Below are 72,089 nucleotides of genomic sequence, written 5' to 3'. Positions count from 1 at the left end.
ATGATAGATCTATTCAATATTTGAAAGATACCATCAGAAGGCCTAATCTGAGGATAATGAGTGTAGAGGAGCACCTAGAAACAGAAGTTAATGGTCTAGGAAATTTATTTAACAGGATCCTAGCAGAGAACTTCCCAAACATGCAAAAAGATACATCTATTCAGATACAAAAAACTTTTAGAACCCCAAATAGACCAGACCAGAACAGAACATCACATTATAATTCTCACAGGATCAATTCAGGCCAAGGAAAGGATCCTTAAAGTTGTCAAGGAGAAAAGATCAATCACCTATAAAGGGAAACCAATTAGAATCACCTCAGATTTCTCAGCAGACACAATTAGAGCAAGAAGAGCCTGGAATGATGTATGCCATGTCCTAAAGACAAACAACTATCAATCAAGAATACTGTACCTAGCTAAACTCTCCTTCATAACCAAAGGTAAAATAAAAGCTTTCCAAAGCAAAGAAAAACTGAAACAATATTTCTCCACCAAACCAGCCCTACAAAAGATACTTAAAGATGTCCTACACATAGAAATCCAATAAGACCACAATAAAAGCCAAGAAACTGCATCCAAATTGAGAATCCAAGAACCACAGGAAGAACCCAGTTATCTCAGCCCCCAAGAAGGTGGATAACATGACAGGAACTACCAAACACCTCTCAGTCCTAACTCTGAACATTAACAGACTTAATTCTCCAATTAAGCGACATAGACTGTCTAGTTGGATTAAAAAGCTAGTTCCTTCTATCTGCTGCCTTCAGGAGTCACACCTTGCCCATGAAAACAAAAATATTTTGAAAGTGAAAGGCTGAGACAAAATCTACCAAGCAAATGGCTCCCATAAACAGCAGGAGTTGCAATCCTAATAGATGATAAAATAGACTTCAAATTAAAATTAGTGAGAAGAGATAAAGAGGGTCGCTATATAAAAATTAAGAGATCTCTCCTTCAGGAGAATATTACAATTCTAAATATCTATTCACTAAACAACAGAGCACACAAATTTATCCAAGAAACACTACTTTTCCTCAAATCTCACATAGATCCAAAGACATTAATTGTTGGAGACTTTAACACACCACTATCCCCACTAGATAGATCAACTCGGCAAAATTTCAAGAGAAACCACAGATATAAACAACTGCATAGATCAACTAGATTTAATGAACATCTACCATATACTACACCCAGCAGCATCAGAATGCATGGTTCTCTCAGCAGCACATGGAACATTTTCCAAAATAGACCACATTTTAGGTCACAAAGCAAACTTGTCCAAATTCAGAAACACTGAAATTATCCCTTGCATTCTCTCAGTCCAAAAAGAAATCAAATTAGAACTCAACACCAAAACCCACCAAGGAAAGTCCTGTAAAACATGGAGGCTGAACAACATACTGCTGAATCATGAGTGGGTCATGGAAGAGATTAGAAAGGAAATTCAAATGTTCATTATATTCAACAAAAAAGAACACACAAATTACCAGCTCCCCTGGGACACAGTAAAGGCAGTACTCAGAGGCAAGTTTATAGCTCTGAGTTCCTACATCAACAAATTGGAGAGATCTGAAACCAACAATTTAATGAGATATCTGAACCCCCTTGAAAAAGAATAACAAGATAAACCCAATCCAGTAGATGGAAAGAAATAATTAAAATTAAATCAGAATTAAAATATTTAGACTCCAAAAAATAACATAGAAAGAATCAACAAAACAGAGTTGGTTCTTTGAAAAATTAACAAAATTGACAGACCCTTAGCAAATCTTATCAGAAAAAGAAGAGAACACCCAAATAATTAAACTCAGAAATGAGAATGGAAACATCACCACACAAACAACCAAGATTCAGAACATTATAAGGGAATACTTCTCAAAACTTTATGCTAATATGTTTGAGAACCTGGAAGAAATGGACATTTTCCTAGCAAATCTCGATATGGTGAAACTAAACCAAGATGAGTTAAAGGAACTTAACAGGCCTATATCAAGCATTGAAATAGAAACAGCAATAAGAGACCTCCTGTATAAGAAAAACCCAGGACCAGATGGATTTATAGTGGAATTCAACAAGACCTTCAAAACAGAATTCACATCAATACTCCTCCAACTCTTCGATGAAATTGAAGAAAAAGTTCACTACCGAACTCATTCTATGAAGCCATCGCCAAACCAGGCGGAGACTCATCAAAGAAAGAGAACTATAGACCCATTTCTTTGATGAACATTGATGCAAAACTTCTCAACAAAATTCTGGCCAATCGACTTCAACAATTCATCCAAAAAAATCATACACCATGATTAAACAGTATTCATTTCAGGGATGCAAAGCTGGTTCAATATACCCAAATCAATTAAAATAATTCATCATATCAACAAGAGCAAGGATAAGAACCACATGGTTATCTCAATAGATGCAGAAAAAGCATTTGACAAGATCCAACACCCCTTTTCAATCAAGGCTCTGGAAAAACTAGGAATTCATGGAACATTCCTCAATATAATAAAGACTGTATATGACAAAACTACAGCCAGCATTATACTTAATGGTGAAAAACTAAAGCCATTTCCTCTTAACTCAGGAATGAGGCAAAGGATGTCAATTCTCTCCACTTCTCTTCAATCAATATTAGAATGCCGAGCTACAGCAATAAGACAAGATGCAAACATAAAAGGGATCCAAATAGGGAAAGTTGAAGTAAACCTCTCCCTCTTTGCAGATGACATGATCTTGTACTTAAAGAATCCCATGGAAACCACTCCCAAATTACTTGATCTGATTCAAAACTTTGACAAATTAGCATGGTATAAAATTAACCCTCAAAAATCAATGGCTTTTCTGTATGCCAACAATGAGAAGAGCATGGCTGAAATCAGGAAAGCAACTCTATTTGTAATAGCCTGACAAAAATAAAATACCTAGGAATTAACAACTAAGAAGTGAAGGACCTCTATGATGAAAATTTTAAAAACCTGAAAAAGGAAATCAAAACAGAACTTAGAAAGTGGAAAAACCTCCCATGCTCCTGGATTGGAAAGATCAACATCGTGAAAATGGCAATATATTCCAAGGCTATCTACAAATTCAATGTGATACCTATCAATATTACAACCTCATTCTTCAAGGAAATAGAAGAGGCAATCCAAAAATTCATATGGAACAATAAAAGACTCTGAGTAGCAAAAGTGATCCTTAACAGAAAGCACAATGCTGGAGGAATATCAATATCAATTTTCAAACTCTACTACAAAGCCATAGTAATCAAAACAGCTTGGTACTGGCATAAGAGCAGATATCAGGACCAATGGAATAGAGTTGAAAACCCAGAAATGAACCCACAGATCTATAGTCATCTGATCATCGATAAGGGAGCTAAAAAAATAGAATGGAAGAAAGAAATCCTCTTCAGTAAATGGTGCTGGAAAAATTGGTTAATCACTTGTAGAAAACTAAAGCTAGATCCTTATATATCACCCTGCACCAGAATCAACTCCAAATGGATCAAAGACCTCAGAGTCAAAGCAGACACTCTGAAAACATTACAGAATGGAATAGGAGAAACCCTAGGTCTCCTTGGCACAGGCTGAAATTTTCTTAATAGAGACCGAGAAACACAACAAATCAAAGAAAGGTTGGATAAATGGGATTGCATGAAATTGCAGAGCTTCTGAATGGCATAGGACATAGCTAGCAAGATCAATAGAAGGTCCACGGATTGGAAGAAGATCTTCACTAGCTATACAACAGTCTTATATCTAAAATATACCTGGAACTAAAAAAATTAAATCCCCCAACAACAAATCCTCAAAGAAACAACTGCACAATAAATAGTGGGCTAAAGACTTAAAGAGAGGAAGTGGTGCTGTGGCTCAAGCAGTAGAGCACTAGCCTTGAGCTGAAGAGCTGAAGAGCTGAGGGACAGCGCCCAAGCCCAGAGTTCAAGCTCAACGACCGACCAAAAAAAAAAAAAAGACTTAAATAGAAACTTCTCTGAAGAGGAAAGAAGGATGGCCAATAGATACATGAAGAAATTCTCAACCTCCCTAGCCCTAAAATAAATGCAAGTCAAAACAACACTGAGATACCACCTCAACCCAGTTAGAATGGCTATAATCAAGAACTCTAATAACAGATGCTGGAGGGGATGTGGACAGAAGGCAACCTTACTGCATTGTTGGGAGTGTAAACTTGTTCAGCCACTTTGGAAAGTGGTATGGAGATTCCTCAAAAGACTCCATATAGGGTTGCCCTATGACCCACCAATTCCACTTTTGGGCATTTACCCAAGTGATCACAAACAAGACCTTACTAAAGCTACCAGCACACTGTGTTTATTGCAGCATTATTTACCATAGCTAAGATATGGAACCAACCCAGATGTCCCTCAGTACATGAATGGATCAAGAAAATGTGGTATATATACACAATAGAATTTTATGCCTCCATCAGAAAGAATGACATTGCCCCATATATTAAGTGATGTGAGCCAGGCGCAAAGAAACATAGGTCCCATGGTTTAGCTTATTTGCAATAACTAGTATATGTCTGGGACAAGCAGAAAAGGTCAGAAAAATTGATGTTAAGGGTAATGAACCCCAAGATAAGAATTCAAATGTTTTTTCTTACTTGTGATTGTTTCTAACATATTTATAAGATGATTTTTTTATTGCTTTGTATGTCCCTCCCCAACAGTTATAACCCCTGTTGTCACTGTATTTGATGTTGGTATAATTTGGGGAGAGGAGGGAAAAAAAAACCAAATTGTTTAAATATGTATATAGGTGGACCCATTGCAACAATGAGATGTACAAAATGTTATGTTGAAAATCAAACTTTACAACGTTGTGGGGGAGGGTGTGGGGTGTGGGGGATGGGAGGGCAGAGATGGGAATGGGAAACAAAGGAGGAGGCAACAATGCTTGATAAGAAATATACTCATTACTTTCTCATGTAATTGTAACCCCTCTGTATTTTCACAATAAAAAGAAACTTAGAAAAAAAAGATATAATCAAATGTACTCATAAATTTTATGAGTGAAATTACATTAAACATGTGATCTTGAGCCATCTCTTTAACGTTGGTTACCTACAGAACTTAGAAATGGATGCTTGTGCAGATGGCAAAAATCTGGCTGACAGATGTCCCAAGTCCCTGAGACTCTTGGGTTGTCCCAATCCCAGGGAAGGCTCAGAGGCAAGTTTCCTAGAACTGTCAAATGGTCAAATTTCCTTGGTCTTGGTTTTGCTTTTTTTTTTTTTTTCATTTGTTGGCAGAGATAATAGAATTTCAAAAGTTGTTTTTAAATGATAGTAAAATAAGCCAGAAGGTCTTTTGTGCAAAAAAAGAAAAAGAAAAAGACAAAGAAATGAATGCTTTTAAGTTTAAAGTTGAAGAATTTGTTGGAATGGAAAATAAAAATGGCTGAGTGATTTTACCATAGAAATCTCAAGTTTCTTCAGTGAGCTCTGATTGCTCTGCTAAATGTAGGATTTTTGACATAGTGTATTGTGGTGAGTACTGATTTTTTTGTTACAACAGTAAGCATAGCACTATCTTTTGTTCTGAGTTTAAAAAGCATTTCATAAATGATGCAAATAGGAAAAATGAATGTAAAAGCTTAATCAATGGGAAGAGAGAAAAGGAGTGAAAAGTAAAGCATCTCACCATCTAGGTGAGAGTGTATTAGTTGGATTTTTACTATTGTAACTCAATCTTGAGAAGACCAACTTGGAAAGGTTTCTTTTGGCTTGCTTTCAGAGGTTTCAGTCTCTAATTGTTGTTCCTGTTGCTTAGGGCTGGTGCAACACAGACCTTCACTGGAAAGCAAAAGGAGAAGTGGGAGCGGTTGAGTTCCTGTTGCATCATTGAAGGGTATGTCTCCAATGAGCAAACTTCTCTCCACAAGGCACCATCTCCTTAGCATTCTATCACACCCAATAGACCTGGCAATATGTGGATCAAGCCCTACACATATAGATTTGTTTTTGAAGGACACTTATTTATTTAAACTATAGTAAAAATAGATCGAGGCACTGAGTGAAGAATCCAGAATGTATACAATAGAGAAGAAAATTTCTCTCATTCGTATACAAGAACATAAATAAGAACAGTGAAGCCAACACTTTGGAAGGATAATATTGAATTCAATTGACTTTGATAAATTAAAGATGTTTTGAAACACAAGTGGAGCTGACATTCAATAGGAACAGGTGCAATATAGCACAATTAATACAGATATAGGAGGTGCATACAAACAATGTTTAGTAGCCAATTGAGAAAGGTAACATTCACAGCATACTCAAGTAGGAAGGGCCCATAAAGGATATTTTAAATAAGTATGAAGAGACAAAAGGAGTCCTTACAAAACACCATTGAAAGAACAAGGAAAGTGATAATTATTTCTATTCTATCCCAACCCCAACATATTTTCCTGAATCAAGCAGGAAATATGACACAACACCATATCACTTTGGATATAAAATCTATTATGGCTTAATAAAATTAAAATTAAAAAAATCCACAACCCTAGACACTTACTGAAGTTCTTCATATTATCCTGTCTATAACCCTCCTTACCTCCCATTCCCACCATTCCTAGTCCTTTAGATTTGCACCAGCATCCCTTCTATTTCTAGAACCATCTGTGGTCATGTCTTTCTTGTGATGATAAATAATTTTACTTCCTAATTAAACAAGCTTTTCAATCAGCAACATTTAGGTTAGCCTAAAGGTTCTACATTTTGTAGATAAGAACATTCAGATTTGACAAGCAAAATATCGGGCTCAAACGTTTTGCATACTCAAATGTAAAATAAATTTACAAGCAAGAGAACATCCCTGGGTAAGTAATTTTTGATTGACTGAGAAGAAAGGGCAGTTTCCACCCTACAAACGCATCTATAGTCAAGGTCACACTTTGTTTAAGCTTTGTCAATTTTCAGATGAAATTAATTTTCCTCGCTGACTATTGTCATAATAATTGGATATATACTCTAAAGAAAACAATTCTGTGATGTTCCAGGCAGATTTCTGCATTTAAATTAAACCTTACCGGAGCAGAAAACAGCAGAGAAACATGTAGACTGACAAAGTGCTGTGTGTCGCCCTTGATTCTGGGCGAATGAATCGCTGCAGAGGGTCTCCTTTCCTTTCATTTGGTGCTGGGGGTGGCAATTACCAGAAATAATTTATGACTTCTTTTTTCTCTTCCCTGTAATGTTTCTTTGCTTGAAATATCAAAGCCTTGGAAACTGTTCAAGATAGCGCAAGTCCAGGGAAACTGAGTGATACTCATTATATAACCAAAATAGTTCATTAAACATAATCTGAATGTAGGCCTGTGTCAGGATGCCGCTGTCTGGTCATGCTTTGCCGTAGCCAGGTTATTTTAAGTTTTTATAAATTAAGTAAGTTCCTTTTATGACAGTACCTTGGGGACTCAGAAATATTTCAAAAGGGCTGAAGAATAATTAATTTGGGATTCTTTAATATTCAATGTACCTATGAGCTGTGCTTTGGAGCCATTCACAGGAAAAATATCTCTCATTTCCAGTTGTAGGATGATCAGTGTCATCCCAGTCCTAGCAATTCTCGGGCACTATTTCAAACAGGCAATATGTGACTGGGAAAGTGGCTCAGTGGTAGGTTACTTGCCTTGCATGCATGAGGCCCTGGGTTCAATTCTTCAGTGCTACATAAGCAGAAAAGGCAGGAAGTGGTGCTGTGGCTCAAGAGGTAGAATGCTAGCCTTGAGCTGAAGAGCTGAGGGACAGCTCACTAGCCCAGAGTTCCAGCCCCAAAACCAAAAAAAAAAAAAAAAGGCAATATGTATATATTTTGAAATAGTGCACTGAATATATTACAACTAATGGCACATAATTAATATGTTTGGTATTCATATTGACAATACTAGGAATATTGTTTAATGAAAACAAGTATCAATCAGGACTAGCAAATAAGTGAGTAGGCAAGAAGTTATTGAAAAAATTGTACTTCATTCTGTGTGTGATAGTGTGATATTGTGTGTGTGTGTGTGTGTGTGTGTGTGTGTGTGTGTTACAGAGAAGAATTCTGTAATACAGTACTTAGTAAATGCTAGGCCAGAATATTGCTAGATGTAAAAAAATGTGTCAAATTCAGAATGCAAAAATAATGGTGACAGGGTGATTTGAGCTTTTTTTTTTGCATGACTTCTTTACATAAACTAGTTTCAATAGTTTAATTCTCCTATGTAAGTATTCCAAGTGCAACTTGTTTCACAACAATGCAATTTGTAATTTTATCCAGTTTAGTCTCTAGATTTCTTCTGCTTTTTATTTTATTGGATTTTTTTAAATAAGAACTATTCTTCTGGTAAATACAATTTTCATTTAAAATGTTCAGCTTTAAGATATAATTAATAAAACTTACCAATATTTATGACATAAAACATTATGCTTCACCATGTAAACATTGTGTATATACATCTTCTCACATGTTTAACATTGTGGGGAGTGACAGGTCACATAATATTTACTCTCTCAGTAATTTCCAAGTATACAATGTGTTATTATTAACATTTTAAATTATTGTAGGTATTCTACTATTCATTCTAATTTAAGATAATCTAATTCACATACCTTATACCCCTCAACATACAACATTCCCTTGGATACTGCTTTTACTATCTGCTTCTACGACTTTGATATAGTTTTAGGTTCCAGATATGAAATTGCGCAATATTTATCCTTATGTTATTTCAATTAACACAAACAATTCCCTAGGTTCATTCTTGTTGTAAAAGCAGGATTTTCTTTGAAAAATGCAATAGTATTTCATTGTGTGTATGTGAAATGAGATTGCTTGTTTACATAGTACTTTGATTAAAAACTTTTAAACAACATCTCATCAAACTCACACATTACTGTACTAACTTTGATTGTCAATATCATTGTTCATTATCCTCCAAACTCATTGTAACTTTTGCTATCTTTTTTTTTGTTTTTGTGATGGCAATCTGAACAAGATTAAGATGTTGTCTCTTGGTGGTTTTAATTTGCATGACTCTTATGATCAGTAATGATTAGTAATGATAGCATGTTTTCATGAATGTTTTAGTACATCAGTACATCTTAATTTTTCTCATTTGATTTATTTTGCTGAAATGGATGCATTGTAGATTGTACAAACTATACCCACTGATGAAATAAAACATATTGCTTGATCCTGGACAACACTCCAAAAATATCACAAGAAAAGAAAACAGTCAGAACTAGGTGTAGGTTTAAAAAGGATATTATAAGACTAGGTATTAGGGGATGAGGAACATTCCAATACAAGACATTGTTTTATGAGGGGAAGCTAGCACCTTGGAAGAATCTGTCAGTAGCCTTTTGGATCAGGGTTTAAGTGCCAGTACTTTGAAGAATGTGTAATATCAGCTTCCCGCCTTCAAGTTTTGAAGGAAAGTAAGTTTGCCCTGGAAGATCTTTACCATTGTGACTTCTGTGGAAGACATTTGTTTGGTAAAAGGTTTATAAAAGAAATAGTTATATCTTATGCCATCCAAATGTTATTTAGGAGTTGTGCAAAACTTGAAACATGGTTGCTATTGAAAATCTATGTTATGTGGGAAGAAAAATTCATGCTAGCTATTGCATTGTAGACTGATCATTAGTTTCATCATAGTGAGCAGGATAAATGAACAAGATGCCTTTCCTTGTCACACCCATAAAATACTTGTTTGAAGAGTACCTGTGAAATGAAATTGTGTTTAGTTATTGGCCACATTAATTTTCCTGATGAGTCTCAGAGAAATTTTGTGATTTTCTAAACAGACCATCTTGTCTCAATAATTTCCACTATGCTTGTAAACACCAACCATTTTCTGAAAGTATTGTTTTGGATCAATAATTTGATGACACTAAATATGATACCCATTTATCCCTTGGAATAAAGTCATTATTTTCTATTATAATATTAACTGTTGGTAAAGATGTGCCACATACTTTGTTTTTATCTCGTTGTACGACAAAAATACTTTTTTTGTCAGTCATGGGGCTTGAAATCTGGGCCTGGGCACTGTTCCTCAGCTCTTCAACTCAAGGCTAACTTTCTACCACTTGAACCACAGCACCACTTCCAGTTTTCTGAGTGGTTTATTGGAGATAAGAGTCTCAAGGTCTTCACTGCTCTGGCTGGCTTTGAAGCTCGATCCTCAGATCTCAGTCTCTTTAGTAGCTAGGATTACAGGTGTGAGTCACGGGTGCCCAGCCGAAAAATGTACTTTTAATAGTTAATGCACTGCAAAATTCACTTTTTTTCTGCTTAACATATAAAATAGGAAAATTCTAAGCAAGACTAATATTTAACCAAAGAAATTTAATTTGTAGCACATGAGTATTTTGAAAAGTATTTTGTAGCACATGTAGCACATGAGTGGTCAACAGGATATATTAACCACTGGAATACAAGTAGAGGAGACTTAATTTGAAAAAAAAATATTTTTATTAAAATAAAACTAACATTTATTTATTTATTTATTGTCTTTTCTGAATTGGGCAAAACTGGGCTTAAAATAACAACATTACATTTGTTAGCTTCTTGCTGTTCACTTGAGACCACATCATGCCTCCAAAAAGCATATAAAACAGGTTCATCCCCGAATACCTAATAATTTTATATTATGTGTGCTGAGGAAAATAGTAATAAAATTTAGATATAATACTTCATTTGTTTACAATGTTTTATTATATTTTATTTTTACTTTTTTATTGTCAAGGGGATGTACAGACTGGTTACATTTACATAAGTAACGTAATAAGTTCATTTCTTGTCAAACTTATTACCCTCTTCCTCAATTTTCTCCTACTTTTCCTACCCTGCCACCACCCTGGTTGTACAGATGATTTCCAAAGTATTGTCTTGTGAATATTGCTGTTACATTGGTTTCCCCCCAGTCCTTTATCTTTCCATTCTGTTCCCCTTCACTTCCCTAATTCAGATAAACCTACTTATAATACCAGAATCAAATCAGTGACAACAGTGGATAAACAATAGGGGGAAGAACATACAAAAGAAACAAGAAAACACAGAGGACATTAAAAACAACAACAACAAAGAAAAACCTCTTGTGTTCTTAATGAAGACCCAGAAACAAAACCAATTGAAGAAAGGTTGGACAAATGGGATTCCATGAAACTGCAGAGCTTCTCCATGGCAAAGGACACAGCAAGCAAGATCAATAGAAAGCCCCCGGATTGGGAGAAGATCTTCTCTAGCCATACAACAGACAAGGGTCTCATATCTAAAATATACTTAGACTCAAAAAATTAAAACCACCACCAACAAATCCTCAAAGAAATAACCTCCTGATTAATAAGTGGGCTAAAGACTTAGAGACGTTCGTAAGAGGAAATAAAAATGGCCAATGAACACATGAAGAAATGTTCAACTTCTCTAGCTGTAAAAGAAATGAAAATAAAACCACACTGAGATTCCACCTAATCCTAGTCAGGATGGCTCTAATCAATTCTAATAATAACAGATGGAGAGTATGTGGCCAAAAGGGAACCCTACTGCATTGTTGGTGGGAATGTAAACATGTTCAGCCACTTTGGAAAGCAGTATGGAGGTTCCTCAAAAGACTTCACATAGAGCTTCTCTATGAAACAGCAATCCCACTTTTAGGCATTTACCCAAATGATCACAAACAAAGCCAAACTAAAGATACCAGCACAAATATGTTTATTGAAGCATTATTCATCATAGCTAAGATAAGGAACCAACCCAGATGCCTCTCAGTAGATGAATGGATGAAGAAAATGTAATATATATATATATATATGAAAATGCCTCCATCAGGAAGAATGACACTGCCCCATTTATTAGGAAATGGAAAGACTTGGAAAAAATTATATTAAGTGAAATAAGCCAGACTCAAAAAACATAGGTCCCATGGTTTCCCTTATCTGCAATAACTAGTATATGTGTAGGACAAGCAGAAGAGTTCAAAAGCTATGTACATATGACCATATAACGTGATGCTAAGCAAAATGAACCCTAAGATAGGGACACAAGGGGTTTTATCTTTGTAGCTGTTCTTCCTAATGTACTTATAATGTACTATGTGATTTCTTTCTTTTTTTTTTTGTATGTTCTTCCCACATGGTACGACCCCTGTTGTCACGGTATTTGATTCTGGTGCTCTGCATCTTGTTTTTTGTTTTGTGAAAATACTGTACAGAGGGGTTACAATTACATGAGCAAGGTAATGAGTACATTTCTTAACAAGCTTTGTGGCCTCCACCTTTGTTTTTCCCCTACTATCCCTTCCCTCCCAACTCTACAACTACCCCCCACCCCCACCTAAATTATAAAGTTCGTTTCTCAATATAGTGTCTTGTACATCTCATTGTTACAATGGGTCAACCTGTATCCCTATTTAAACATTTTGTTTTTTCCTTTCCCCTCTCCAAATTATACTAACATCAAATACAGTGAAAATGGGTTATACTGTGGTGGAGGAACATACAAAGCAACAAAAAAATCACATGGTACCTATATCATTAGAAACCATAGCAAGAAAGAAAAACCACTTGTGTCCTTATCTTCCACTCATCTGCTAACCTTATCCTAGATGTATACTAATTATTGCAAATAAGGGAAACTATGGGACCTATGTTTATTTGGGTCTGGCTTACTTCACCTAATACGATTTTTCCCAAGTCTTTCCATTTTCTTACAAATGAGGTGGTGTCATTCTTTCTGATTGAAGCATAGAATTCCAATAAATATCACATTTTTTTGATCCATTCATCTACTGCTGTGCATCTGGGTGAGTTCCATATCTTAGCTATGGTGAATGATGCCGCGATAAACATGGTTTTGCTGATAGCTTTAGTATAGTCTTGTTGTGGTCATTTGGGTAAATGCCAAGAAGAGGGATTGCTAGGTCACCCAGAAACACAACAAATCAAAGAAGGTTTGGACAAATGGGATTGAAAACTACAGAGCTTCTGAATGGCAAAGGACTTAGCTAGCAAGGTAAATAGAAGGCCACAGATTGGGAAAAGATTTTCATTAGCCATACAACAGACAAGTGATTCATAGCTAAAATATAGTTTAAACTCAAAAATTAAATCGCCCCCCAAAATAATATTCAAAGAAACCCCATTAATAAGTGGCTAATGACTTAAAGAGAGACTTCTTTAAAGAGGTAATAAGAATGGCCAATAGACTCATGAAGAAATGCTCAACATCTCTGGCCATAAAATAAATGTAAATGAAAACAACATTGAGAGAATGGTTATAATCAAGAATTCTAATAACAACAGATGCTGGAGAGGATGTGGCCACAAGGGAACCCTACAATACTGTTGGTAGGAGTGTAAAATGTTGCCTTTCATATTTCTTTAAAATATTATGAATTCATATTCCATATTATAAAATATTTGATAACAATGTATATACTGACAAAATATTTAACAATTATTAAAACTTAAAATTAAGGTTTTGTTTGTTGTGGGCTTGAACTCTGGGCCTGGGTGCTGTCCCTGTGCTCTTCAGCTCAAGGCTAACACTCTACCACTTGAGCCACAGCACCACTTCCAGCTCTCTGATGGTTTATTGGAGATAAGAATTTCACAGACTTTCCTGCCTGAGCTGGCTTTGAACCGTGATTCTCAGAGGTTAGCCTCCTGAGTAGCTAGGATTACAGGTGTGAGCCACCAGCCCCATGCTAAACTTAAGTTCTTATTTTAAACTATTTATACCAGCTAATTACTAAATATTACTAAATATATTATGATATTTCACCTGTAAGACTTAGAGCATAGTTTAAGATATATAATGTTTTCAGCATAAGAACAATATTATTTTGCCTAATCATTAAAAAATGTTTCCTTAAAATCATTCATTGTCAAGTTTATATTTAACAGGTATAAATTGTCCCCAAATATCTTTGTTAGTTATTTTTACTTAAAAGAAGGAATATGTGTATATTACCTTTAGTTGTAATTCTTAAGTATTTTTTGGAGCTTATTAAAATTTTGTAAATCAAATATTTTATGATAGAGTCCTAGCCTTCATTAATAGTGACTGAAGGTTGTAGCAGGTGTGGAATGGTTTTTTTCTGATTTCGTTTACTGAGTATGTGCTCTAAAGAGCATAATTACTGACAATCTCTAGTTGCTATACATTCAAGATTCACCTTAGCTTGAACTCTGATGCTTAAACTCTTCTAAAATTCAACTCATCGTATTTAATTCCATATGGCTGACCATTTTGTGAATATGAATAAAATACTCTATAGAATGTGGAAAATTCTTCTGAAGCTTATTTTGGTTTCTGCTTTACTTAGGAATATGATTTAGCAAGAACTATTAGGAACAAAGTAAAACAAAATGTTTTCAAATTTATGAGTACAATGCACTAAAATGATGAATAATGGCTTTGGTAATTCTTCTCAAATAATTGCTAAAGACTCCCAACTCTCTTTTAGTAAAAGTATCTCTGTGTGTATTTACCTCTGAACTTAGAAATTGTTGATAAACAGTAAACAGGGTTAAAATACTGGATGATAATTCTTGCCTCCATCAGGAAAAAAATGTTTTAATTGTTAAATTAAGGTTCTAATTATATTTCTGTTCAATAATTGATGAAATCACAATTGTAAGAAATTATTATTAAAGCTCCAAGTTACATTGTATGTTTCTATAATATGTAGCAATTCAATATGTGTTTATTTGTTCATCTTTTCTATTCATTCACTCAAAGAGCTTATACAGAATTCTTAAATTGGGAAAGATTTGAAACTGACTGATATTTCTCCCAATTCTTAAATTCTTATTTGGAACAAGAATTCTATGAGTAAGAAGGAACTTGTCTTTCCGTTTCCTTACAAATGGGACAGTGCCAATGACGAAAGCATATAATTCCATTGTGTATATATACCACATTTTTTTTGATCCATTTGTCTACTGATGGGCATTTGGGTTGATCTTAACTATGGTAAACAATGCTACAATGAACATGGTTAAGAGAAGTAAGCCAGACCTAAAGAAACATAGGCTGTTTGGTTTCGCTCACTTGTAATAACTAGAATATGCGTATAAATCTACAAGAAATCCAATAGAAGCTGGGACCGGTGGCTCACGCCTGTAATCCTAGCTACTCAGGAGGCTGAGATCTGAGGATCATGGTTCAAAGCCAGTCCATGAAACTCTTTTTTTTTTTTTTTATTTATTTTTTATTTTTATTTTTTGTGAACACGCTGTACAGAGGAGTTACAATTACATGGGCAGGTTAATGCCTATATTTCTTATCAAGCATTGCAGCCTCCTCCTTTGTTTACCCTTCACATTCTTTTGTTTACCCTTCACATCCCTTTGTTTACCCTTCACATCCCTTTGTTTACCCTTCACATCTCTTGAAACTCTTATCTCCAATAAACCACCAGAAAACCGGAAGTGGCATTGTAGTTCAAGTGGTAGAGCACTAGCCTTGAGCTGAAGAGCTGAGGGAAAGTGCTGAAGCCCAGAGCTCAAGCCCCACGACCGACAAAAAAAAAAAAAAAAGAAACCAATAGCTAGTAAAAGGCAAAAATTACACTTGGATATGATAAACTAAACAGGATTCTAGATACTTATACAGTGAGGATATTCTTAGGAGAGGATCACAAGGGCTCAATAGCTATATGCATATCACCACATAAAATGATGCTTATCAAAATCAACTAACAAATTTTGAAAGGTCAGGAGAATGGTATATAAATTATAACTTAATTAGAGGACCCATCCGACTTCACAGCTAAATTACGTTTCTGTTTTTATGTTCATAAGGGATGCAGGGCACTACTTAATTAGTACAGGATGTTATGTAAACAACCAACCAAACAAAAATCCAGGATTGAATCACTGTATGTTAAATTACATATTTGTGTAGCAAAGACATACACCATTGTTTTCACTAAAGATAACATTATATTTTTCACAAAAACTCTCTGTTCCATATTGGCTGGAAATTTCCTAAGTACAATCAGTAATTAGATGAAAGATTTTTAAAAATGGGCACTTGATGGTACCATATACTGCATGTCCAAAATTCAATAAAATATCCTATTTTATAACTCAATGGGATGGTCTAGAAAACCAAAATCAGATTGAGTGTTACATGGATTTAACTATTAGGAGAAACCTGTGTATTTGACTGAGAACCAGATAGTAGCTTTTAAAGATTTGGCTTTGTATTTATAAAATCATTAATCAAGGGAGAACATGTTAGACTAAGCCATTAGTTTTGACAATGGAACAGTAAATAGACCCTAATTAATGACTTTTAGCAATTATTCCTCCCTGTGTGGACATTAACTGGTGTTCAGGCTTTAATTGTGACATCAACATGATTGCCTATCAGTGAAAAGATCATTTTGCAGCTTAATTATGTATTTCAGAATCTTATAGCTTTTGGATGCACTTTATCCCTGAAGTCTTAAAAGGCCAACAAAATGAAAAGGAAGAGCATGATTCAGATTTTTACACTACAGACCTGATAATTTATACAACTTTAACTCACTCATTCCATCCCTGAAAACTTCATATATGTATTATAGAACTATATTGGCCCATAGAGAAGTGGCAGTCACCAGGTGGCAACTTAAATTTATATTACTTAAAGTTAAGTAACATTATGAATTTAGTTTTAGACTAGTCACCTCTGTTTTAAGTCATTTTAAAAATAAATTTTGAGCTGGTTGTGGGGCTTCAACTTAGGGCCTGTGTGCTGTTTTTGATTTTTGCTCAAGGCTAGCACTCGACCACGTGAGTCTCAACTTCACTTTGGCTTTTTGCTGGTTAACTGGACATAAGAGTGTATGGTATTTCCTGCCTAGGATGCGTTGGAACCATATACTTCAGATCTAAGCCTTCTGAATAGGTAGGATTACTTGTGTGAGCCACTAGCTCCTGTGACCTGTAGAGTGCTCAATACCCACTTGTGGCTCTTGGCTAGTCACGTACTAGAAATGGACATACAGGAGCATTTCTTGTATTATGGAAATGTCTGTAAACAGCTTAACATAAGAAGAAGAAAAAACTCTGTGAAGGCTGTGTTGTTGTTGACTGAAATTACCTAGAGAATTGAATGTGCTAGGCATAGATTTGGTGTTGATTGATAGAGTGGATGCTCATTTTCTTTTATGTTTCTCTTATTTCTTTTGCAAATTGTATCTAGAGACATAGACTTCAGAAATGCCTAGAGACACATAAAATGTACTCTACCACATTGAGCCACAGTACCACTTCTGGCTTTTAATTCTGGTGGTTAATTGGAGATAAGAGTCTCATGGACTTTTCTGCCTGAACCAGGATCCATCAGATCTCAGCCTCTTGAGTAGCTAGGATTACAGGGATGAGCCACTGGCTAATCTAGAGTCTTTTAAACATAGGATTATATTATATTATCTGCAAATGGGGACAATTTTACCTTATTTTGTTATCAGAGAGAAAAACAAGAAGTCAATAAATAGATTAAAAAGGATGTTCAATATCCTTTATTATTAGGAAATACAAATCTAAATTACAAAATGGCTATCAGCAAGAAAACAAAGAACAACAAAGTTTGTGAGAATGGAAAAGGAAAGGAGTCTTTACACACTGTTGTCTGCAATATGAATTATTGCAGACTATATAGACGTCAGCAAGGATGTTCCTCAAAAAAACAGATATTGAATGACTGTAAGACCCAGTTATCTCATTCTGGATATATAAATGAAAGTAGGAAATCAGTGGGCAATAGAGATACCCAGACATCCATGATTATTATAGCACTATATTCAATGGAATTGATAAGGAAAAGGTGCTATATACAAATGATAGACTATCATGATAGAATAATTCAATTGGAGAGGATAAATAACTTTCATAAATTTCAGGTGAAATGTTGAAACTGAAAATTATCACTTAAGCAAAATGAGCCACAATCAGAAGGTAAATATTACATATTTTCCACATATTCAGAATATTGATTTTTTTTTCTTAAAAGGGAAAAAAGACATGAAGTAGAAGTAACATTCTTTGGAAGGAAAGCAACAGGAATAATGAGGGATAAAGATAAAGATAGGTTGAATGTGATCAAAATACATTACATTTTTATGATAATCTCATAGCTTAATCAATTATTGTTTACAATTAATACATGCTAATGAAAAAGAACACTACAAAAACATAAAGGAAATTGTTACTATACATTTTAAACAATATTTTTCAAAGTAAAGTTATTTAGTAGTAATGTGGTTTTCATCATTTAGATATGCTTTTTATTCTTGTATCACATATAATTTCTTTTCTTTTTTCTTTTTTTTTTTGGGGGGGGGTCTGGTCATAGGGCCTGAACTCTGGGCCTGGATGCTGTCCCTCAGCTCTTCAGCTCAAGGCTAGCGCTCTACCACTTGAGCCACAGCACCACTCCTGCTTTTTCTTTTTGCTTATGTGGTGCTGAGGAATCGAACCCAGGGCCTCATGCATGCAAGGCAAGCGCTCTACCATTGAGCCACCTTCCCAACCCCTCACATATAATTTCTAATGCTATTTACAAGTAACTACTGTTCCTAAAACATTTATTTCATATGGACTAGATTTTTTCAAAATACATGTATACAATGGAGTGGAAGATTTTAAGATGTTATTTGGTAGAATAACGCTACTTGGTAGACCAACTTCAAATGTAAAACATTACAATATTATAATAGATTTGTTATCAATATGTTGTGCACTCAAAGTAAAGTAAAAGCAGGTCACATATTTTAAATATTTGGAGAGGATAATAAAAGTCTTCTGTAGACACTCAAATTGGTGTTATTAAAGATGTAAAGAGAGACTTCTCTGAAGAGGAATTAAGAATGCCAATAGACACATGAAGAAAGGCTCAGCATCGCTGGACATAAAAGCAATGCAAATCAAGACAACATTGAGATTCCACTTCATCCCAGTTAGAATGACTATAATCAAGAAATCCAATAACACAGATTCAGGAAGGGATGTGACCAAAAGGGAACCTTACTACACTTTTGGTGGGAATGTAAACTTGTTCAAGCACTCTGGAAAGCAATATGGAGGTTCCTCAAAAGACTAAACATAGAGCTCCTGTATTCCAAGCAATCTCACTTCTGAGAATTTACCCAAATGACCACAAACAAGGCCATACTAGAGCTGTCAAATATCATATAGTATAATTAAAAATGATGTTATGCTATCTGCTAACTTCTGATATTTAAGGAAAAATAATGCACACAGAGTTTTTGCCGTAGACAGAAGACATTCAAAATTGTGTTGATTTTTATAGGGCTGGGAATGTGGCTTAGTGGTAGAGTGCTTGCCTCAAATGCAAGAAGCCCTGGATTCGAGTCCTCAGAATCACATATACAGAAAAAGCGAGCAGTGGTGTTGTGGCTCAAGTAGCGTGCGATGAGCAAAAGAAGCTCAGGGGCAGTACCCTGGCCCTCAGTTCAAGCCACAGGACTAACAAAAAAATGTGTTGATTTTTAGTCCTGACTAACTTGATGTGACAGATCATATAATAAAATTGAATTAATTAAGCAAAACACTGTTTTTTACAGTGTTTGGTCAATGTAGCATAAAAGGGAAATTCATTTAATGCATTTAGACCATCCCAGTGGATAGTAGGTGATCAGAAACCTGGAAAGTTCACATTGCTCTTCACAGCATTGCCTCTTGTAAAGCTGAACCAATTAAGAAACCCAACATTTAACTTTAGTAGCTTATTAATATTCTAACATATTAGCATGAGCTACCTACTCCAGTTAAATTAAGAGCTGACCTAAACCCTTTTCCAAGGTTGAAACTAACCATATGGGAAGAGTGATTTTTCCTTTAAAACATTTGCAGACTTAATTATGACTTGATTCTAGCCAATGAAAGTTCTGAGGGTCTCAAGAGGAGTATTTTTTTCCCTTTTTTCTAAGCCACACTAACTGAACTAAAAGGCTTTAAAACTATAAGAGTTTATGGTTCTTCACCAAGAACCATAAGCTCTTTAAGTAATATTGTGAATACTATAGGAAGACATTTCACTTTTGCTCAATTTGAATCAATAATTATTTGTGACTGGAAGAAGAAAATAAAACAAATCCTTCAGATTTTTGTTTTAGATACATAGAGAACTCAGGTAAAATTTATTCCGTGCACTTCAATTGCTTTATAGCAGTCAGTTTCATCGTTAATTTTCTTAAACAGTTCAGTGTATCTATGGCTGAGATAACTCAGCACTTAAGGGGACAATTTTTTTTAATTTTTTGTCTGTCGTGAGACTTGAACTCTGGGCTTGGGTGCTGTCACTCAGCTCTTCAGCTCAAGGCAAGCGCTCTATGGCTTGAACTATAGCACCACTTCCAGTTTTCTGGTGTTTTATTGGAAATAAGAGTCTCACGGACTTTCCTGCCCAGGCTGGCTTTGAACTGTGATCCTCAGATCTCAGCCTCCTGAGTACCTAGGATTACAGGCCAGTGCCCAGCTTTAAGGGGCAAATTGTTTTGAATTGTCACCACTTAAATGTCACTTGATTGGAATTTTAACAGTTGTAGATATCCCAGTTCTTAAGATTTTCCATTCCATTGTATAGAGGAATTTTGTGAAAATTCTAGTTTATATGAATAAATACTTTCAGGGACAGTAGTTATTTGTTAATAACAAAAATCCCACTTTCATTGGAATATTTTTACAAAGTGATTATTGTGAAAATTCAGTAATATGCACCTTGCTTTCTTTGTTATTCAAAGTGTGATATTACAGTGCTTAAATCTAGGTATTTTTAGATTATAAAATATCTTTCAAGTTGGTTACCATTAGCAGAAAATAATATTGGATGCTGTAAGTACAGAGAGTATTATTCAAACTTTTGTACATAAATATATTGCACTAAGATAGCTATTCATTTTTGGCAATCTGAGCCCATAGAATTTTGCAATTATATCCGGAATGAAGTGTCAATGTGTAACTTCTGTTTTTTTCTGTTCAGTTCATTATGAGCTCCATTCTCTGAGAAGCCGTATGAAAGTTTACTTTACTTTAAATTAATTCAACAGATTACCTACAACATTTCTTTATAACTTCAGCAATGTTTTATCATAAGATATTTCAAAACATAGCTTAATAAATATATTGAATGGGGTTACTATTGCACTAAAAGTATTATATTAATGTATTAAATGTTTGCAATAAAATAATGCCATCATTTTAAATCTTTTTTTAGTATTAGGGACAATAGTAAATTGTATTAGGCAAAATGATTCTACCCACAAAACTGAGATTTTCTTTTCTACTATTAATTTTTGCTACTAATATTTTCTGTTTCCTCACAGGACCTGGTGGGATAAAATCTACTTCAAACAATACCTCCTACTAAAAAGTGAGTTATACCTCAAAGTTTCCCTCCATAATAGAGGAATATGTGTGGCCATCAGTTTTCTTTGTGAACAGATGAGTCCTCAAGTTTAGCTAACTATTGTTTCCTTCAATGCAGCTAATGCCAAAATAAAAGTAATAGGAAAAATCAGGCAGTGTAGTAGGAAAGTACAAACAACCTTCAAAAAGAAATTTCTGAATTCTATTTACTTTTCTGATTTTGAGGGACTGTTTGCAAGCCAAATGAATATCAAGGATTTTGGCTCACTGACATTTCCAAATGGAATATTATGATCCTCTTCCCTGAGAACATTTATTTCTTCAGCATAAATTCACATTCTCCTATCACACTATATTATAGATGGTATGTGATCTAAAACCCTTCTGTTCTTTACAAGCTCAGGCTCTTTACAAGCTGTAGGTAAAGAAGTAACCAAAGTACCCTATTGAATATCCTTATTCATGACTTGGGTAAAAGTACTGGCAGTAAGAATATAGAATAATTTGCTCATAAACTGGAATCAGCTAGCAAGGCTTGCATATATCCACATTCAGAGCAGATATCCTCATTGCCAGAATTATTAAGTGTGAAAGAACTGGCATTTCACCCTTATTCCTGTGTTCCAGTTTCATTGATATTATGGAAACACATTAAACCCTGGGTCAGAAATTAAGGACTGGATAACTGAGAGCGAAAAGCTAGCAAAGTGACATATGTACATCTGTAGCTGTTTCATTTACCCTCAAGTCTCAGGAAGGCAAGCAAAGGACTTGATATATCCTCATACTTACAGCAATCTGTGTTTTAGGACATGAAATTCATGCTTCAGGATCTCTGAGCATTGAAACCTAAAGTTTTATAATAAGGAGTAAGCATGTATGCTCTTTGCTCTAAAGAAGACAGCAACTCAGCTTTCAAGATCGATGCGGAAACATACTTGAAAGTGCAGGGTGAGAATAGGACAGAGATCAGATAGTGAAAAAATTGAAATCTCTTGAAATATTTGTTACAAAGATGCGTATTTATAAGTAATTAGATGACATTGAAATTCACTTATAATTAATATGATAGTTTAAAAAATTACTCAACATTATATTTCAGATTTCTCTGAACAACGAGAAAGACCAAAAAGGAACAAACAGATTCACATCCAAGATTCAAAAGAGGAAAAAATTAGAGTGAAATGGCCAAAGTTTAAAAACAAGTTTCAAAAGTAACTACAGCTAGAAAGACTTTCCATGCCTGCACTGAACAGTCATATTCCTTAGAACTCTCTACGTATTGAAATGAAAGCAAATTAAATATCACCTGCTGAATGGATAAGATATATAGTTGATGGGATACTATTTATTTGAAAATGAACTAAATAATTTACAAGAAGTAGAATGGAACTGAAAGTCATTTTGGTAAGTGAAATAACCAAGGCTCATGGAAAGAAGCAATGCATTTGTTGCTCATGTATGAAGTCTAAAAGAAAGCCAAAACACCAAATGTTGGGTCTTCCTCTGTTCCACGAAAGACAGATGGGGTCCCAGGAAAGGTAAGTGCGGCTCTTGCCTGTTCCTCAGCCTCCCTCAGCCCCTCAGCCCAGGAGACAATCAGACACAGCGGAGAGCCAAATCCAGCAAGTAGAAAACTCGTTTATTAACAGAGAGCAGCCCTTTTTAAAGCCAACAAGGGTGGGTGGCATGGCAGGAGAGGAAGAGGAACCAATAACCGTTAAGGTCATACCCTATCGTGCACCTGAGCCTTCACGGGCTAGTTAGGCACTGATTGTAAGGCAAATTGGGCTCTGCCCACTCTACTCTCTCCCAGCGCCATCTTTGCTGCTCATGTGCTCTGCAACCAAAAACAAACAAACAAAAATCCTATATAAATTGAGAGAAGAATGGTGCTTACCATTCAAACAGGGTAGAGGGGAAGGGATGAGAAAAATTTGATCAAATGTACTAAGTGGTGGTTAGAGAGGAGCAAGAGAATCTGATGTGGTATTACAAGGAAGAGTGGGTAACATTCATCAGCAATAATTACTGCACATCTTCAAAAGCTAAAATAAGCAACTTTGAAAATGTTCACTACAAACAAATGACAAATGTTTGAGTAGATACATTCAGCTTTTCCTTAAATATGATGCAATGTATACATGATTTTTATATGCCAGATAACATAAGTTAAAATGTCTATACTCGTTACTTTGGTGATTCTTTACCATTTCAACAAATAATGAAAGCCATTCCTGTGTCCTAGAAGAGGCTGTGTTGGAGATGCTTTGTATAACTACAAACCTACCTATGGATTTTATATAATTCATATTACACTGTATGTTATTTTGTGAATTAAGGGTTATCATCAGTTAGAGATTGTGTTGTTGTTGTATGTTCTGAAAATGTAATTGTGACATTGTGCCAGGGAAAGCATTCACTTCATTGGCTCTTACTCATTACTGAAGTAGTATAATCACAGGAGGAATTGGGCAACTAAAGAAAATACAGAACTTAGCCTGGCGCTGGTGGCTCATGCCTGTAATCCTAGCCTGTAATCTCAGGAGGCTGAGATCTGAGGATCGTGATTCAAGGCCAGTCCCGGCAGGAAAGACAGTGAGACTCCTATCTCCAAAAAAAACACAAGAAAACCAGAAGTGGCGCTGTAGCTCAAGTGGTAGAGCGCTCGCCTTGAGCTGAAGAGCTGAGGGACAGCGCCCAGGCCCAGAGTTCAAGCCCCATGACCTACAAAAAAAAAAAAACAAAAAAAACCCAGAACTCTTCAGAGCCCTTCATTAGTCAAGTTTAGTCCTGTCTAGGCTTATACTAAATTTTTATTATATTCCTTATTTGGGATCCAATGAAAATATTGCCCCAGGTACAAAAAGAGAAATTAATGTATGGAGGGAAAATCGTATAGTTAGAATATGAAATATTTACTATGGTACTTGTGAGTTATGTGAACTCTAATAGAATCAAATGGAATATGGAATGCTAATAAAAATCTACACATCTATCACAGACTCACATATATTAGAATACTGAAGGCTTTATGAATCATCATGTAATTGAATAATCTATCTTTTTGTACTTACTGATATTATAGAGACAAATCTGTTCAAAATTTGTTGCAAACTTGAAAAAAAAACAAACAACAAACAGAATACCTACAATGTTAAAGTAATAATTTCTTTCTTTTGTACTTAATAAGGGAGTTAGTTGTAGATGTATGAGAACTATAATATAATCTGCCAAAGATAAGATAATGAACATAAAAACAGCGCTATTAGTGAAATAGCTATTAGAATTCTGTGTTCTTGCATCAGCAATATAGCAAAATGTATTGAAGGAAAAGAAAACTGGAAAGTATAGATAATATATACTTTACTATGCAGCCAATGATAATTTACTTTTGACTTAGTATTTGTGTTGACATTTTATATGCATTATAATAATGAAGAAAACTTCTAACTATGTGACAGGCAACATAATGTTTCAATCTTTATACATATCTTATGAAGTGATAACTATAGTCATGTAAAGTACCTTATCCATTACCTTCCATAGTTACTTTCTGGGTTTGTGATTTGTTCTCCTAATATATATGTATATTTGTTTTGTACCAAATTTTCCCAACATATTTCATATATATATGAAATATGTTGGGAAAATTTGGTACAAAACAAATTATGTACAATCACAATGTATAGCATTATAATTAACCTTATTGTGTAAAAAACTATACAACTTTTGTAATTATCCAAATTATCCAAATTTCCTATCCCTTTCTACTCCTACTTATCAAAGTTCACAATCTTTTATCCATTCGTATGTTCACAGTTGTTTACTATGGCTACTACTTCATTTTGTTTTTTGTTGGTAAGGGTTAAAGAGGCATAACGTTTTTATTTGTTAATTGTTACATTTAAATTCATTTTATATGACAGCTAAAACAGACTATGCTTATTGTTTTGAAATAAGCATTTTGAAGAGACTAAATTAAGCCAAATAATACAACTGTAACCTCACATACCTGTCTGCTAAAAAGTACACCATTTTATCATGAGTAGAGGCATCTTAGTTTCTATATGGAGCTAATAGTAAACATAAGCCTATTCATTACTTCAAGGCGTTTACCAAGTTTTGAACTTAAGTGGTGTGAAATATTAAAGAGCAGAGCTCAATTCTTCTGATGGGCAGAACTCAATATCCTGCATTTTTGCAGTGATAAGATGACAAAAGCCCATATGATGTCACTTTAAAGACCCAGATAAAGGTGGTATTTTAGGAACAGGAGGTGAGAGAATTTGACAGTGACTTAATAATATAGAACTAAGCTGTTATATCATATCCAGATCTGGATAGAGACATTTTATAATAAAAAAGAGTTCATTCAAAATGAAGATATCAGAAGGTTGAGCCTGCTTTCTGTGTGAATATAATATCATCCATAAAGTTAGAAAACCAGAAAGATGTGAGACAGTCCCCAGTGTAGTATTCTAGGGCTTAAAATATTTGCATTTTAAACATTCCACTGGAATAAAATGTCATGTATTTCTAAAGGGATGAGCCAATTCCTCATAGTGTTTTCAAGTTTCAGCTGGTTCTTTTTTGGCAGCTTGAGTAAAATATAATGAATGTAACTTAAAGAAAAATAATTTAAAAATAATAGTGAAAAATAATAATATAGATGACCATGTCATAGAATCAGATATGAACACAGATATAGAAATTGGCCTGGGAAATACAAGCATGCATTGATAACCCAGAGTATTCATAAGTTCAGCAGCAGAAGGGAAGAGTGAGAGAATTTACAAGTGAAAAACACAAAGGTGTTTTAGTGGTAGAGCTTTGTGATAAGGATTTTCTGGATGCTTGTGTGAATAAGCACCACAAACAGAGACGAACCATGTCACTGGAAACACTGGAATTGGAAATTTTAAAGACTATTTTGGAGAGACATGTACTTGTGAATATATCCACAAGCATAAAATCAAAAAAGAAAATGGGATGTAAGATGAGCAAATCTCTGAAGCTGAAAAAAAACCACGGGTGTAAAACACTTTCATCAAGCCTTTATCTGCCCCTGCCTAATGTGAGGGTAAGGTCATAGTTCAAAAATCAAGTGACTGGTAAGCATGGTGGCTTTGAAGATGGTTATTAAGGTGGCTATTCATTGAGCACAGAGTATTCCACAGATATTGCAGGGGAACTGTAAGTACACAGAATCTGAGTTGTATATATACTAGAAGCCATGAAGCCATGATGACTTCCCTTGTAAAGCATGATTATTTTAACAATGAATGTAAAATTGGCCTACTGAGGTGAACAATATCCAATAATCTCCAATAGGTCCCATGGCTGTATTAGTCAATTCGATATATATTTACCAGATCCTGAACACGTAATAGGAATAAACTATTAAGAGACACAAAAATATATAACATTAATATATAATATAGCCTATGTAATTAGATATATGTAATTATATATTATATATGTACATATACATATATGAACAGTATTGTTAATATAAAAACTGTATTGTAAATATATATGAATATATAAATACTCATATATATATTCACAATATTGTCTTTACTCTGTAGTAAAAGAAGGCCAAGAGAACTCACATCATTTTACTCAATGGATAGGTAATGAACCTCAGGTTGAATCTAGGTTGACTTCAGTAGTCAATTCTCACCATGCTGCCTATTTTTAAAGTACAGTAAGAGTTCCTGATTTTAGGTGCACCAAATTGTGAATTAAGAGTGAAATTTAAGCCAGAAACTCTCACTTCATCTCAAATCCCACGAGTTTTATCATAAAATAAATAAATAATATCACAAAGCAAATCATTCCGCTTTATAAAATTGCAGTGATTTCTTTTCAATAACTCAACATAGTCTGATTCTGGCAAGTTTATTGTGCTGCTGATTTGAGTGCCAACGGCCCCTTGAAGAAAATTGGCTTTTGCAAAATAGTAAGTTTTAAAGCCGTCACACTGCAAACCCCTCCAGCAGAAAGGAGTAAAAATGCTATTACATTCCTTTTGTAATTTCTCTTTGGATCTGTTCTTCTGGAAAAGATGAAATTGAGCCAAATAGTTTTTCACTGCATTGGAGGTCACAGAAAAGAATCCTTTTTCTTAAGGGAAATATTCCACAGAGATGGTACCCAATGGCATCCAATTAAATTGCTAGTAAGGTTGAGCTGAGTGTGCTTGGCCACCCTTGTCTTTGCCACATTGAACTCCCAATGAAGGGTAGCAGTTTTACAACTCTTCCAACATTATGCTCAAAAGCAAAATAAGCAATTGCATGTTTTCACCACATACTCTATTTCTTTAAAAGGGAACGTTTCAACTGAAGTCAAGGAGGGGAGAAAAACCCTTCTCCAGGATTCCTATATACCAGAGTGAGTTGAGCACATACATTTACTCCCTTGATCTTCCACTTATGTTTTTTTTTTTTTTAATTCCTCTAAGCCCTTTGGTTGTTGCATTTCTGCAACACTTTTAAATACCACAAATGAATCATATGCCCAAGTCTCCAATTGCTAAAAAGAAAAAGATGACTTTTACAGTCATCTAGTATTGATGGTGATGAAAGGAACTCATTTATTTAATAAATATTAATTAAGCTATGATGAATATGTATAGCATATTATGCATTACAGATAAAAATAGAACCAGACACAGTGAACATCCAGGACAAGAAGTCAGACAGAAATATAAACAAATTGGTAATGTTGTTCAAGCCTCAGAGTCAGCATAGAAAAGGTAATGTGTATCTTTCTTTATCCTTCTCCTGACATTTTAAGAAAGATGTAACCTATCAATAAAGCATAAAAAAGAAAAACTAAAAAAAAAAGGTTTTAAAGGTTAACAATCTTACCAACCTCAAAACTCGAGTATATTATAACTGCTATGGTGTCACAGCATCTGTTGATCTTATGCATCTAGATAATTGATGGCTAAGATGTTACCTACAAGTGATTTTTGAATAACTTCTTTTCTGAAGCTTAGTCTTCTAATTTTAAAGGTCAAAAATGCTTTGATAGGTGTATAACTTAATCCTGAGATAGGCATTTAAAGGCTATGAGAATAGCCTATAATGAGAATTAGTAATCTAAGCATAGGTGATTTATCAAGAAGTTATTAAAGACCACTTTCAGGAGCAGTCATACATTACTGACAGAGACAGTAGCAATGTGGTCATAGACATTACTATTGCAAGTTGATTTTACCCTCACTCATTCAACTACCATGTTCCTATACCTACAGGTGAATCAAAAAAGTTAAAATGAGAATCCAACTGATAACATCAAATAAGTGGCATGATGGCTTACCATAAATAGGAAAGTCTCCTTAAAACAAAGGCAAGTCAGAATTGGATGGCTCACAGGACTGGTAATGGGATATAAAGACCTTTCCTTCTGGGTCAGCAGTCTAAATTCAGCCTGGGTCAGTTGATCCTCCAAAAGTCATTATTATTTCATGGCTGATTTATACACCCTTGTTTCAATCCGGTTCTGGAACACAGTTGTCTGCAGCCTCACACTTCCCTCCCACAGAGCAGTAATTGGCCCCCTTGTTAGTGGCCTGGATAGAAAGGCCAGGGATTAAATGAACATTGAAACTGAACTGCATTCACCGTGCAGAGTTAGAAGCCTCAGCCCACTAGCCAGACAAGATTGATAGCAAAGATGCCTTTGCCTTCTCCCCACCTTGCCCTGTGTAGATTGAACAGGAATTTCTGAATACCACATGTCAGCTTGCCATTTGTCCAGGACACTTAAAAACATTTTGAAAAGAAAAGGATTGCAAAGGAGCTTATCGAAAATTGCTTTTGGCGTGGAGCTCTTCTTGACATGCTTCAACCTAAGAGTAAAATGCCATGGCCGTTATAACCCCTGCATACATAAGTTCATCATTGCAACACTCAAAAGCCAGCCCTGAAATCGTTCTCCTCGAGGCACTTGGGTGAAAGGTGAGGCCTGCATTCCATTCCCTCTGAATCTGTGATATCGTAATAGAGTGGTCATTTTCTAACAATTTGTAAATTAAGAAATAAAAAATGAATTTCAGTGTTCATCATTTTACTCAGGGTATCTCCCGAAGTGTGTATTATTAGTTTGTCCTAATGCAAAACTACCAACTGAAACTAATCTTCCTAATGAGGTTCATTTGTCCTTTGACAAAGCAATAAATAGTTTCCTCAAGGAAAAAAAAAACTTAACTAATAGTGTGGCCAGTACCTTCTAATTAATTTCTTCTCCCCATCTTCACAAGCATGAAAACAAACAGTAAATTTTTCATTTGTTCATCTCTTTAGAACAACTGTTTAGCAGAGATATGCTTGATTAATGGATTTAATTTGTTCCTTTCTTCTGTAGTCAGTTTTCATATTACACTGGTTATCAGAGGCTAGGACAATAATGCGGGCATTCTCACTGCAATCCACTCCGTCAGTGTCAGCGCTGGCTTCTAGCTCCGGGTCTGCATCTTTAACCTTTGTCGTCCCACAGAATCTTTCATCAATCTGTGTTACAGTCACCTTGGGAAGAAAAGGCAGAAGCACTCAGTCAGCACTTACAGGTAGTAAAGTGTGTCATTATTTCTAACAAAATGCTGGCAGTGGTGCACCTTTCATTTCCAACCGAAATATGATTTGTGAGATCAGCAACCGAACTGTTAAAAGAGAAAAATGGAAGGCACCAGTCTGGTCACTACAAGGCCCTCTATAAAACCAACACAAAATACCTAATGTATCCCTGGGCACTGAACACTTTCAAAGAGTGGGGTCTAGTTTTGCAAATTGAATATTATTTCCAGATAATGAAATTACCCATGTAGAGGTCAAATAGCATCATAAAAATGTAATAGCAGTCTCCATAATACTGACCATTTCATAGTAGGTCACAAATCTCCAGGGCTCACATACGTAGTCCACTGGACTTTTCAGTGACCATAAATGTTTATAAAAATCTACCTAGAGGGGCTTTTATTGTTTTGTAAACCTATGTATAATATACACTGTTGAATATGGATATGTATTTAAAAACTTAAAGGCTGAGTTTTAGTGAGCAATTTTAGTTGTTAGAAAAATTTAAAATTAAGCATATGCCTAAATTTTGTTGTGCTTGAACAAACTGGAAATATATATATTATATATATATATATATGTATATACATATTCAAAATGCTTGCTGATGGTTTAAAGAAGCCGTTACCCATCTGTTTGGGATGAGAATTTCATACTTGGAAAAGGCATTTATATATAACTTGGAATCACTTTAGAATAGTTAATGTTGACTTTATAATTTTCATAGTGTATATGTATTGAGTATTACTGAATATTTCTTTTTTATTATGATGTGTAAAAATACTAAGTTCATCTTTATGGAATGATTCAAAAACAATGCTTTCACTGTATTTGATGTTGGTATAATTTGTGGAGGGGAAAGGAAAAAACAAATCGTTTAATAGGGATACAGGTGGACCCATTGCAACAATGAGATGTACAAGTTGTTATGTCGAAAAATGAACTTTAGGGGCTGGGAAGGTGGCTCAGTGGTAGAGTACTTGCCTTGCATGCATGAGGCCTTGGGTTCGATTCCTCAGCACATAAGCAGAAAAAGCTGGAAGTGGCACTGTGGCTCAAGTGGTAGAGTGCTAGCCTTGAGCTGAAGAGCTGAGGGACAGCACCTAGGCCCAGAGTTCAGGTCCTAGACCAGACCCCTCCCCCAAAAAAGAAAAATGAACTTTACCACTTTAGGGGAGTTAGGGGGTGGGGGGTGAGGGGGGAGAGATGGGAAGGGGAAACAAAGGAGGAGGCAACAATGCTTGATAAGAAATGTACTCATTATCTTGCCCATGTAATTGTAACCCCTCTATATGGTATTTTTACAATAATTTTTTTTAAAAAGCAATATATTTAAAGCCACTTTTTGGAATTTATTTCAAGCTATCTTTTTTTACTTGGTTTTAAAAGATACAAACAGACCCCCCACACACATACACACAATAAAAGGTGCCTGGGACTTAAAAAAGACATTCACAATATATATGAAAATGTGATAGTATTCAATTGATTTGACTCCGGATTTAGTCACTCGGGCAAGAGATTACTATTCTTACTATTCTGCACCAAATATAAAAAATAGATCCAAATATGTAGAAAATTTTAAGAAGGATCATAAGGGAAGTCATAGCTCTGTAACAGAGTGCTTGTACAAATATATGCAATGCCCTATGTTCAACCCTCAGTTTTAAAATTGTAATTGTGAAAGAAATAATTTACTAATAATTCCTCAGCTTAGTTATTGAATTTTTTATGAGAAAGATTGTATCTCTCATATTTCAACATTAGCATGTGACTACTAAATGCATGACTATTAACTGGAAAATTCCCATAGCATGCAGACAGAAATCATTACTGGTGCAGAAATTAGTCAAATATAGTTTAAATGCTTTAAAGAGTCAGAAGAGAGTTAAAACAATCAGGAAGTATGGCTGCATAACCAGAAATGCTTTTTAAGGTAGATGCCCCTTTCCTGGCCCCCATAGCGCATGCACATTAGAATGCTTTTATGGATAATGCCTCTGAGGTATTAGGAACATTTTACACCATCTGCTTGCTACACTGCTACCACCCAGGACTAGCCTGGCATGAATTAAACTGATGAAATTCTATACAGATATGAATTTGGTGGTGTGCCAAGGACTACCTCAGCTGGCCCAGGTATATCTCATCCATCTTTGGGAATGAGATGTACATTAGGATTACGGAATATAAGAAGTACAAGGCACACAGGCATAAAGTCAGTCACAACTTATAGTCTTATCTCCTATTGGTTAACAAAGCTTCAAACGGCATCTCTGAATTTAATTGAAAAACTAGACAAAAAGGTCTGTTCTCTAGTGTTTTTTTTTGAAATATGCAAAAGGCTCTCTGAGCAACCAGAAATCTTGTTTTTCTAACTATCCTGGAGTTGCTTAGAAATAATTTTTTTCAAAGACAATGAACTCATAATTGACTGACTGTAAGTCACAGAAAAGCTTTAGCCTATTAGCAAAAGTATGATGATTTTGAAGACTCCCTAATAATAAGGCTAATATTTTCATGTTAAAAATTTAGGTATAGAATCCTTCATAATTCCATGTTTATATTGTAAAATTTTGTTCACTTATTTAAAATATTTATGCATACCCTATTTGGCAAGAAATGTCTTTGTTTACCTCAATTTCTATATTTTCTAAAAGAGTCAGATTTAAATTTTATCTCAGAATAATATATAATATTCAAAGGGGTCCAAATCCTCTCTCTATATTTATGGTATGTTTGTGAACATGTATATGTATTGATGTAAATATTATATGCATTATTCACAATTTGTTAGCAAGTCATTGACTGAGAGTGAATGGAGAAAAGAAAGTTGTCTGCACTAAGGGAAGACTTGATATATGCTGAGCTTCCTGTGCCTTTGTCAATTGTGTAGAATTTGAAGTGGTGGACTCAGGTAGAGAAGAATGTTATATACAAAAAGTAATTACTGTGAAAAAAACCTCAAAGGTTTTATACCCTAGACCTCTTTTTGAAGCCAACAATAGCACCTACATTACTTAGACCTGTTGGTTAAAATAAATATCTATGATTGGATTTAGTTCTGACTTTACTTAAATGTTCTGAAAACTGCTACAAAGGAATCTCAGCAAGAATTTCATATGACATCGACATTTCATTGTAACATAAACAAATACAAAACAATATTTCTTCAGTGCTTAATGCAACAGGATGTTTCATTTCATTTTCTTTTCTACTGATCTCTCTTGCTTCTGTTGTGGCAAATAGTTTTCATAGCCAACCCCTGGAGTGGGCTACTTAAGCTATTGATAGTGTTAAGTGGTTTTATTGAGTAATAATGTTATTCCATTACTATGTCTCAGCATGGAAAAGCTGGCAGTTCATGATAAATGCTACTGTTGGTAAGTCATAATAACACACATTTAGAGGCTAAAGCTTGAAAATGATTGTTGCTTTTTTCAGTATAAATAGCTTTCTCCCCACCTTAAATTATTGAAGAATTGTACAACCTTCTCCTCGCAGCAACTCAAACTTCTTGTGTTTATAAATCAAAGAAAGAAATAATCAAATGAGTGAAACTTGTAGTTAGTAATTGTCTCTTTTATATAGAAGATACATTTTAAGATCTCACATACACAGACATACACAGATGCACACACTGTATTTTTCTTTGTACATATATGTGTATGATAAACTTTAGCTTAAAATGATAAACAAAGATATTCCTAAGAATATATAATAATAAAATTATATAATCATGAAAATATGCTTTAGCATTTTTTACATTAATGTCGCCTCACCAGCTTCTAGGATATCTTATTGTAGCTTAATCATTATTTCAATCTTTCTCTGTAATCTTGCATGTGACATTTTATGTGATGTGAGATGAATCAGTGCTCAAGTGATATGATATGGGATATAATGTGATGAGTAACATAAATGATGTGGGTGCCTAGATAGAACATTACATCTCTATTGTCTTTCTTGAGCATAAGCAAATGCCTCAACAGTTATTCTGAAAAGCAAGAGGTCTAAAGATCTAAGGTTGGGAAGATAGTGCGTCATGGGTATTCTGAAGCAAGGCATGATTTTCATTCTATTCTTGCTGGTGAAATATTTAAAAAAGTCAAATCCAGGAATGTTTTTCTACTGAGGACAAAGGTTATGAAAACACTAAATGTGGATTTTCAGGTACAAATATGAAACAAAGTATAATGAAGGCTCACTAGTTTATATAAATTGTATAATATCACATAATTTTAGAGAAACCTACTATAAAGGAGAATGTGAAGAAGACAAGAAATAGCACTAATTAAGTGGTAAGACAACCTTGAAAGGTTTCCAGACATTTAACAATAGTCTCAAGCTCAAGTTTAATACATATTAACTTATACTGGCAATAGAACTAAACTACCAAACACTCATCTACGTTTACAATTCATATAATTTAAAGCTTGAAAGGAAATTAAATCCATTTGCTTCACTATGCATCTCTATATAAATCTTTCATCTATCTACATGTATATATATATATTATGTTTATATTATCTATATATACATATATAGACATATATATGTGTATATATATGTCTATATATGTATATATAGATAATATATATATATATGTGTATATATAGATATATACACATATATATGTCTATATATAGACATAATGGGATAACCTCGGTTTTGGAAAGTTAGAATTGTAGACATGAAGCAGCCCACTGGGTTGTAAATCAGAGCTTCTGTCCATCAGCTCCTGGCCCTTATATGACAACCTCAACTTTAAGTGATAACTCAGAGGACTAACCTTGCTGAAGGTTCACTTTCAAATTGGATTCTTTTGCAATATTTTATATGACAATAGTTATTTTTTCTTTCTTTTTTCCCCTGTTGTCCATTGTGAGTCTTGATTTCAGGGTCTGGATGCTGTTTTTGAGCTCTTTAGCTCAAGGTTAGTGCTCTAGCAATTTCAGCCATAGCTCGATTTCCAGTTTGTGAGTGGTTAATTGTGGGTAAGAGTCTCCAGGTCTTTTATGCCTGGGTTGGCTTTGAACCATGATCCTCATATCTCAGCTTCCTGAGTAGCTAGAATTATAGACATGAGCCACTTGTGTCCGGCAGGTTTTTCTTTTATAATAACTTATTTATATACTTTAAAATTAAGTCACATGGCACCTCACCCCAATTAGAATGGCTATATTCAAGAAATCTAATAACAACAGATGCTAGAGGGGATGTGGTCAAAAGGGAAACTTACCGAGTTGTTGGAGGGAAAGTAAAGCACTTTGGAAAGCAGTGTGGAGGTTCCTCAAAGCCTCCACATAGAGATCCCCTATGACCCAGCAATTCCACTTTTGGGCATTTGCCAAAACGATCACAAACAAGGCCATACTAAAGCTACTAGCACAACTATGTTTATCCCATTATTTACCATAGCTAAGATATGGAACCAACCCAGACGCCACCTCAGTAGATGCATGCATCAAGAAAATGTTTTTATACACACACACACACACACAATGGAATTCTATGCCTCCATCAGAAAGAATGACATCACCCCATTTGTTTGGAAATGGAAAGACTTGGAAAAAATATTAGGTGAAGTAAGCTAGGCCCAAAGAAACATAGGTTCCATGGTTTCCTTTATTTTCAATAACTAGTATATGTGTAGGACAAACAGAAAAGGTCAAAAGCTATGCATATATGACCATATAAGATAATGTTAAGCAAAATGAAACCAAGTCAGGTTGGGGGGTAGGAGTGAGGGGGTGGGGGGGGTAGCTGAGGAGGTGGGAGGGAAGGGATGATAGAGGAAAAACAAAGAAGGAGGCAACAATGCTGGATAAGAAATGTCCTCATTACCTTGCTTATGTAACTGTAACTCCTTTGTACAGTATTTTCACAACAAAAAAATAAAAAAAAATGAAGCCCACAAATATTAATTTGTAATGATTTGTCAGCTAGTCAGTCAGTAAGTCAGTAAAATGCAAAATTCTTCAGGGACATTAACACTATTTGTATTTTCCTAATGTTAAACCATTACAACTTTATTTGAGTTATGTAGTTCCAATAATGCACATATAACTTTCTCATCATTTATTTTGAAGAGGTAGAACCATAATTTGCTGGGCAAATGCCCTACCACTTGAGCCATGTCTCCAGCTCATTTCTGCTTAGTTTATATTTTTCAAATAAGATCTTGTGCTTTTATTCCAAGATTGGCCTTAGGCCAAAATCTTCCTATTTTTGCTCTGGCTTATGCAGCATTACACATGTGAACTACTTTGAATAGCTCTTTTTATTGAGATAGGGTCTCAAAAACTTTTCTTGTCTTGGCTGGCCTCTAACCAAGATTTTCTTCTCTCTGCCTCCTGCCCTCTGCAGAAGTAGAACAAGTATGTATCAATATGCTCATGTTCCCCCTTCCATGTTTTCTGACAGTACTGAGGTTTGAATTGAAGGGCTGACACTTGCTAGATAATTACTCTGTCACTTGAGCCATACACCCAGCAGTTTTCTTTTATAAGATATACTATGGGCCATAGCTTTCCAAAATTTATTGTGCAACAGAGGTTCCTGAGGATCATGTTAAAACCTCATTATGTCTTAGGTGAGGTCCCAGATGCAGTAATTCTAAGTCACTCCTAGGTGACACTAGAGATCTTCAGACCATGTTCTAAGAGCCATCTCAGGCTGGGGCTTGTGGACTCAAAGCATTCTGGAAACTGTTACTCTTCTGCAATGAGTTAAGGAAACAGTGCATGAACATAAATCATCAACTGTCTTCTTTCATGGAGAAAGTTGTTAAGTAAGGAATGACAGGTGAACCAAACACTGTGCTTAGTGACATAACAGAGTTGCATTCTGACACAAGCTCCTCATCTTACTTGATAGGTAGAATTGGTAACAACCCATTCATTGGCAAACTACCTATAGAAGCATAGGAGGTGGGACTTGAGAGGAACTCAAGATTCTAATGTAGAGTTGGGGGGGAGAGCATTACTTGTGGAAATAGAAGCCTGGCATTGCAGTGCTCATGAAGGCATGAGGGCAGGTTACCTGGAGCAAGGACAGAAAAGGATAAGACAAACAATTTTGGTTAGATGTCAGTTTCATCTTACTTTCTTTTGGCAGCAACAGAATAATATTTTTCATAATATCTCAGCAATGGTATTTGAGTATCCAGGAAGGAGTAATGTCCACAGTTAAACCTGACTACTCATTATTAACGATCTTGAGAGCATAAAAAACGATGTCTCTGAAGACTATTATTTGTCTATGATTCACATTCAATTACATGATCAATAGACCTTTAACTTTAAGGTCCTCAGGTGGAACCTCCTATATAATAACAGTAAAAATATCTATGTTGTGTATAATTAGCTCTCTGAAAGCAACTTGTGAAGTGACCATTATTTGTAATATGGTTTCTAAGGAAATATATTATCATCTAGCATTTCATATGAAGCCTCTACAGAATCTAGAAGAAACTAGACAGATGGCATGGAAGGAGCAAAATGAAGTGAATACTCTATGAAAATGAACAATTTAGTGAGTATTAGTTGAAGCAGAGTAATCTTATTTACAGTCTTATTCATTTCATATAAAAGAAAGGAAATTTGCTTCATGATATATTTTCATTCTCATCTCTCTTCATAAGAACTCATTTTCATGTATGTTACTAAATAAGATATCATTGTTTCTAAATGTTAGAAAAACTGTCTTAATGTTACTAAGACTAAAAACTACCTAGATGATAGAGATGTACCTGTATTTAGTCAGTTATATCTATTAATAATAAAATAAACCTTCAAACATCTCGATTACAGAAAAGGACAGTAAGATCATTCTTTACAACATTAAGGAAGAGTAAGGGATGTGAATTAGAATATAAATCAAAATAGATGGATTTGTAGATTTTTAGCATATTCATTCAAAAATCTATTGATTAATGTCTATATTGGTAAAATTTTATAAAGAGAATATCAGTATATATGTTTCTTATTTTTTGTCTGTCATGGGGCTTGAACTCGGCTTGGGCACTGTTCCTCAGCTCTTCAGCTCAAGGTGAGCACTCTACCACTTGAGCTACAATGCCACTTCCAGTTTTCTAATGATTTATTGGAGATAAGAGTCTTACTGACTTTCCTGCCCGGGCAGGCTTTGAACTATGATCCTCAGATCTCAGCCTCCTGAGTAGCTGGGATGACAGGCGTAAGCCACTGGCACTCGTCTTATATATTCTGTTTCTATACTTTTAAATGCTTATATTCAAGTGAATATGACAAGATACAGAAGCTATGGTTTATCAAATACATATAGCTGAGATCTGACAGCATGTATTCTAGATACCAATGACATAGTTTAAAATCTTGGCAGACTGTAATAAAAAGTCAACTACAAAATGATAAAATTTTACATGAAGATAAATTCTGTCTTACATTTAAATATACCAAGTGCATTTAAGAAGAACATGTTAACTATCTTCGAATATTTGAAGTGTTTGTGTAGAATAAAAAATTTGATATAATTTCCTAGACAGAAATAGAAATAAAATGAACAAAAAAAATCAAGGTGATTTGCAGCAGGACATGAGAGGGCTTGCTGACCTGATGTAAACTATTATTTTCAGAAGATTCATTCATACACTCATGGGGATATACCACGTTATTATAGTTAATGTTTTATGCACATTACACTTGAATAAAATGTCACATATAGAATTTGTGGTAGATTTAGGATTGGATTTAAAACTGCTACCATATTATAATTGTTATCAAAATAAAATTTTGATTTCTAATTATGGCAATTAGGAAGAAGTGACCATGAGAGAGGAATATTCTCCAGAAAAGATTCTTAAGTGAATGACTTGAATAGCTTGTTGCTCTAATTTGGTTCTTTATTTTGGGTCCAGTCGTGGGGGCCTGAACTCTGGGCCTGGGCACTCTCCCTCAGCTCTTCAGCTCAAGGCTAGCGCTCTAGCACTTGAGCCACAGCGCCAATTTCTTTTTGCTTATGTGGTGCTGAGGAATCAAACCCAGGGCCTCAATGCCTGCAAGGAAAGCGCTCTACCACTGAGCCACCTTCCCAGCCCCTCTATTGGTTCTTAAATGTCTTCCTAGAGCCTACTTGCTAAAAGCATGTTTTCTAATTACAGGATGGAATAGGAGAAACCCTGGGTCTCCTTGGCTCAGGCCGAAATTTTCTGAATAGAGACCCGGAAACACAACAAATCAAAGAAAGGTTGGACAAATGGGATTGCATAAGGTTGCAGAGCTTCTGCAGGGCAAATGACATTGCTAGCAAGATCAATAGAAAGCCCACGGATTGGGAGAAGATCTTTACTAGCCATACAACAGACAAGGGTCTCATATCTAAAATATACTTGGAACTCAAAAAATTAAACCACCCAACAACAAATCCTCAAAGAAACAACTGCCCAATAAGTAAGTGGGCGAAAGACTTAAAGAGAAGCTTCTCTGAAGAAGAAAGAAGGATGGCCAATAGACACATGAAGAAATGTTCAACATCCCTAGCCATAAAAGAAATGCAAATCAAAACAACATTGAGATATCATCTCTCTCCAGATAGAACAGCAAAAATCAAGCTGGAGGGGATGTGGACAGAAAGGAACCTTACTTCATTGTTGGTGGGAATGTAAACTTGTTCAACCACTTTGGAAAGCAGTATGGAGGTTCCTCAAAAGACTCCACATAGAGCTCCCCTATGACCCAGCAATCCCACTTTTGGGCATTTACCCTAATGTTTACAAACAAGACCACACTAAAGCTACCAGCACAACTATGTTTATTGCAGCATTATTTACCATAGCTAAGATATGGAACCAACCCAGATGCCCCTCAGTAGACGAATGGATCAAGAAAATGTGGTATATATACACAATGGAATTCTATGTCTCCATCAGAAAGAATGACATTTCCCCATTTGTTAGGAAATGGAAAGGCTTGGAAAAAATTATATTTAGTGAAGTAAGCCAGGCCCAAAGAAACGTAGGTCCCATGGTTTCCCTTATTTGCAATATCTAGTATAGGTATGAGTCAAGTGGAAAAAGTCAGAGAATGTGATGTTAGGAAAACGAACCCTCAAATATGTATTTTAATGTTTTTGTTTCTCTCATGCATGTGTTTCTAACGCATTTATAAGGTTATTTCTTTGTTGCTTTGTATGTCCCTCCCCCACAGTGTAACCCCCGCTTTCACTATATTTGATGTCAGTATAACATGTGGAGGAGATGGGGACAAACAAGTCGTTTAAGGATTCAAGTGGACCTGTTGCAACAATGAGAAGTACAAAATGTCATGTCAAAACCAGCTTTACAATGTCGGTGGGGGGGGGGGAGGGGGGGTATGATTGGGTGGGGGGGAGGGGGGAGGCTGGGAAGGGAGGTGAAGGGTAAACAAAGGAGGAGGCTGCAATGCTTGGTAGGAAATGTATGCATTATCCTGCCCATGTAATTGTAACCCCTCTGTACAGTATGTTCTCAAATAAAATAAAATAAAATTAAAAAAAAAAAAAAAGCATGTTTTCTAGTCTTTGGGCTATGGTGGAATCCTGGGAGAAAGGGCCTCATGGCTAGCAAAGATGACACTGTATATGAAGGGCCAATTCCTTTTCTTTTCTGTATTTTAGCTTCCTGCATGCCTTGTGGTACGCTCGAAATCCAATGGCAGCCATAACAATCTGTCTCATCACAAGCTCCAAATTAACGTGTCCAAGCAATCATAAACCTCTGAAACTATTCAACAAAAATAAATCTTGCCCCCTTTAAAAAAACCTTTGATTTTGATAGTCTTTTCTTTTATAGAAACTGCAAGTCGATACAATTGTATTCCTCTAAACTTTCTTTTAATAGCTGAATTTTCTGTTTCTGAAACTATTTTTATTAGAAGTAACCTCCATCCAAACCACAATATAATTCCCATGAATATTCTCATGATTATGCTCATGATCAAATTATTACAAATTTTCTGAATTAGTATAATTTGACCTACACTCTAGTCAAAATTAATGGGTACTTACTTACCTTAACCAAATCATAATTAATTGACTGCTCAAACAGTAAGTAGCAATGAATTCTTTCATTGTATGGCTTATAAGCTTGAAGCTAGAGCACGTTCTTCCAAGAAATCTCACCTATAAAATCCAACAATTATGAATTGCAAAAATCATGTTTTCTTTCTGGTTAGAGAAAGTTGATCTAGAGCTAGAGAACCAGAGAGAACTGATTGGGATTAAAAGAGCTCTAGTGCCATTCCAGAAATGGATTGTCTACTCTTCTGTCTGAACGACATTCAAGCCATTGTTTTAGAACAGCATCATTAGCCTTTCTACTCAGTTGATTTGAACTGTGTTTCGTACTGTTAAAACTAAGAGTCCCCACAATTATTTTCAGCCAAGAATTTTTCACAAATAATGATTAAGATAAAAATACAATATAACATATTGAATTATATATATTATATTATATATATTACATATATTATATACATATTATATATTATATTATATATGATATATATATTTACTTAGAATGTTAAGAAGTAAATATTAAAATTTATATTATTGATATAATTGTAACTGAAGTATTTGTTTCATTTTGTTTGATTTGTGTGCCAATCCTAAGGCTTGAATTTCCTGTCCTGGCACTGTCCCTGAACTTTTACTCTGAAGGCTAACAATTTATCAATTGAACCATAACTTTACTTCTGGATTTTTGGTGGTTGATGGAAGATAATTCTCATGAACTTTCCTATCCAGGCTGGCTTCAACTTGTGATTATCTGATCTCAGCTCTCCTGAATAGTTAAGATATAGGCCTAAGCTACCAACACCTAGCACAACTGAGATTTTAATGAGAACATTTAAAACTGTGTTTCAAACATTTTGGACTAGTGTCTAAAAAAGTCCTGCAGTTAATATATTTAATTATTTGTTCTGTATAACTTTATTAAAATTGTAGACTTTTATCATAGTGTAATTCATTCCAAGTATTGTATACCTTCACTCAGAAACCTGAGCAGGATGATGATAAAATAATTTGTGTTATATTTATTGCCATTAACCTTATAGCAAATAGTTTTTAAACAGGACCAATAATTAGAATGGATAATCATTTGAAAAAACACACTGATGATTTTTATTAATCAAATTCTTATAACCATCACTCTTAAATACATGTTTAGATTGATATTTGCAACACAAATTTTATTCACAAAATTCATACTTACCTATTACACAAACGTTGTGACAGTTTGGATTGTAATGTTTTTTTTTTGTTATTTGAAATAAGTAAGTTTTAAGTGGAAAGTATATTAAGAAACATAGTAAAATATTCATGTGCAATACATTTTAAAAAGTTTCCTGAAAACAAAGATTGTAGAAAGTAATCTCTTTTTACCCATACCCATAAACTATATTGAACATATTATTTTCTCAATGAAAAGTTTGTAATGTGTTTTTTATTTTTCTTACTTTAATAAAGGTTTATGAAACATCTAAAATTTTAAGGTAAGAGACAATATGACAAATAAATGTTTTAGTACATTTGTAAACATGAACATAGGTAAACATACACGTATAAAACAGAATTCTATCTTCTGTTTTGAAAATTTTTTTAAAAATGGCTGTTAATTAAGGAAATGACTTACAAAGATGGCTAGCATGCAACCATATCTAATAAGGACTAGAATATATTTTCTTCATTTGCTGTATTAAGATAGAGATTAAATGACAAATCTAATAAAATAGCCCTTATGTTTGAATATCTGTAGGTAGATGTGAAAATTAAATGGAAGTAGAAATGGAGCTTTTAAAAATTAAGAGAAATGATATTTATGCACACATTATTTGTGCACATACATACCCGTCAAATATTCACAGTTGTGATGTCTAAGTGAATGAGCTTTCAAAATTGTTCTCACAAAGTTCAGTATGTTTTTCACACTTTGTTAGCCATTAAGGAACTATTTGAGCTATGTTCTAAGGCTTGTTGAAGCAAGGACACAGAGCCCTTGATAAAAATTTATTCTTACAATAAATTATAAATCTTTTCAATTCTTAAGAAACCAGTACCCTCTATTTTTGCTTCAAGAAAAGAAATCATATAAATATATATATATATATCCATTATATATGAAATTTGTGAAAGATGCCCCAAATAATGGTGTTCTATAAAGCAGCCACAATGATGCATTTGACACCGAGAATATAGGAATGCCAAGTTTTCACAGAAATGTCCCTTGAGCAATATACAATACTTGATAGCATGCTTTGTACATTATATATTTTTCTTTATGACATATTTTGTATAAAGAAAATTTTCTATTATAGTAGGCTTGTACAGGAATTGCTGTCATAACAATAATACCTCATATAATAGACTGTTTTATAGTCCACAGAAGTGTTCCATTTCCATTATCTCGTTTGTTCCTTGCTGAGGTTAATATCGTTTGAAAGAAGGCAAAAACTAAGTATGGAAGGCCTATTGATTCTCCAAAGCCAAATATCTAGCAAATGTAGGTGGATAGACTTGAACTTAGGTTATCTTGTTCTGTATCCTCTCATTATTTTTTCTTAGGTCTTCAAAATATGACATTTTCCAAAATGTTCTATGTCTATCATGGAGAAAAGAAACAGAGGGAAGAAATAAAAACAGAGTGTGTTGTGTATGAGAATATATGATTAAGATATTTTATAGATATGTATAAAACAGAAAAAAACAATAACATCTATTAAGTATTGTGAAAAATAGGTCAGAGGATTGATGAGAAAGAATAATAGAGGAATTATACTTAATCAAAGCATGTTCTATGCGTGGTGGAACTATAACAATGAAACTCCTTCATACTTTTATGTATACCAATGATTAATAGAAAGCTACTAGTTCTTTCATTTATAGTATCATATGTCTTGTAACCACTGATGTTACTATGTAAACATATTTTTTAAACCTATTATATTTGAGAGTGAGAGAACTGTCCCATTATTTGTGTTATTTCCTGCTTTGTGAAGGAACTGCCTTGCTGCCCCACAATATCCAGTGCAGAGGGTGCCTTACACCAGAACCAAACTGCCTGAGCTAAGTCTGTTTGTCTCCTTAGGGAACTCTGAGTACTTTATCATAGTAGAATGATAGTGATGAGAAGTACATGTCAGCAAGCCAAAGTTGTCTTCAGGGAAGAAATCTATGTTATACTTTCACAGTTGTGGGGGGTGAAATGTAAGTATCAGCCATTTCTGTGAATGTTTCAACGTTAGAAATTTTATAATATAATATAATATAATGCCATCTCCTTCATTGTGTATTCTTTTTTCCTTTTGGGTAATCAATCTCATTTTAAAATTTTGTTGCAAATATCAATGAGTAATTGTTTTCAAATTATATTTTTATTGTCTTTAAGTAGCTGTACAAAGGAATTATCATTTAACAAATTAGTTATTAAGGACAATACATCTTGATCAATGTCCTCCATCTCAATATTCTCCCTCATCTCTCCCAACAGCTTTCATTGATCATAGGATATCCATTTTCATAGGATATACATTGAATGTCATGACTATATTCTCCTCTTTTCCTCCCTTCTGACTTTCCTCTTCCCCTTGACTTTACTCATATTCCTTTCAAATTTCATTTCGTTTTATTGGACTGTGAATTGGCCTTTTCAGTAATCTCACCATTTGAATGCAAATATTCTAGCAACTGTATTTGTATACACTTGCATACAACTTTGTAAATATTTACTTGTATATTTATATATTAGTTCTAGCTTCCACATAGTGGAGAAAGCATGCGACTTGACTCTCCCTGCTGGAATTACTACACTTAACATACTTTTTCCAGGTCCATTTATTTTATTTACAAAGATGTAATTATTATTATTAATATTTCCAGTGGATGAGTAAAATTCCATAGAGTATATATACCATATTTTCTTAATTCATTCATCCATTAAGGGGCATCTGGCCTGTCACCCAACGAACATGATTATACTAGTGGCTTTATTGTATTCTCACTTGTAATCTTTTTTGATAAATGCCTGAGAGTGGTACTGTTGGATCAAAGGGTAGATGAATACTTAGTTTTTGAGAAATCTTCAAACTGTTTTGCATAGTGGTTGGATAAACTGAAGATAACACAAAAATGTATCAGTATTCCTTCCCCCCCACATCTGCAGCAGTGTATGTTGCTTATGTTATTGATCATGACACTTCTAATTTTAGTGAGATGGAATCTCATTGTTGTTTTCACTCATTACTGAAAAGAGTGGACTATTCTGTTATCATCAGATCATTGCCTAAGAAATGCCATCTCAAGTCTTGATGGAGACACCCGCAAAGCAAGTATACTGGAACTTGAGCTGCATTGTTGATTAAATAAAACTCATTTCTTAAATACAAACAAAAATATATTGTTGGGGAATACACAACTTTCTAGTCTTACTTGTAAATGTCATACTGCCACCATGATCTAATCTGAGATTTTAAAGGAAAAATTGGCACTAGAACTGTCAAGAAAATCATTTCACTGTTCATGATTTCTCTTCCATACTACTGGAATTTGAATGTTATGGATGGCACACTACAAGACCCACTGGAAACAAATCAAATACTAAAGGGGGGATGGCAGAGAGCACAGCAGAATAGCTTTGTAACTGAGTATTAATTAGTCCAATGCTCTGTGCAAGTGCCTTCTTGCTTATGTTTTTACTCTTCCGATTTCCTCTTATTAACATTGGACTATAATTGACAACTGATAAAAGAAATATCAGTTCAATATTTTCCTCACTGGTTTTTGATTAGCTTTTCTCAGAAACAAATTCAGTGTTTAAATAGAGTTGTTCAAGGAAGGTATAATAAGTGAATCATGTAGCCATAGATGCACAAGTAATTGAAGTTCATAGACGTTCTGGTCTGACACTGGTGTCTTGCTTCACTTACTATCATCTGAATGAAATTGCTTGAGCCACATAATGTTTTCAATATTTATGCATTGTTCCTTTTATTATTTTGATAAAATAAATACCAATATCAATATCTCCTGTTAATATGTGAGCAAAGTAATTTCTATGAAGTACTTATAACAATTACTTGAATATATTAAATATTCAATAAATATTGATAAATAAGGCTATTATTAATAATCAGTACAGTAAGGGAAAGACAACTTCAATTAAATGTAATGAGAACTTCAAGGAGAAATAATTAAAAGCAAGCCAGGAAGTAACAAAAAAATTTTCGTATCTGATGAACACTTCCAAAAATTTATAGTCAAGCATTGTCATGTTAAACTTTAAAATTATGGAACTACTAGAGTGTGCTAGATCAAAGAATTTTCAAGAAATCAAAGTTAAAATATTTTTCTTTCTGGTACTATGGTTTGAACTTTGGCCTTTGTGTTTACTAGGCAGATCCTCTACTTCTTGAGCCAAGTCTCCAATCTTTGTTACTAGAATTATTTTTTTTGAGATAAATTTTGCCTTTTGTGCCTAGGCTGAAATGTAACTTAATTGTCTTAGTGACATTTGCTGACATAGCTGACGTAATAGCCATACATCACCATAATATTTTCTGTTCTTTTGAGATGGAATCTTGGAACCTTTTTGGCCAGGATGCCCTGCAACTACAATCATCCCAATCTTTACTTCCCAAAGAGATTATATTTGCAAGCATGAGCCAATGACACTTGGCTTAATTCATTTTTAATATGAGGTAAACATTTGGAGAAATATTTAAATATTCAATCTGGAGAGTTCATTCTCATTTCTCATCATCTAATCACCATAAAGTAATATTTATTAATATTTAAATGATCTTTGGTGGAGTGTCCCCTCTCTTGAATGCAATGTTTCTGAGAGTTATCCTTTGCTTTCTCTATTATCCATGGACCAGGAACAGCACCTAGCACTTCATAAATATTTGATGAACAAATGAATTGACTGCCTGGGGGAAATGTGACTGAGACAAAAAGGTTAGGAATCAATCCCTTTTCATTCCAAGTTGTATATTTGAAATTTAAACCGTATACACATTTGTTAAGATCATAAATATATTTTACAAAGATGAAATTTGCTTTTGGAAGGCTAGTTGAATACAATAGTTTACAAGGTGGTATAAAATTTATGGTAAAGACACAAATCTCAATGTACACTTAGACCAATAAGCAAAGATATGACAGACTGCCACTCAACAGTTAATGATGTCCACTCCAGAAAGCTGGAAGTGGAAAGGGATAAAAATAAATTAATATTTTATTCTCACAGCTTGACTGGCTGGTTGATTTATTGCACAGATCATGAATCACTCTATCAATTTTATGAATGCAAAAGGCTGTTATGTTTTAAAAATATATTCCTTTACCATCTCTGTGATGTTGGCCTTGCTTTTGTTCCTCCATGTCTCTCTTCAGTTCAGTCCACATTTCTTTCTCAGAACTGAGTATAAGATATGATCGAATCATTGCCACAGGAGCAGAATTTTTAGGAGAGTGTTAAATTCTGCATGAAAACAATGTCTATTGACTGAAATATGGCACACATGGGGGAGGATTCCAGTTAAGCGCGTTGAACAATGAACTTCATTCAGTTTAACCAAATGAGGAACAGGAAGCTGAGACATGTTTTGTCAGAGTAGTGCTCCAAGGGAATGGAAGGTGTCAGACAAATGAAGAAAGATAAAGTGGGGAATAGAGTCACAGGTAATCTGAGGAGATGGGTGGTGCTGAGATAGATAAGGAGGATGGATACAGAAATGGTGACATTGGCATGATATATAGTGCTCATAAATAGATGTGTTGAATAGAAGCCCCTTTCTACAACTACGTACCGATGATAGAGAAACAAATAATGTCTAGTGACAATGTTTGGTGAGAAAGCGGGTAGTGAGAACAAGAAATAATATTTGACATTCTTAAATTATCTGGTTCAACCATTTGAAAAATAACTTAGTTTCACAAAAACAAAAGCAATGAAACACTGCTGTTTTTCCTTTCTACCTTGTGTGGTGATGCAGGCAGGAATAGAGCTGAAGACAAGAATGGCCATATGTTTATGTGTATTGAAAAAATGCTGTGAAGCACTTTGTAGACATGTGGATCAACTTATAAGTTTGTAGAATATTGGAAACATGATAGAAAATGTAATGCAGCTGTTCTAATAAGGTTAATCAAATTATTTCCTCAAGGTGTGTGGTTTTTTTTATTCTTAGGAATGAACATGTTGACATAAGGTATGATTGTAGCAGGAGTGCCTGTGTTTCTGCTTCTGCAGGCAGCAAATTATGTTCACATCATGTTTTCCAATTTCATTTACAGATAAAGGCTGTAAATAATTGTAACATGGACTGGTAATCTGCTCTGGTATAAGAAAATAAAAAAAAACTTAGAAAACATCATTCAGTTGAAATTTTTCCTCTATTGTAAAGAGCTGGTTTTCCAAATGTGTAAAGCATATTTGACTTGAAAAAAATTGAACTCATGATTTCATAAAATTATATTTTAAATCAGTGTCAAAGATATCTGTCAGTAATAAATTAACCTAATATCACATATACCATTTTCAAATGATACAAGAAACTTCTATAATCTTGAGGGAACTAAGGCTCATTTTTCTTATTTATATTGTATATTATATATTCAATGATTTTTGGCTACAGAAACAGTAGTAATGTATTTTTGGTCTCCTTCTTGATCACATAGTATAAGCAACATTATCATGGTAAATTTAGTTGCATGTAAACTAATGAAACGTGTTAATGTAAACACTCAATTAAATTAATGCAATATTAATTGGGTGCTACATGAAAATAGTTTATAATGTTAATGTTGACAGAGTAAACAAAACTTTAAAATGTTGTATAAGTGTATCTTATTATCAAGTAATACGCCTAATATTAGACTGTAATCTATTCTAGAAAATTTCCCAGCCTTATATTATCTACTTTATTTGATGCCCTGTAGTGAGATCATAAAATAATATCTTTGTGTTAAAGCTCCTGAGTTATTGTCTTTGATGATCCTTTCTTCTTTTCAGCCTTTGAGTAGTGTTTCAGCTTTCATGATATAGATGAAGATTGATGAGCTAAAGATGAAAACAGATGTTCTGTGGATATTAAAACTTCTTTGATAGTTTGCTGTATTATAGTTCATCTCTGTCACTTTATCTTGTCTGTGGCAAAGGTTACTAAGAGACTTTATGACTGGGGTAAATATCATTTGAGGACAGTACAAATAAACACCTACGTCACATCATATTAGCCTGAAGAGATGGTCTTCCATGTTTATTTTAGAACAGTATATTTCTTCTCTTTTAATAGAGACCTCAAAGTATCTGAGCTGTAATTTTAACTAAAGAATTGAAAATATTATTCTGATTATAAAGCAGATAAACCTCAACCAAAAATGAATTTTAGTATATCTGAATATCTTTATAAGATTTATTTCCTATTTCAGACACCTTCTGATATTTCTATCTGCTTCAATACTTTCCTAAATCCCTGTTGTTTGGTGTAACTACTACTTAAGTGTGATTTTAAAACCACCAAAAGGAGGCTACTTATTCTGAATATATTGACATATGTAAACTGTCTACTGATTCATTACAATTATCATTTAACCAAAATTATTATATAGGTATATGAATATTCTCATAGAATATACAAAAGAGTCACACCATGAATAAAAACAATAGCCTAATTGGACAATAAGTCATAGCCTTGAGGAATTCCTTTAACCTCTTGATCTGGAAAGTGGAGTAGCTTGGCGCAGAGCGTAACTCACAGAGCTGTTGTAAAGAGTAGCAGAGATGACATCACAATGCTCACATCTTTTTCATTAAACCGGTAGTGAATTCACTGATGGCACTCCGTCTGAATTTACCACCACTGTTTTTACACTTAAGCCTTGCTTCTGCCAGAATGCTTCTAGCTAGTGACTGACCATGATAGATCTTCTAAAACTCTGCCTTTCTTGCAGTATTCTAGACTTTACTCATGGACATTTTTGATTCTAGGGTCTCCTATGAACCTCATTGAGGCTTCCTTGTAATTGTGCTACAATCCACTGCTCTTAGTATCCAACTACCCCTTCCCTTCCTCCTCCTCTACATCCTCTTCCTCTACCCATCTACTTCCCCTTACCTATCATCCTCCCCTGTCCTCCTTCACCTCTTCCTCCATTCATGGATCTACTTTGGTATATAAAGGCTCTCTGGGATGTTCCTGCTTTGTCACCTTTATTCTATGCAGGCATTTCTGTTATATCTTTTACTTCTATTCCCATCATAGTCTTTACTTTTAAATAGCAAGACCCTAATTAAGACATACATAGATGATTTAACATTAGTAAATATATTTGGAATGTTGCTTCCACCTATTCATCACTATAAAAGTGTTTCTTATAAAAAAGGTCTTGAAAAATAGTAAGAATCACTTTATTATTCAAACACACACATACACATACTTCAACAGAAATATTATTCTTAAATGCAACAGAAATTTTTTTTATTACTGAAGTTATTTTGGCAATTGTGTTTCTATGTTCAAAGCATAAGGAATAAGTAAAGAATTTGTTTTCTCTAACAAGCAATTAAATCACAGCCAGCTTAATTTCTAAGAACCTTTTGCCTTCTTGGTGAAAAGCAACCTGTACAGCAAATTCAACAGTGTAACCTCGTAGCTTTCCATGTACTGCATTTAAAGGGTATGGCTTTCTATGTACTGCATTTATTTAGCTTGGCCAAGTATTAATTGAGATCCTAGCAGCATGAGCTTAATTTATATTAGACATTGTGCTGTGGGGTGGAACAGTTTGTAAGACAAAATATTCTGGGTGCTTGAAATGTCTTCCTTTTCTGAGTAGAAAAAAATGAGAGAAGCACACAAAATTATGCCTACAGAAGAATGACTCTTTTTGCAACTTAAAATATACAATGCCCTGAACCTAAAGTAATTACATGAATTATTAAAGACATTCATCCATCACATTTTACTTAAAAAGCATATATACATAATTTTCCCAAAACTGTTTTCAACCACTTTACAGAGTTCTTATTAATCTTTTGGCAATTGTTGTAGAAATTATAACTAAAATATAACTAAATATTGAACTATCACATACAAGTATACATGAACTTTAACATGTAACTAAATATTGAACTTTATTATATGAAATGGAATCAATATGTATAAAAGGATATTTCTATCTCATAGCTTTAGATCATTTGGAATTTGATCAAGTTCAGCAAAAATAAAATGTTATTTCTCTGAGATAAAACAAAGGGAAATTTTTTGAGTCCCCAAATTACCATTTAATGTACTCTGCAGTCTCATGATATTTCCAGGACTAAGTCTTTCTGTAGGAATGATACTATGCATGTTAATATGAATAGCGAGGCATATTATATTTATTTTTAATATTACCAAGAAATATTATCAATACCAATTTTCCTTTAAGGGCATTACTTTCCATACATTTCCCAATCTTTTCTTCCACCTCTTGTAAGATTGGTAGTTAATTCATCTAAAGCTGCTTCCAGCCTAAAACACACTTGGTTTAGAGTAATTAATCTTGTGTTGGTTCTTAGGCTCATTACTCAAACTGATGGGGCCTTCAGCAGTGTGGGAAATAGGGATTTGTGCTGAACAGCAAGAAATTGAAGGATTTCAACCAATTTCTTATTTTACAGATCTTTACAGTCTCATTGGTCCTTAATGCTTCCCTCATTGCTCTCTGAGGCTTTACATACCCTCAGGTCACAGGGACCCAATCAAGATGTCAGTAGATGATTTTGGTTTCAATCCCTTTCTGCTCTTGCTGTACTCTTAGTGAGCCTCTATGATTTAGAACTTGAGAAAGCAGCAAAAGTAATATATCTCTCCTAGTCATACCCAAACCTAACTACTCCACAGAGCTACTGAAATTTTCTGCAAAACCATGCAGAAAATTCAGTAGAATTTTTGAAAAAGGAAAAACAACAACAACAACAGGAAATTAATGGAGTCAGAGAGTAACGGAATCATAGTAGAAAGGGGAATAAGAGGTGTATGTCTGTATGCTCAGTTCTAGTTAAGGTCTGACACAGAGATCACATGACTATGGCTCACACCATTTCATTGTTAGATCTGCATCCTCCCCGCTGACTGTACTACACTCCATTCCTTTTAAATTTAGATGCTTCAGAAAAAAAAAATAAAACAGATGATTCAATTTGCTCAAAACCACCTAACAAAGTTTGAGGTGTCACAATTCACTATCTCTGTATCTAGCTATGTCACAATACACGGACAATTTAGGAGTTCAAGATAGATATGTTATTTGCTAGAGTGTAGGCAATGACTAACAGAACTGGGTTATAAAGATACAACATTACAGTTTACTTCTAAAGATGTTTCATTGATCTGTTCCTTATTCAAAAATAAAATATCAGCTTTAGCAATCTGTAAATTCATTTTAAGGATAAAAACACGTGATTTCTTACCATTTGTCTCTGAAAACTTCCTACATTTTCTTCAATAACAATACTTTCCAATTTGTGTATTTTATTCTTGTCCATATTAAAACAGAAGAAAATAGTAATAGTCTTTATTACCCCCTCCAAAGAAAATAATAGTGACATGTGTTGGCATCCTACTGGTCTTCCTATTATAACTCAGTCCTTTCTTTTTCCTTTCTTCTTTAAATTCTTTTTTTCTCTTTTCTTTCAGCTATTGGGCTTGAACTCAGAGCCTGTGCATTGTCCCTTAGATTTTTTTCTCAAGGTTAGTGCTCTACCACTTTGAGCCACAGCTCCATTTCTGGTTTACTGGTGGTTAATTGGAGACAAAGTCCCATGGACTTTCTCATCCTGTTTGCCTTTGACCCTTTATTCTCAGATTACAGGTATTACAGGTATAAGCCACAAGCACCTATTTCCTTTCTTAAGAATTTTACTTCTAACATTATTATCATGTCACATGTTATCAAATGTATTCCATTTTTTATAGTACAGTTAACACACATGCACAGGTAGCTCTCAAGTTAAACAAAATAAATAATAAAACAAAAATAAAGACAAATATCCTCACATAATAATTTATTATTTCTAATTCAATGTTCATGTTCTTATCCATAGTAAATATGCACTGAATTTGGATTATACTCTCCTACATGAGGATATCTTTGTCAAGTCTGCAAATGAGTTTACTTCAATTAAAGTACACTCAGACCACCTGTCCTTTTCAATATAAATAATCCAAAGATGTGTCTCTTTGCCTCTTGCTCTTGGTACCTCCCCCCCCCCCCCGCCCCGAACAAACAAAACAAAACAAAAACAGATTTGAGAAGTAATGAAGATGGCTCACATGTCTAATCTTATGTACTCAGTAAGCTGAGCTCTGAGGATTGTGGTTCATAGAGAGTCGAGAGAGGAAAGTCTGTGAAGGACTTATCTCCAATTAACCACCAGAAAGCTGAAAGTGGCACTGTGGTTCAAAGTGGTAGAGCAAGAGCCTTATGCAAAAGAACTCAGGGACAGCTCTCAGGCCTTGAGTTCAAGCCCCACCACCAGCACCACCAGCACCTACAACGACAAAATTAATGAAGAAGCTACTGGGTGCCTGTCTGAAATAACTGTGGATTCAATGAGTTCTGTAAAATCTTACAAGAAATCCCTTTTTCTTATATATCGTACTTTATACTTTTCCAACATATACACATTTCTGAAATGAAGTTCAACCACATCATTAAAACACTAAAAGTTCTGGGGCTAGGAAGGTGGCTCAGGGGTAGAGGGCTTGCCTTGCATGCATGAGGCCCTGGGTTCGATTCCTCAGCACCACATAAGCAAAAAAGAAAAAAAAGCCAGAAGTGGCGTTGTGGTTCAAGTGGTACAGCACTAGCCTTGAGCAGAAGAGCTGAGGGACAGCGCCCAGGCCCAGAGTTCAGGCCCCACAACTGGACCCCTCCCCCCAAAAACAAAAAAAAACCCACTAAAAGTTCAGTGAAGTTGCTCCAACAAGACACTATCCCAACAATAAGAGCCAAAGCTAAGTCTCATCTTGATTCTTCAAAACCAATTATTCAGTGAAGATGCTCCAACGAAACACTAACCCAACATTCAGAGTGAATGCTAACTCTTGTCTTGAATCTCCAAGACCAATTGTACTTAGTAAATAGACTTCAATGTTTTTCTAGTTTTCTTTTGAGGTATTCTCCTTCTCTTAACCTCTTTGAATGTGCCCCTGGAATACTAAGGCTTCACTATATTCTGTTGCTCCACATTATTTTCTGAAAATTTGTGGTTGTTATTTGAATCTTTAGAAACTGTCCTTCATTTTTCTACCATGACACCATATGATTTTGAATTTGTATTTTATAATACTTCATATCAAAATGAAATCCAATGAATATACTACAACTGTTACATAGCTGGTTATTAGGTTGCTTTATTAGGTAAAGAAACGTTTCCTTTTCTCTCCATTAAAGTAGTTTATATTTCTCTGAGTGGAGTTTTGTCTTTTAGTCAGTTCGATGACATATAGAGCCATGGCTTTACATGTTATTGATCTACTAGTGACTCATTAAAATACACATATCATAGCTATTTGACATCTCCATATGGATATCTAGTAAGTATCTCAAATGTATTTGACACTAATTGTTCATTACACAGTCTATTTCATGTTATTAAATGCCATTGCTGTCAACCTTACAGTTTAAGCCAGACTCTAGAAGTTGTCATTAATTTTCAGCTCATCCTTATTTCCTCACTTTCAAACCTTCTGGCTGTGGATTATATTTCTATAATATCTCAAATTAGCTAATTCTTTTTTTACCTTTCATATTTATCCATTATCAGTCAGGATCCTGAAAAGGAAATGATATTCCTTCCATAGGTTAAAACATGGAGAACAGAATATCAATCTCTGAGGGATAAACTGAATTAAGAAACACTGTATTGGCCATTAAAGTACTCAAGATTACCAACAACAAGTTGAAATTAACATTGAAAGGACTGAATTATGAAAAGAAAGAAGAACTCTTAACCATAGGGAGCACTTGGAATAAAAGTTGCTAATCAGGAACTATGGTTGTTTATCTAGAACAATATATTGAGACAGACAGGAGAAATAGGAGATGATCTTTCTGTTTACTTTTATTATCTTTCTTTGCCAAGAGGTATCAGAACCTGTATAACTGAATGAAACTGCCTAATGAAGCATATATGGTGTACTTGCCTGGGTGAACATCCAAGATCACAATCCAAAGCAGAGAAGGGCCATAAACGTAAGGAACAGAACAGCTTTCTAGTCCAAGCCACCAGTTCTAAACTGTCTTTTTCCATCATTCCCGGATAGATAAATTACCCTTATAAGAGGCAATTGAAAACACTATTCAAATCATTTCGCTTCCCTGATTATCTCTCTTCTGCTTAAAATAGAGTATTACACAAAATAGTTACACTGGCTTGTAAAGCCTACTGCACTTGTTTTTTATTACCAAACTCCCCTGACAACAGGATTGCTAATCACTTTCTTTTTTGACAAATGGACAGTAGGTGATGTAATCTACACTAATATAACCAAATTTTACCAAGCACATGCTTTTTTGGACATGCTTGGTATATTAGAATTTTAGATCCATTATGAGAAAAGCATGAGCTAGGCTGTTAGTACAAGAATGAAGATAAAACCTGTTCTACAGCTATTTGTAAAAGCCCAGCTGAGAACAGTTGAACACATAGTAAGTTATTTAGTCTTATATATGGTCCTTGAAGAAAAAAAAAATTTATACTCCCAGAAATTTAAGTTGCTTTCTACTTAATTTTTTCGGAAAATTGTTATTGAACTAGTTTTAGCCATATTCTTCTGATTTTACATTGCCTACAAATTTGACATTGCCTACAAAAATGTCCTACTGCTTATATATTCACTACACATATCACATATGCATTGAACTCTCTTGGAGCTGGAATAATAGTGGTGAGTAGGATTCAGGCTATCTAGTTTAGCAGGCTTCTAGGCAAAGATTTTCCACAGTATTATCAAGTATTATCAAGTTCCAGTAACATGTCTCTTTCACCTCTGAAGCTTGACTATTGTTCCATGGGGGTAAAACTCAAAGCTCAGAGACAGGTTCAGGATACTACACAAGACTGGATGCAGATGAGTATGATAACACAGGGTTATATTCACTACAAGTACTTTTCTTCACACTCTGACTTCAGTTATTCGTGTCTGAACTTGACTTAAAAAGTAGAATTAGAATTATCTTTCAGGTAAAGAAACACTGCTATCTTGGGGAGTGTGGTTAACTTGTAATCTCTAATAGGTTCCTTCAATTTGTCTTATTATTTTTTAACTGAGATCATCTTTTCCTTGTCATGACCCAGGCTAGTGACTAAGTCTAGAGTATTGGATTGAATTCTTTCTCTCTCTCATTAGGATTCGTCAATGGGCAATCTGCCCGGGAGCTCAACATTGGAATAGTTTTGATTGTGCTCAACTCTGATATTCTAAAAAGGAGGGTTTTTTGTGGTGGTTATTGTTGTTGTTTAAAAATCTGGACTGACATACTGGACTGATGAAATACTCATACATCTCTAATAAGTTCACAAGTTGCTATGGGTCAATTGATCTTAAATGGACCTCTGTTGTCATGTAGTTAATTGCCTGTTATAGTGGACAACAGATATGCCTGAGACTATGTCTCACTTCAACTATTGAGCTAAATTCTCTTGGCATTATCATGTTTCCAAAATAGACTAAAATAAACCACAAATACCTACGTATTACATTGTTTCTGTTTCATATTTTTAACTGTCCCATTTGGTGAAAGTTCATACCCTTGTTAAGAAGAGGGTCAGCTCACATGGTTATTATCTAGTCCTGTAAGTATTGGGAGACCCAAGTGAAGTGGGAAACTTTTTTGAAATTCATAAGTGCACATGTCTAACTTCACCCCATTTTCCTCTATATTCTTTGAAATTCATTATTTAGGATGATCATCATTTTTCCATTCGCTCCATACTATGTTTAAATGTATGTATAATATAATTTACTCTAATTCTTAGACTATGGATTTTAGGCAGTAGTGTTTTAGCTTTGAGCATATATGAGTCAGTTTATATTAGATTATTTTGCAGGGATACAAAGTAGACACATCTGTTCATTGTCAAAGATTTATTTTTCACGTACCTATAGCACAAGTAAGCTACATGCAGGAAGACCTTGAGGAATTATCTTCCAATGTATCATGATGGGAACAACAAGTGCATCTGTCTATGACATACTTGCAAGAAAAATGGACATTGAAAATGATGAGCAGATAAGAGTAATAGTTATTTTACAGTTAAATATGTGGAAATGGGAACCTTTATCTATCTATCTAGTTTACCTCTTTGATTTCAAATTCTATAATTAGTCATATATTTATAAGAAATAATTTTTCAGTGAATTATGATAACTATATTTCATTTAGTCTAGACAAACTAATTTTTAACTTTTTATCATACTATCCCATTTCACTGATAGAAATAACTATTTTACCTAATGTATCTTTATAGCTTATACAACCACCCTGTAAATTGTTTCTGAGATTACCTAATCATCCAATAATTACTTAGTTAGAAGTATGTCAGCATGTTTTAAAAAAGTATCAAATACTATGCTTTGCCAATAAGAATTAATCATATACAGAAAAATTAGTGATAGTTGAAATTTCCTTCCTTCCTATGAATCAACAAAACAAATTTAGAATACTTAAAAAAAAACCCAGTTTTCATCTAACTTTCTTGATTAAAACACTGTCTAAAGGCCTTATTAACTTTGCATAGTTTGTGTTTCCTTATTGCCACCTTAAGGTATGACTTTATGAATTTACTCATGGGTCCTAGAAATATATATTATGAATAAACAAGCACCCCAGGAGATATGTCATGTTAAGAGTGAGAATTTGGAGAATTCAATGCATTTTTAATAATGTCACTAGTGTACTTAATGAAAAAAGATCGAGGTTTTTCAAATGACATCTTGAGGTTGAGTGCTCTCTCCACAGTCAAGGTAAAAGCACTCTGGGATTATGCCTTTCATAATTTATCACGTTACTGAAGGTTGAAGACTAAATTCTTTACATAATACCCTACAAACAAACTCTGATCATAGCAGGGGTCCTCCATAACCAATCTAGATCTACATTTTAGTGAAGCTATTTTTAACTTTCCTATAAATACATGAGTTTTCCCAGTGTAACAGTTCTATTCGTACCATTCTACTCTCTTAGAAGTATAACTTCTTGAATATAATCACAATGCTCAGAAACCATTAAGACAGCATATTTTAAAAAGTAAAATTTATAATTTAAAACACAGTGCTCAGGCTTGAACTCTGGGACTGGGCTCTGTCTATGAGCTTCTTTGGCTAAAAGCTAGCTTTTCACTTGAGCTACAGCACCACTTTTCCCTTTTTCTGAATAGTTTATTGGAGATGTGAGTCTCACAAACTTTCTGGCCTGGGCTGGCTTTGCAAAGCAATCCTCAGCCTCTTGAGAAGCTAGGATTGTAGGCATAAGCCACTGGCGCCAGGCTCTAAAACACATTTTTATTATTCTGTGAGTTATTACATTGTTGATAATTAAGCTGGTGCAGTACTCTGTTAAAAGTCCTTCTTTATTAGTGGATCCTAGTAACAATTAAGTGTAGTTGTGGAGGAGGTGGGAGGGGAGGGATGGTAGGGAGAAAACAAAGGAGGAGGTAACAATGCTTGACAGGAAATGTACTCATTACCTTTCTCATATAACTGTAACCCCTCTGTACAGTATTTTTACAATAAAAATGTATTAAAAAAGAATTTCTTCCCTCTTGGCACCAGTCATTCACTCCTATAATCCTAGCTACTCAGGAGCCTGAGATTTGAAGCTTGTGCTTCTAAACCAGCTTGGGCAGGAATGTCTGTGAGACTCTCATCTCCAATTAATCACCAAAAATATAGGAAGTGAAGCTTTGGCTCCAGGCAGAGTGGGTCAGGCCTGACCAAAAGTAACTCACAGACATAGCCCAAGCCCCAAAGTCAAGCTCCAGTACTGGTACCAACAAATACTGCAAAAAAAGAATATTTTCCTTCCTCAATAAAGACCGAGTAGATTATAAAATTCTATTATATAAAAATACCAACCTTAAGGCAAGTCCTAGTGCCTCACTCCTTTAACCCTAGCTATTTAGGAGGCTGAGATCTGAGGACTCCAGTTCAAAGCCATCTTGGGCTTTGAAAAACCTGGAAGTGGAACTGTGAATCAACTGGTAGAACAACTAGCCTTGAACACAAAAGCTTAGAGATCACACTCAGGCTCTGAGTTCAGGCCCCTTCACACATAGAAAAGGAGTAAGTTCTAGCATTTGAATTCAGAGTTGGGACACGTTCTTAACTAGCTTGCCCATAATTGATGCTCTACTACTCGAGTTACATCTGCAGCCTGTCTTTTGGATAATCACTTCAGATATGGAGTTTCATGAAATTTTCTGCTCCAGTAGGCTTTAAACCCGATTTTCCAGATAACAATTTTCTTTTGTGTCTTCTTTTGTATGCATGAACCACCTGTATCCACCTGAGAATGCTATTGATCTTATTAAGCCAATGTTCTGGAAATTACTATATTTTTAATAGCTCATTATTTATGTATATTTTATTAAGATATATCATTTCAGAAAAAAGAAACATGTTTTAAACATTAAACATTTAAACATTATTTAAATAATGAGATTGTTAAGTATTCACACATCAAAATTCTACTTTATAATCAGCTGTAACACCAAAGAAAATATTATAGTACCTGGAAGTGTTTTCCACCCTTTTAAAGACAGTATTTCTCAAGGAAAAACATCATCTTGCCTTTTCATATAATAGATGAAAAAAATCGTTAATTATTGAGTTTGAAAGATATGTTCAGGAGAGATTCAGGGAGAGATTTTTTTTAATTGATATTACTGTGCTTTTTTATAACCTGATAAAAATAATATGAAAGGAAAGCTGACATACAGGATGCATTGATCCTGAGCCATGAAAAAAATGGACACATTTTCTATTTGTTCTCACTGAGAAGAATATGATGTCAAGTGACCAAATTGCTTTTGAAAAAGTGGTCCATAGGTTATGTAAGAATAAGTGTAGTTCCATTTTGACATTTCCCTTTATTTCCTTGGGAAAAAGGAAAACAAGGACAACTTTTTGCAAAACGAATAATACTAAAGGAATAAATCCTTTTCAAGCTTTTAGGTGGTGCAGATGGCATGGTACAAATAAACACCATGGTTTATCAGCCATTATACTCATCTGTGCTTTGAGGAAGTTCATACTCTGGAAACATAATAACAAAGATTTGCCTCCCTAATATTCTGCTTCATCTAGTAGAGAAATTAGAGCCACCATTAGTCTGGAGAGCTTTTCAGAGTGACTCATTTAATGCCTAAAAGCTGATAAAGCCTTTTGTCCAGATGGCCGATGGGTGTTCATGTTGGCTAGTGTTCCAAAGTATGACTGATTAAACTGTAGCATTTACTGAGTGCTTGTCTTTCTATTATAAATCTCACAGAAAGGTCATAGACATGAATAAGGATGTATGAACTTAGCGATTTAGGCCACTCATGGAGAATGAACACTCATAGAGAAGCAGCTCTGTGATACTGGTTCAGACTCAAATCGTTTCCAGGAAGCACAGGGCTTTATCTGATTATTCCTTGAAGCTATCTTTAAGTCCTCAATACTATTTTAACAAAATGTATTGAAGGAGTTTAACTTGTAATTCTCAGATTCCTCTATATAGCTCCTACTGTAAAAAAAAAAAAAAACAACAAGAAACAAAAAAACCTTGAACATCAGTTCTTTGAATGGAACTCTAAAGTTGCCTGAAGAGTTGTTAGAAGTCCGTGGCTTCTTACATTAGAATTCATTATAGTAAGATTCATGGAATGAAGTGTCCATGCTAGAATTCCAGCTGTGCAATTTTGAAACTGAGGTTGACAGCTTCATTCATCTTGCTCTGGACCATCTCACCCACCCATTCCCCACATTAATCCTTTTTGATTATCTTGTACTTGTGTGCCTCTTCATCTAGATTACTTGCATTGTTGACAATGGCTACAAGTGTTTAGGGTGATTCAAAGTGACAGTGTATAAAAAATGACTTATCAAAAGTAATATTTTGTGGTAATAAACTTTGAACTCAGGGCCCTCTGCTTGCTAGAAGAGCAGTCTGCCAATTCAACTGTGTCTCAGCTCTTCCTGCTTTTGCTTTCATAGAGTATCCTGCGTCTTTCCTCAGGCCAGGCCAGGAGCTAAGCTTTCTTACTTCTGTTTCCCCATGTAGCTGAGCTTTCCAGCATGTACAACCGTGTTTGTCATTGTTACTAAATTATATTCTCCGTTGTTTTATTTTCCAAAATACAAGAATTTATTTAGTTATCTTCTAGGTCATACCATACATTTCTATTCATAAAGATAAAGATTACAAAATACTCAGGAACATTTAAAAACAATACATATATATATGTATACCTATTATTGTTACTGTAAAGATATACAGAGGAGTACAATTACATAAAGTTATATAAGTCAGGTAATGAGTACATTTCTTTTTGAACAATGAGGAAACATCATATTTGAAAATATTTTCACACAGAGAATAGAAATTCACTTGATGAAATTTCTTGGTGTGCAGTTGTACTGTATGCTAAAAAGCTCCTAAAGAGAAATTTACACAGTAGTAAACTTGTACAACTTTATGACCTAATATTTAGTTTCTAGAATTGTTCCTATGTTTCATGAGCTCATAGGAACTCTATATGATATCCAAATTAATTCATACCCACTTAATGAGTCAGGTGTTCATCGGAGTAGTGTGTATTTGTATACCTTTTTCTCTGGTATAGATGACTTTTTATAGCAAGGAGTGGCACTTCACATCTGTATCCCAGCATTCAGACACATAGGAGACCAAGAAGGATGATGGTGATTTCAAGGTGAGTCAAGACTACAGAACAAGTCTTAGGCCAACTGGCAATGCATAACAAGTCCTGATCTGACAAAAACAATCAAGCAAACAAAATCCAGGCATCAGTGGTTCACACCTGTACTTGGGAAGTTGTTTAAAGTTGTTGCTTGGAAGAACTATTTTCACACTTGTTAACCTATATTGCATTGATATATACCTGTCATTCCAAGCTATAAGAGATACTAAAATTGGAATGATGTTGATTTCAGGCTATTGAAGGCTGGAAATTGTGAAACTCTTTCTCTTCTGAGGGAAGCTAGATGCTATAGTGTATCTGTCTGATCCCAACAACAACATGAAGCATAAGATAGACAAAAACATAGCTCAGATATACACCTGCTTAGGAACAAAGATCCTATTTTACAAATAACCAGTGAAAAGCAGAGGACGGATAAATTGATGGAATCTAAGCCTAGAAAGCACAGGCCGTATGTCAAAGCTCCACTAGTACAAAAAAGAAGATGGTCCTTCAAATACTTATTCTTGCTGACTTTCCAACCATAGGCCCATGACTGCCAATTTCCAGTAGCCTGTAATATTATGGTAGGCCCATAATATAATTACTCAGACATGGAATGACTCGTTAGTGCATATGCCATGATAAAATTATATTTGTTATATGATCAGAAGTAGCATGTTATATTTGTGATTATTTCTTAATGCTATATAAGCATCATGATTATATTGGATTATTTCTATTCTAGAACTCTATTTAGCTTTTAATGCTTAACAACTACACTCATGTTTCTGTTATTTGCAAGAATTGATATTTTCTCTACTCCAAAAAATAATGCCAGTACATATAGCCAAATATTTGATACAATTTTTGGCAAATAACTGTATTAAGAGAATACACACACATACATGAAAATCCTAATATATGTCCATTTTAACAATTCATAAGCAAGATGCTAAATGAAGTATTTGAATATAAAGACACTTTATTCCATTCCAAATTCCTTTATCATATTTTATCGATTCTATTAGATTAAGTTATTGATTCTGAAGACTTGAATAAGAGTTTGAGTATTAATCACAGTTCACAAAATACAATCTTTTTAAGATCACTACGGAAAATTTCAGTAAAATGGATTTTTTATTTTGAGCCATGATTTGCTTTGAAACCACTGCCCTTTCCAGCAAAGGGGAAGGACAGGCCCAGCTCAATTGGTTCTTTTAATGGGAATATGGAGAGGAAGTTGCACAAAATATTGCCAATCATACATCTAGCAGTTATAACACTGTCTTGTTGCTATAGAATTTGGGCAATGATGTTGACATTTGGTTGAGCATATAATCCTAATAACTCAGAGGCCTAAAATCTGAGGATTGTGGTTCAATGTTATCCTGGGCATAAAGTCCATGAGACTCATATTTCCATTAACTACAAGAAAAAAAAAACAGGAGAGGTGGATCTGTGGCTCAAGTGGTAGAACACTAATCTTGAGCAAAAAAAATACTTAGGGACAGTGCTCAGAACCTGAATTAAAGCTTCAGGACAGGAGCTTCTATTCAAGTGTGTATGGGGGGGGCACACAAATACACACACATGCACCACACTCACAAGAAAGAAGGGATTGAAAATAAATGGTAATTAGATTTTCCCAAGATGAACGCATATATATTTCTAATGAGTGTCTATCTTATATTGATTTAAATTAAGGTCTAAAATATACCCTAGTCTTGTTGATAAAGAGGAAGATTCTTTATCCATTGAGTTTCATGTGGTGAGAGAAAAGCATCCTCTTCTCAACCAGAAGACTCAGATCTTAATCTTCATTTTTTAATATATCCTGTGTGAAATTCACAGCATGATCATTTATCTTATCACAAGAAAAAAGTCTTTATCATAGCTTACATGATTCTAACAAGCAACCACAAAGTACAGATGAAGATGATTAAGAAATATTTATAAACTCTTGATGAGACTATCAAAACTATGATATGATATTGTTCTAGAATTCCTAGGAATACTTCAAAGAGGTGGAAGAGGAATAGAAAGAAGGAGGAGAAAGGAGTGACAGCATGAGTATCAACAAAGTATACTCAGCTGTAATATTTTTTTGTTGTTCTTTTTTTTATGGTGAGGATACCGTACAGAGGAGTTACAATTACATGGACAAGATAATGAATACATTTCTTATCAAGCATTGTAGCCTCCTCCTTTGTTTCCCCATCCCATCCCTTCCCATCCTCCCCTCCCTCACCTGAACCTCCCCCCACCCTCCACCAAAGTTGTAAAGTTCGTTTTCGACATAACGACTTGTACATCTCATTGTTGCAATGGGTCCACCTGTATCCCTATTTAAACAATTTGTTTTTTTTTCCTTCCCCTGCACAAATTATACCAACATCAAATCAGTGAAAGCATGGGTTATACCGTGGGGGAGGGACATACAAAACAACAAAGAAATCATCTTATAAATATGTTAGAAACACTTGCATGAAAGGAAAAAAAACATTTGAATACTTATATCGGGGCTCATTCCCTTAACATCAACTTATCTGACCTTTTCTGCTTGACTCAGACATATACTCCTTATTGCAAATAAGGGAAACCATGGGACTTATGTTTCTTTGGGCCTGGCTTACTTCACTTAATATAATTTTGTCCAAGTCTTTCCATTTCCTAACAAATGGGGCAATGTTATTCTTTCTGATGGAGGCATAGAATTCCATTTTGTATATATACCACATTTTCTTGATCCATTCATCTGCTGAGGGGCATCTGGGTTGTTTCTATATCTTAGCTATGTAAATAATGTTGCAATAAACATAGCCGTGCTGGTAGCTTTAGTATGGTCTTTTTTTGTGATCATTTGGGTAAATGCCCCAAAGTGGGATTGCTGGGTCATAGTGGAGCTCTATGTAGAGGAAGCTCCATACTGTTTTCTAAGGTGGTTGAACAAGTTTACACTCCATAAAGAAAAACTTCTCTGAAGAGGAAAGAAGGATGGCCAATAGAGACATGAAGAAATGCTCAACCTCTCTAGCCATAAAAGAAATACAAATCAAAACAACATTGAGATACCACCTCACCCCAGTTAGAATGGCTATAACCAAGAACTCTAATAACAACAGATGCTGGAGGGGATGTGGACAGAAGGGAACGTTACTGCATTGTTGGTGGGAGTGTAAACTTGTTCAACCACTTTGGAAATCAGCTGTAATATTTTATTTCAAAATAATTATGTAAAATTTCACTAAAATACAAATTGAAAAATCAGAATTTATTTATTTATCTCAAGAAAATTTGATCCTTATCCAGAAAAAAGTAACATTCTGGTTTAATTCAGTGTCATTGGGAGATATGCTCCATTTGAATCATGTATAGTGTACAATTATTAATGACATAGGTCTTATTGTCAAATGAATCTTGGTTATTTGTTGTCAATGCAATGTGTCAGAGGCATCAAATAGAATTCCAGTTATCATCTAATCATACTATTCATTAGAGAAAATAAAGAGTTAGTGCTCACTTTAACGTGATTTTACAACTGATCTCATATATAAATATTTAGGGCATATTTCTAATTCTTTCAGATTCTAACCTTTATTTTTCTAAATTACTCATTTTTAATTCAGCTACTATAGCAGTCCTTTGTCCATATGATATGTTGAAAAGGATATCACAAATGGAAAGATGACTGAATGTTTCTTACTTTATCTTTTTAGCATCTAATTTATACTTTGACATGCAAGATCATTAAAATATCATTTACAATTCTAAATTAAAATGCAAATTCTATGTTGGCCATATGGTATGATAAGAAATTTGACACCCAATAAAGATAGAGTGGTACAGATTTTAGTTAGGTGCCTGAAATTCATGGGGAAGGTCAAATTTTACTATATGACAATTCTTGACCAAAATGAATCATTCTGATTAATAAAACCTAATTAGAGATGCTTTCAGAATCAGAAAACTTGTAAAATCTACATTAATGTCCTCTCTCGTTCTCTCTCTCTCTCTCTCTCTTTGCCTTTCGTGGTGCTCGAACTCTGGGCCTGAGCGCTGTCCCTCAGCTCTTCAGTTCAAGGAGAGTGCTCTACCACTTGAACCACAGCACCACTTCCCGTTTTCGGGTGGTTAATTGTAGATAAGAGTCTCACAATCTTTCCTGTCCAGGCTGGCTTTGAACCACAATCCTCATATCTTAGCCTCCTGAGTAGCTAGAATTACAGGCGTGAGTCCCTGGCACCCGGCTTCATTAATTTCTTTTTTAAAATCTAGAAACTATTTATAATTAAATTAACAAGAGTTATACATTTTAACTGTCATTCTTTAGTTTTGAAATTGCTTTCAGCAATCTAATGGAGATATTTATAAATGTATAATCAGAAAAGTATATCGCTTTGAATACTTTTAGATACAGTAAAATGATGTGTTTATTATCATCCATATTTTTCATGTATTAATATTTTACAAGTGTTTTCAAGAAGTCACATTCTAATAAGGCATATTTTAAAAATAAATATTCACTTTATATACATATTGTGTATTTTCCCTTATAAAAACACACATACTGGTATTTATTGCGTAAAAATGTATCTGAAGGCTTTATTCCTTATTTGTATGAGTATTTGTATTTGATCTGAAAGTAAAATCTGACAGAATTTTCAATAAACAATAAAGATTAGGTAGAAAAAAAGGAAAGGATGAGGATTTTACATTGTTGGCATTACATGACCTGCTTCATCGGCCTTTGCACTTCCTCAACGTTCACATTCATGTCACAGGTGTATGGAGTTAACAAATTTGATGGGGCAATATTCAGGATTGTTTCTATTCCTCAGATGTTTTGCAGTTATTTGTCCAGAGTAAAAGTGCACTCTGGTGTTATACCTAAGCAGTTGTGATATTTACATCTGAGGTAAATTGTATTTGTTATGTTAACTATCTATTTTAATATAAATTGCTTCCTAAACTTGCAGTCAAAAAACAAACAACACTTCCTTTTCTCACTGATTTAATGGTTAGAAACACAGGCAAGGCTTGGCTGGGTATCTGTGAAATGATATCTCTCAAAGAGCTGAGCCAACCTATCCCCAATGTTTCATTTCCACATAAAGCATCCTTGGGGATAATTAAGTTCTTCCTGATGTTGGAATAAGAGCCCAATTTTCTCTGCTTCAGATGCTCATCATGTAGACTTCACTACAGCACCATTCATAATATGGCCTTTTGAGGACCCAAACCAGCTAGAGGGATCAAGAGGGTGAGAAAGATCAAAGCTACAGTTTAGTAATCTAATAACCTAAACAACATTTCATATTATTTTTCTATTGTTTCTTTGTTACTATATCCAATAGTCAATGAGATAGATTGAAAAAGGAAGGTGGTAAGGATGTAAAATTAATAGTTAGCATTAAATATTTAACTATCTTTTTACATTATTTTAAATTAATGAAGCATAAAATTTAATAACAGCTGAAGGAGCAAATTAAAAAAAAAAATATTAAGTGTAGTCTTTGACTTTGTGAAGGTCTCCAATTAGTGAGAAGTTAAAAAATGACATTTTATATCAGACAGTCTTCAATTTTATAGTTATTCCAGTATTACATTATACTTCATATATTTTTATATAGGGCTTTATAATATACAGTATAAAACATGAATATTTTATTATTTTTAATTTGATAATTGTTATTTTCTTAGACATTCATTATTTTCATAGTGACTAGTGACTACTATTTAACTTTATTTTTTGGTGGGGGTGTCGGGTCGTGGGGCCTGAACTCTGGGCCTGGGCGCTGTCCCTCAGCTCTTCAGCTCAAGGCTAGCGCTCTACCACTTGAGTCACAGCACCACTTCTAGCTTTTTTTTTCTGTTTATGTGGTGCTGAGGAATCGAACCCAGGGCCTCAGGCATGCAAGGCAAGCGCTCTACCACTGAGCCACCTTCCCAGCCCTGCATTTAACTTTTTTATGCTTATTATTTCCCCTCTTTCATCAAAAAGTTGGTAAATCAGGAAAACACTGGAGCTTTCTAATCTCATTCTCTCACTCCCTCCTCATCTTCAGATGATTTTGGGATCTCAATATTTACTTGTAGTAGTCTTTAAGTTGCATTAAGATTAAAAACCACAGAATTGTATTTCTCAAGAATTTCCTAGTATCTTCCCCTAATTTTTCTCATGAACCAAGATAAATTTGATTGACATTTATTTGACTGTGAATGGGTACTTACAACTTCTGGTTTGTACAACTTATTATTATTATCATTATTATTTTTAACAAATGTCAAAAACATAACACAGATTATTTATGAGTATTTATTTATTTATTGGCAGAAATGGGAAATGAATTCAAGGTCTCACACTTACTAAGCAAGTGCTCCTCAACTTGAGACAAGTTGTATTTGCTTTTATTTTTTTTCTAGACAGATTGTTGCTTTACTGTTTTAGCTGGACATGAATACAGATACTCTTAATCTCTTCCTCTGTAGTTGAGTAAGGTTAATTCATGTATCCTACCACTGAATCTTTTGACTATTTTTGTTGTCATGTAATCAGACTCTTATTCTTTTCACATGTTTTGAGTCTTCCTTATTTCTCTTGGTGTCTTCCCTTTTTGTGATTTAAAAACTTAGACTTCCTTATGTCTTGACCTCTTTTTCTAAATGGGAGTCTACATTCACTTATACAAGTAATAAACTCTCTTAACAGCACACTTTTTACTAGAAATATCTTTCTGTGTGAAAGAAATTAATTAGCATTGCTATGTTTAAGAATAGGTAGGAAACATAATTTTTAAATTCAGTTGCACACACCCAAATAAGTCACTGGTTTAAAATATTTAAGTTGTTCTTTTTTTAAAATTCTAATGAAATGTCTAACTATATGCTTATAATCTATTTATTTAAAATCACATTTTTCCTTCTCAAATCTAAACATAACAATGAAGCAAGTATGCATTTGAGATTAAACATAGAGCTTCCCTATGGCACAGCAATCCCATTTCTGGGCATTTATCCAATTGAACACAAACACTAAAGCCACCAGCACAACCATGTTTATTGCAGCATTGTTTACCATAGCTAAGATATGGAATCAATCCAGATGCCTCTCACTGAATGAATGGATCAAGAAAATGTGTTATATGTGGAATTGTATTCTTCATCAGAAAGAATGGCATTTCCTCATTAATAAGGAAACAGAAAGACTTGGAAAAAAAATTGTTAGGCAATGTAAGCCATACCTAAAACAACATAGGTTGCAAGGTTTCCCTCATTTGTAACAATTAGAATGTACCTATAAGTTAATCTGGTGGATAGCAAAACACAAAAATAATACACTTAGACATGAAAAATTAAAAATGGATTCTAAACATTCACACAGCAAGACCAAAGGAATATATTCCCAGGGGAGAATCATAAGGGCTCAATAACTATGACTATACGATCATATAAAATTATGTTTATTTAAATGAGCTTCAACAAAGGAAAAAAAGAATTTTCTTTTTTTCCTTTATATGTGTGTATGCTTTTCTGTTTTTCCTCTTTTGTCACTGTTTTTGATTTCTGTACATTTTTTTCTTGTATGTAAGTTTATCTGATTTGGGAAAGGGAAGGAGAAGCAGAGAAATTTTGAAACAAAGGGTGAACAAATTCTGCAGTGATACTCACTAGACAGTACATTGCAAATGAATTCTACAATTTGTGGAGGAAGAAAGAAGGAGGAAAAAACTGGGGGGGGGGTTTGAATGAAAGGGGATTGATACTGTACAAAAGAAATGAAGCTATTGCCTGATATATGTAACTGTAACCTCTCTGTGCATCACCCTTAAAAATTAATTTTAAAAATGTTTTCTTTTAAATTTATGGAGATGTTACTTATAAATGGCCATGGTCCAAATACTCTATTGAAAAAGCTACTGGGTTATTTTTAGTATATAAGCACATATAACAAGCAATGTATCTTAGTAAACCATACACATCTTCTAAGTTTTCTTATTAGGAAATGTCAAGATAGGGTTAGGACAGAGAGCCAGAGTGAGAAAGTGTAAAAATCCATGATGAGATCAGATAATTAGAAATGACGGCAGTTTTAGAGCTCACCAGCATTCACAATTTTTCCTTTTGTCTGGATTTTGAAAAGGCAGCTTTTCAAATTCTGTGCATGTGAGTTCATGCAGTTTCAGATTCTTTACACATTGTTATCAGTTATTGCCATGAGAAAAAATGTTAAAAATTCCCCCAAACAGTGTGACTCCTGAGCAAACTTCCAGCCAGAGCCAGGTGTCACTGGCTCACACCTGTAATCCCAGCTACACAGAATGCTGATAGCTGAAGTTTTCTGCCTTCACTGCTTAAAACCAGCATGCCCAAAGAATTCTGTGAAACTCTTACCAATATTGGTGGAAGATACAGAGAGTCAATCTGTATTATGATATTATTAATGTTGTAACAAGCCTTTCAGAATTCAGAAATTCAAATGACTTCTCCTTACAAAAATTCATTCATATGATGTTGCTATTTCCAGAGATGTATATTTTGAAGTTCTTTCTACATCTCTTACTTTTTCTTCTGAGCATCCTAAGTGGTGCAAAATAATCATGCTTGCTTTGACAGGGAGGGAGGTGGTGGAGATGGGAAGGGATGGTAAGGGGAAATAAAGGAGTAGGCAACAATGGTTGATAAGAAATGTACTCATTACCTTACTCATGTAATTGTAACCCTTCTGTACAGTATTTTCACAATAAAAAATAAATAAATAATAAAAAATAATCATGCTTGGGGGTAATTTTTAAATTGCATAAAATTCAAATGCTGTTTGACCTTGGGAATAAGATATGTGATCACGGTTGATAGTACAATTTGTGTTTTAAAAACTAGGATGCTATGAGTTCATTTGCCTTAAAAATTGATTCCAAAAGTGTGTTTATTCTTTTCTGAAATTATTATCTTTAGGTAGTTGTACAAACAAATTGCTATTAACAAAGCAGTTTTAAAAGGAACAAAAAGTTCATTTGCCTTAAAAATTGATTCCAAAAGTGTGTTTATTCTTTTCTGAAATTATTATCTTTAGGTAGTTGTACAAACAAATTGCTATTAACAAAGCAGTTTTAAAAGGAGCAAAAAATGTTCTCATCTAGATAACTGGACATTGGTGGTGCATGCCTATAATTGGGAGGTTATTATAATCTTTATTTGATGTTATCCCAAGCAGAAAAATAAAAAGACTCCATTTCTAAAATAACGAGCAGAAAGTTGATCCAGATGTATGATTCAAGAGATAGAGCTCTAAGTAAGCAAGCCAAACAAGCATAAAGTCCTGAGTTCAAAATCTGGTAGAAGAAATACATACAAGTGTATGTATGTATGTATGTATGTATGTATATATGTATGTGTATGTATATAACCATACATATATTTGCGTCCATCCATCTATACATACATTTAAAATATTCTATAACTCAAGACAAAGAATAGTACTTTGGTGGCTGTGAAGATGGCTCAGTGTGTAGTGCCTGCCTTGCATGCAGGAGACCATGGTTTCGATTCCTCAGCATCACATAAGCAGAAAAAGCTAAAAGTGGCATTGTGGCTCAAATGCTAGCCTTGAGCTGAAGAGCTGAGGGACAGCACAGGTCCAGAGTTCAGGTGCCATGACCTACAAAAAAATAGTTCTTTGTTTATATACCTATGATTTACTTAGTTGTGTAAGATTAAAAAATGAGACATAACTGGGCTCTAGTGTCTTTAGCTTGTAATCTTAGTTACTGAGAAGGCTGAGATCTAAGGACTGGATTTAAAAACTAGTTCTGACAGGAAAATCCATGGACATTTAACTCAAACTAACAAGTAAAATTCCACAAGCGGAGCTGAGGTTCAAGTGGTTGGCTTTGAGTGAAAAAAAAAGAGCTGTAGCAGAAGAGCATAAGGCACAAGTCTCTGTTCAAGCCCCAGTACCATGGATTATGCATGTGCACACACTTGTGCATGCACACAAGCACATACATAAAACAATGAGACATAACTGTTTAATGATAAATAACTTTTTTCTTTTTATTGAATATATATCTCCCTATACTTATTACCTTTAAGTAGTTGTACAAAGGAGTTTCAATTCACCATGTC

This window comes from Dipodomys spectabilis, unplaced genomic scaffold, assembly GCF_019054845.1.
Source record: "Dipodomys spectabilis isolate Male_0828 unplaced genomic scaffold, ASM1905484v1 ptg000032l, whole genome shotgun sequence".
Classification (NCBI taxonomy): Eukaryota; Metazoa; Chordata; class Mammalia; order Rodentia; family Heteromyidae; genus Dipodomys; species Dipodomys spectabilis.
This window is presented reverse-complemented; position numbering follows the sequence as displayed.